Source organism: Phyllobates terribilis, unplaced genomic scaffold (genome assembly GCF_046119375.1).
Source record: "Phyllobates terribilis strain yellow unplaced genomic scaffold, ASM4611937v1 Scaffold_2__4_contigs__length_985480577, whole genome shotgun sequence".
NCBI classification, from domain to species: Eukaryota; Metazoa; Chordata; class Amphibia; order Anura; family Dendrobatidae; genus Phyllobates; species Phyllobates terribilis.
The window spans coordinates 189,679,822-189,751,910 of NW_027362762.1; positions in this window are offsets into that span (position 1 = coordinate 189,679,822).

Below are 72,089 nucleotides of genomic sequence, written 5' to 3' on the forward strand. Positions count from 1 at the left end.
CAAATAAGTGACATGACAAGAAGCCAGATACCCATAGAGCTCCATAAGATGGAAGGAAGCCCCACTAATATGTTTTGCACAGGAGGTTTTCTCAGTGTATATGGCGGATATAGGTGCTTAATGTGATGTGAACACATACTAAATGCCTGTAGACCGTGCTCAGTGACACGGGTCAGCAGCCCATTATGTTTCCTTCTTCAGCAATTATGGCCGTTATTTTTCCTTCTTTCTGCTTTGATGAAATGTGCAGTTTTAAGTTTTTGTGGTGGCTGTCACATTTTCAGCTGTCACATGCTTCTTAAACTCAGAACACATACAGAATTTCCTGAGAACAGCATTGCCCTAAGATATAGAACTCAGTGCTGCTGCAAACATTTCACACCGCTATAATATGTCAACAATCATCCCATGGTGTCTCGCCATTTGTGAGTCATGCAAAATATTGGCTTGAATATTTCTGGCGCTGGCATTTTTATTTTAGCCTGGTGAGATCTTGTGGGTTAATCACATTGTTACCAAGAGGATGTGGGCACAGTTAGAGCAAAACTGTCAATTTGTCATTTACTTGGAAATCCTACTCAATGGGAAATTTTTCTTTTTCTCTATTTTTGATATTGTGCAGTCTTTTTTTTTAGGTTATTGAGTATGTACTTATATGTAGACTATGATCTGGAATGTACAAGGCTAGACATCTGTCAGAGAAATATTGGGTCAGAGAAGTGTTGAAAATATTCTTTCTTTCCTTCTTTCTTTCTTCCCCTGAAGCCCCCCTCACACCTCCCTTCCACCACTTGTCCATACAAGAGCTGTCTCCATGAAAATCTCAGCACAAAGCCCCAATTAGCACACTCATGAGTAAGGCCTCTTATGCAAACAAATGCCAGCCAAGACGTGTTACAACTAGTGTTGAGCATTCCGATACTGAAATATCGGGCATCGGACGATATTCGCGGTATCGGAATTCCGATACTTTAATTCCGATACTTTTAGAATATCGTATACCGGAATCGGAAGTTCCCATAATGCAATGAGCCAGTTTCATTTTATTCAGCCATTGAGGATCCTAAGAAGTGTGGGCACATCCTGTTAGGCATGTTAACTAATGGCATGGCTGTGATTGGCTGCTGAAATGATGTCATGATGCACTATAAAAGCAACCGCCGCCATTTTGAGCTCACTCTGCTGTGAATTCAGTTAGGGATAGGACGCTGTTGTTCTGAGGGACAGTTTTAGCTACCTATTTGCTCTATTCTGCTTTACCCAAGCTACTTTATAAATCGCTGTGCCTTGCAGCGCTAGTGCACGGTTCTCTGTGCTGTTCACCGCTGTCTGCAAGGTCTCTGTGTGTGAGTGCAGCTCACCCTGTAGTGTGTGCTTCAGCCAAGTCTGGTTGTAGTGCGCTCAGCATGCGTCACTGCCTCATACATTGTCCTTTTTTGCTAATTGATCATTTTTCCTGATTTCTCCTATTAGTGTGGTGGTTCCATCCGTATTCAGCTACATTGGTTCCAAACACACTATATAGGAGTAGATAGAGAATTTTTTTTTGTCTTGCAGCGCTAGTGCACAGTGCTCTGCATCTGCACTGTTCACACCTGTCTGCAAGGTCTCGGTGTGTGAGTGCAGCTCACGCTGTAGTGTGTGCTTCAGCCACGTCTAGTTGTAGTGCGCTCAGCGTGCGTCACTGCCTCATACATTGTCCTTTTTTGCTAATTGATCATTTTTCCTGATTTCTCTTATTAGTGTGGTGGTTCCATCCGCATTCAGCTACATTGGTTCCAAACACACTATATAGGAGTAGATATAGGAGCCTTTCTGCAGCATTGTGCCCTGCAGCCCCAGCCAGATTAGTATTAGCCTATTTTTTTGTAGCCTCGTCTATTGCATTGTAGGTTACCTTCCTGCATTGTAATAGCTACAAAAAGTTTGTGATACTATCGGTATTACATCTTTGGGCACATCCAGTGTCTTTTTGTGACAAAAAAAACCTAAATAAAGTTCACCAAACACTCCACTTTACAGTTGTGTAGGCCACATTAGCTCATATTAAAGTCTAGTCCACACTTTATAAAATTAGTGTTTCTTATACCTGTTAGCTGCTGTTCAGGAATAAGCACACTAAGCCCTTAGTACTTTTCTGCCTATCTTTATCAGTCTACCAAGATGAAGAAGGCAGGGAGTAAGGCATGTGGTCGTGGCCGTGGGCGTGGAGTTTCTGCAGAGAGAGGACGTGAGGATTCTGTGCCTGCAGGGAGAGGACATGGGGATTCTGTGCCTGCTGCGGGCACCAGTGACTCAGCATCCCCCAGTTTTACCAGGGAACAGTCCTTTATGCACAGCTTTGTAGGAGCTAGCCGTACCCCACTGCTGCGGGAGGAACAAATTGAAGCCGTTGTCGGATGGATGGCAGCTAACGCATCGACTTCAATTAGTTCCAGATCCTCTCAGGTCCTGAGCACTGAAGAGCACCCATCTGTCCCTTCACCACCTGCCAAATTGCCCAGGCAGTCAGAGAGCCCTGGACAGGAGCCATCTCTACTTCTGGTCTCTGAATCTCTTGGCTTGGAAAGAGGGGGCCAGTCAAGTAGAATTCGAGAATTTGAAGAAGAGGTAGTATGCAGTGATGCGCAACTGTTTTGTTTCTCTGAATCTGAAGAGGCGGGTGGGCCAGTGCCTATGGTCAGCAGCACACCTCAGTACGCATCTGATGATGAGACTCAGGCGCCACTTTCTGGTGCTTACTGTGCTGTCAAGACTACCCAGGAGAAGCTGTTGTTTGAAGAGGGTGGTGTAGCTGATGAGGTCCTTGACCCATCATGGCGTGAGGGACAGGAAGGTGGTGGGAGCAGCTCTGAGGAAGAGATTCCCCGAACAGCCCAAAAAGGAGGGAGAGGGAGGGGGCAGACTTGGTTGCCTGTAGCCTCCACTTCGGCACCCATTAGGAGCATGGCTCTTCCAAAATCCAAAGCGGGCGCTCCCAAGACTTGCAGTGCCTGGTCCTTTTTTGACACAGTTGCAGATGACATTTGCTTTGTCAAATGCAAGCTGTGTAATCAGAAGGTGAAAAGAGGGAAAAGTGTCAGCAACCTCAATACCACAAATATGTGGAAACATGTGCGGACCAAGCACGTGGTGGAGTTACAAAAACACACTGAAGACTTAGGCCAACCTTCAGCGCCACCTACCACCTCTTCAGCTCGTGTTGTAGCCTCTTCCTCCAGCTCACACACAGCTGGTTCGGCTTCCTCACAGGATCGCCATGGAAGAACCTCTGGCACTGTTGTACAGAGACACAGTGTAATTCCACCCACAGTACCACTTTCCCTGTCATCCTCACACTCCCAGGCCAGTCTACAGCCATCGTTAGCACAGGCATGGGAGAAAAGGCGCCCATACTCGGCAAACCACCCCCAGCACAGGCTCTGAATGCTGGCATTGCAAAACTACTGGCCCTTGAAATGCTATCATTCAGGCTGGTGGAGACTGACACCTTCAATAACTTTATGGCATTGGCAGTCCCACAATACAACATGCCCAGCCGCTTTTATTTCAGCAGGCGAGCCGTCCCTGCCCTGCAACAGCATGTGGAGGGAAAAATTAAACATGCGCTACAAAACGCCGTCAGTAGCAAGGTCCACCTGACCACCGATGCGTGGACCAGTAAGCATGGACAGGGATGATACCTGTCCCTCACTGCCCATTGGGTAAATGTTGTGGAGCCGGGTACAGATCTTGAGAGTGGCGCTGTACGTGTTCTGCCAACTCCAAGGATTGCAGGAATCCAGTCTGTACACATTGACTCCTCCTCATACTCCAGTTCCTCTGAATCAACGCTGCAGGAGCCGTCATGGTCTACCTCCACATCGACCCGTGAACGGTTACCTGTTATGATGACCGATATGAGCACAGCCGTGGCCAAACGTCAACAGGCCGTATTAAAATTAATTTCTTTGGGGAATCGAAGCCACACAGCGCAGGAGCTCTGGAATGCCATCAAGCAGCAGAGCGACGTGTGGTTTGTGCCAGCGAATCTCCAGCCAGGCATGGTAGTGTGTGACAATGGCCGAAATCTGGTGGCAGCTCTGGGCCTAGGCAACATCACTCACATCCCATGTCTGGCACATGTGCTCAACTTGGTCGTGCAGAGTTTTTTGAGGGACTATCCGGATCTTGATGCACTGCTTCACAAGGTCCGCATAGAGTGCGCTCACTTGCAGCGTTCCAGCAACGCAAGATCGCGCATTGCATCTCTGCAGCGCCAATTACGTCTTCCGGAACATCGCATCATATGTGACCTACCCACCAGGTGGAATTCAACGTTACATATGTTGGAGAGGTTGTGTGAGCAGCAGGCAGCAGTAATGGAGTACCAGCTGCAGCAGGCGCAAACAAGTCGCAGTGCGCGCCGTTCACACTTCACCACCACTGAGTGGGCCTCTATGAATGACATTTGCCACGTTTTGCGTGCCTTCGATTATTCCACGCGGATGGCGAGTGCAGATGATGCACTAGTCAGCATGACTATCCCCCTTATCTGCCTGCTTGAAAAAACACTGCAAGCACTAAGGGAGGAGGTTATGGAAGAGGTGGAGGAAGAGGAGTCACAAATGCCATCTGCTTCTGTACAGTCTGCGCAACGTGGTTCCTCACAAAGGCCTAGTCAGGGGACCCTTTGTGAGGAGGATGAGGAGGAGTCAATGGAGAAGGAAGACATCTGTCCAGAGGAGAGAGGTACACAATGCTCTAGTAGTCAGTATCTAGAGCGAGGGTGGGGTGATGCAGAGCAGGCAGAGATCACGCCTCAAGCAGGGGACAGCGTTTCTTGGCCTGTTGGCAGTCTGCAGCACATGGTTGATTTCATGCTGCAGTGCCTGAGAAACGACCGCCGCATCGCCCACATTCTCAACACGGCTGATTATTGGGTGTCCACCCTCCTAGATCCTCGCTACCGGGACAACTTACAAAGCCTCTGTTATGCACACGCCCGCACTGACTGGCGTGTGCGGGAGAAGTGGTTCCACTGGACCATGAACCGGAGAGTGCCTGGAGGGGCGTGACTAAGTATCTGGCCGATCCGACCAAGGTGGCACGACGGCATACGACGCCAGTGCACCAGGGAGAAACCGGGCAGAGGGACCAGGTGCTACTCCAGGTCAAACTCCGGACACGGGGGTTGACCCACACAGGGATTACTGGAACAGGCAGGTTAGGCTGGCTCAGACTGGTGGATATAAGCGAACACGGCAGGTATGCAGACGGGTGGATACAGGCGAGTATGCAGGCAGGGAGGTACTGGCAGAAAGGACGGGCTGGAGCACAGAGAGGACAAGACCCAGTACAGACTGGGTCACAGAAACAGAACCGCAGATGCGGTAGCCAAACACAGCAGAGAGGGAACGCCCGAAGCGGTGGGCAAGAGCAGAGCAGGACAGGACTGCCGGAGCAGCGAGCAGATGCAGAACAGGACGGGACTGCCAGAGCAGCGAGCAGAAGCAGAGCAGGACAGGACTGCCGGAGCAGCGAGCAGATGCAGAGCAGAAACCGCAGGAGCGGCAAGCAAGGCAAGAGCAGAGTGGAAACCGCAAGAGCGGTAAACAAGGCAGGAGCAGAGCGGAAACCGCAGAGCGGCTAAGAAGGCCGCAGCAGAGCGGAAACCGCAGAGCGGCAAACAAGGCCGCAGCAGAGCGGAAACCGCAGAGCGGCAAACAAGGCAGGAGCAGAGCGGAAACCGCAGAGCGGTAAACAAGGCAGGAGCAGAGCGGAAATCGCAGAGCGGTAAACAAGGCAGGAGCAGAGCGGAAACCGCAGAGCGGTAAACAAGGCAGGAGCAGAGCGGAAACCGCAGAGCGGTAAACAAGGCAGGAGCAGAGCGGAAACCGCAGGAGCGGCAAGCAAGGCAAGAGCAGAGCAGAAACCGCAAGAGCGGCAAGCTAAGCAGGAGCAGAGCGGAAACCGCAGAGCGGCTAAGAAGGCAGGAGCAGAGCGGAAACCGCAGAGCGGCAAACAAGGCAGGAGCAGAGCGGAAACCGCAGAGCGGCGAACAAGGCAGGAGCAGAGCGGAAACCGCAGAGCAGCAGACAAGGCAGGAGCAGAGCGGAAACCGCAGAGCGGCAGACAAGGCAGGGGGATAGGACTCTGTTCACAAAGAACAGACGGAGAAGGAAAGGCAGAACCAGAAGCACACACAGTACTTACAAAGAAGTAGCGAGCGTACACTAAATTCACAACAGAGGTACAGAGACGACGAGAAGGAATTTAGGAGCAAGTTCAGACTCTGCAGAAAGACGCAGAAAACAGACAAAGAGGGAAAAGGGAGAAAAGGCAAAAGTAGAAACGAGGCACAGACAACTAGGAACCGAGGAACGGGAACAAATACAGCAAGGCTGGGACACAAACAGGACTCTGTTCAGACGGGAACAGATACCGCAAGGCACAGACAACTGGAAACAGAGAAACGGGAACAAATACAGCAAGGCTGGGACACAAACAGGACTCTGTTCAGACGGGAACAGATACCGCAAGGCACAGACAGGCAGATCTAGGAATACAGCCCCTAGAAGGCGAAAGAACAGGCTAGAAGCGTGTTCACAAGAACAGACCACAGTTCAGACACAGAACTGGAGAACAGGCAGGAAAACAGGATAGGACCTGGCACGTCAGAGACAAAAAGTCGACTGACAGGACACAATGCTCAGGCGCCATCTTGAGGAAGAAGGTGGTATAAATACCCAAAGATGGACAGCAATAGGCTGAAGGTGCAACAGGGGCGTGTCCGCAGCAGGTACAAGAAACAGGAAGTTCAGCGGGCGTCGCCCTATGCAGCCAAAACAGACAAACAGACAGCAAGGAGGGAAGCCAGAGAGACATTCTGGACTGGAGATCAAGTGCGCGCTCTTGCACAGTGGGAAATGGACCACCATGCAAGGACGCCGCCAGGTATGTTACAGTACCCCCCCCCTTACGCCCCCTCTTCTTCAGGCCTGCCAGAATCTTCCGCAGGGAATTCGAGGACCAGTCGTTCACTTCAAGGAGATCACTTCCACTGTCCACAGGAAAAATTGATCTCATCTGGTTAGCTAGGATGCTACCTCCTGTCCAGCCATCCTTAGCAACAGACGAAACGGGTGGAGTACCAGGAACAGCACACAAGGAAGTCTCTCTCCACATATTTTCAGGTGGCACCCCAGAGGGTACAGGAGACAACTGGAAGTCCTTCACCGGGTTGGAGGGGGACAGAGACTTGGGGGTAATCTCTGCTTCGAGGTACATCTTGTCAAGCTCACAGGAAGAAATAGACTGGTTATCAGGTACATAATGAGGAAAAGTCACTGTCTCTTTGTTATCTGGTGGTACCCCGGAGAATTCAGGAAACAACTGGAGGTCCTCCGCCGGGTCAGAAGAGTGCAGAGACTCAGAGAAAACATCTGCTTCAGAGTACACTAGGTCGGACTCACTGGAGGAAGCAGGCGAGGTATCGGGTACCGAGTATAGGAAAGTCTCTGTCCATTCACCACCAGGTGGGACCCCGAAGGGTTCTGGAGACAACTGGAGGTCCTCCGCCGGGTCAGAGGGGTGTAGAGACTCAAGGGTAACCTCTGCTTCAGAGTACACAAGGTCGGACTCACTGGACGAAGCAAGCGAGGTATCAGATCCAGGATATAGGAAAGTCTCTGTCCATTCACCACCAGGTGGCACCCCAAAGGGTTCTGGAGACAACTGGAGGTCCTCCGCCTGGTCGGAGGGGTGTAGAGACTCGGGAGTAACCTCTGCTTCGGAGTACACTAGGTTGGACTCACTGGACGAAGCGAGCGAGGTATCAGGTACAGAGTATAGGAGAGTCTCTGTCCTTTCGCTACCAGGTAGCACCCCGTAGGGTTCTGGAGACAACTGGAGGTCCTCCGCCTGGTCGGAGGGGTGTAGAGACTCGGGAGTAACCTCTGCTTCGGAGTACACTAGGTTGGACTCACTGGACGAAGCGAGCGAGGTATCAGGTACAGAGTATAGGAGAGTCTCTGTCCTTTCGCTACCAGGTAGCACCCCGAAGGGTTCTGGAGACAACTGGAGGTCCTCCGCCTGGTCGGAGGGGTGTAGAGACTCGGGGGTAACTACCACTTTGGGGTACCCATTGTCAGGCTCACAGGACGAAGCGGACAAAGTATCGAGTACCGAGTGTAGAGAAGTCTCTCTCCATTTGTCATCGAGTGGTATCCCGGAGGATTCAGGAGGCAACAGGGGGTCCTCCGCCAGGTAGTAGAGGTGCACAGACTCAGAGGTAACCACAGCTTTGGAGCATCCTTGGACATGCACACCGGTTAAAGTGGGTGAAGCATCTGATGCCGGGTGCAGGAAGTTCTCCTGTGTGGAGTCTGGATGGGCAGAAGTCTCTTCGGGCAGGAGAACCGGAGCACTACCCACGCACATTACCCGTTGAGGCTTCTCCGGGATACAGGGAGATGAAGCTTCAGTAGGGACTTCAAGGTTAGGGTCAGGAGGTCTCAGGGAGGACAGACCCTGGCGTGACGGCTTGCCTCTACGTCTAGCACGTCTGGACTGCCTCTTGAGGTTGGGAGAAGTATTCCGGAAAGCGTAGTCACCCTGTGAGGATTCTGGGTGGGCAGTAGTCTCATTGGGCTGGAGGACTATTGCGCTACCCACACACATTACCCATCGGGGCTGCTCCGGGATGTTGGGAGGTGAAGCTTCAGCAGGAGCCTCCGGGTTAGGATCATCGAAGACCATTAGAAAGGCCACCAGGAAGGCCATTAGGTCCAGGAGGATCGGATCCTGTGTTTCATATAGGGGGTTGATCCATTCCAAGGCATCACCCGCCAGGTAAGACATAATGAATGCCACCTTAACCCGATCGGTGGGAAAACATAGAGGGTAGAACTTGAAGTGTAGCATGCATTGCTCCACAAATGCACGACTTTGTCTTGGATCCCCATAGTAACGTGGCGGATCCGCAGGAACGAGAGCAGATAGATCCATCTGGACGGGTGCGTAATTCGCCTGGAACTCAGCTGAGAAAAAAAAAAAAATTATTTATTTATTTTTAATGCATGTATTCGCTGGAAAACTTCTCAGAGAGCGAAGGCCGTGGGGCTCAACGGGAACCATGGCCTGAGCATGCTGTTATGCACACGCCCGGACTGACTGGCGTGTGCGGGAGAAGTGGTTCCACTGGACCATGAACCGGAGAGTGCCTGGAGGGGCGTGACTAAGTATCTGGCCGATCCGACCAAGGTGGCACGACGGCATACGACGCCAGTGCACCACGGAGAAACCGGGCAGAGGGACCAGGTGCTACTCCAGGTCAAACTCCGGACACGGGGGTTGACCCACACAGGGATTACTGGAACAGGCAGGTTAGGCTGGCTCAGACTGGTGGATATAAGCGAACACGGCAGGTATGCAGACGGGTGGATACAGGCGAGTATGCAGGCAGGGAGGTACTGGCAGAAAGGACGGGCTGGAGCACAGAGAGGACAAGACCCAGTACAGACTGGGTCACAGAAACAGAACCGCAGATGCGGTGGCCAAACACAGCAGAGAGGGAACGCCCGAAGCGGTGGGCAAGAGCAGAGCAGGACAGGACTGCCGGAGCAGCGAGCAGATGCAGAACAGGACGGGACTGCCGGAGCAGCGAGCAGAAGCAGAGCAGGACAGGACTGCCGGAGCAGCGAGCAGATGCAGAGCAGAAACCGCAGGAGCGGCAAGCAAGGCAAGAGCAGAGTGGAAACCGCAAGAGCGGTAAACAAGGCAGGAGCAGAGCGGAAACCGCAGAGCGGCTAAGAAGGCCGCAGCAGAGCGGAAACCGCAGAGCGGCAAACAAGGCCGCAGCAGAGCGGAAACCGCAGAGCGGCAAACAAGGCAGGAGCAGAGCGGAAACCGCAGAGCGGTAAACAAGGCAGGAGCAGAGCGGAAACCGCAGGAGCGGCAAGCAAGGCAAGAGCAGAGCAGAAACCGCAAGAGCGGCAAGCTAAGCAGGAGCAGAGCGGAAACCGCAGAGCGGCTAAGAAGGCAGGAGCAGAGCGGAAACCGCAGAGCGGCAAACAAGGCAGGAGCAGAGCGGAAACCGCAGAGCGGTGAACAAGGCAGAAGCAGAGCGGAAACCGCAGAGCAGCAGACAAGGCAGGAGCAGAGCGGCAGACAAGGCAGGGGGATAGGACTCTGTTCACAAAGAACAGACGGAGAAGGAAAGGCAGAACCAGAAGCACACACAGTACTTACAAAGAAGTAGCAAGCATACACTAAATTCACAACAGAGGTACAGAGACGACGAGAAGGAATTTAGGAGCAAGTTCAGACTCTACAGAAAGACGCAGAAAACAGACAAAGAGGGAAAAGGGAGAAAAGGCAAAAGTAGAAACGAGGCACAGACAACTAGGAACCGAGGAACGGGAACAAATACAGCAAGGCTGGGACACAAACAGGACTCTGTTCAGACGGGAACAGATACCGCAAGGCACAGACAGGCAGATCTAGGAATACAGCCCCTAGAAGGCGAAAGAACAGGCTAGAAGCGTGTTCACAAGAACAGACCACAGTTCAGACACAGAACTGGAGAACAGGCAGGAAAACAGGATAGGACCTGGCACGTCAGAGACAAAAAGCCGACTGACAGGACACAATGCTCAGGCGCCATCTTGAGGAAGAAGGTGGTATAAATACCCAAAGATGGACAGCAATAGGCTGAAGGTGCAACAGGGGCGTGTCCGCAGCAGGTACAAGAAACAGGAAGCTCAGCGGGCGTCGCCCTATGCAGCCAAAACAGACAAACAGACAGCAAGGAGGGAAGCCAGAGAGACATTCTGGACTGGAGATCAAGTGCGCGCTCTTGCACAGTGGGAGATGGACCACCATGCAAGGACGCCGCCATGTATGTTACAGCCTCATAACACCATTGAACCGGGAGCGTAAAATGGGGGAGTACCAAGACGCACTGGTGCATTCCATCATGTTCTCCATTCCAACCGAGAGCAGTGCTGCTAGTGCTTTACAAAGCAACTCAGTGCGTCGAGGCAGTGGAGGAAGTTCTGCACAAAGAGGGAGCAGAAGCAGCGCCTCAGCACAAGGCAAGACCAGTATGGCCCAAATGTGGCAAAGTTTTGTGTCCCCTCCGCCACAAATGTCTACACCATCACAGACGGCTCGAATGACAGCAGGAGGCAACGTTTCCGTCAGATGGTGACAGACTACATGTCTTGCCCTCTCAGTGTACTCCCAGACGGCTCTTCCCCCTTCAAGTTTTGGATCTCTAAGCTGGATACATGGCCAGAGCTTAGCCAGTATGCATTGGAGGTGCTGGCTTGCCCTGCTGCTAGTGTATTATCGGAACGCGTCTTTAGTGCCGCAGGTGGTGTACTAACAGACCGTCGAAAGCGCCTATCCTCCAATAACGTTGACCGGCTTACTTTTCTGAAAATGAACAAGGCCTGGATCTCGCATGAATTTGCCAGTCCTCTTCCAGAATAAATAATTGGTTGGCAACAGTATCCAGGTCCCTTGTTGTGTTCATGTTTCTACCACTTGAACTGTAATCCCTGAGCTCCAACACCGCCAGTTGCTGCTCAGAAGTGCCGTCTGCACAGTCAATGCTTGCTCCAGTGTTATTGAGGTTCCGTAACGTCAGCTGATCCCCAGCTGTGTGTCCGGCAAATTCTCCTGCTCTGTCCACATCCACTGTACTACTAATTTAAAACTTGCTCCAATTACACCTCTGGCTCCTCTGTTTTTAGTATTTACCCTGGGCTCCAACACCGCTAGTTGCTGCTCAGAAGTGCCATCTGCACAGTCAACGCTTGCTCCAGTGTTATTGGGGTTCAGTAACGTCAGCTGATCCCCAGCTGTGTGTCCGGAAAATTCTCCTGCTCTGTCCACATTCACACTACTACAGATTTTAAAGTTGCTCCAATTACACCTCTGGCTCCTCTGTTTTCAGTATTATCCCTGAGCTCCAACACCGCCAGTTGGCGCTCAGAAGTGCCGTCTGCACAGTCAACACTTGCTGCCGTTGTTATTGGGGTTCAGTAACGTCAGCTGTTCGCCTGCTGTGTGTACGGCAATTTCTCCTGCTCTGTCCACATTCACACTACTAGTCTACTACTGATTTTAAAGTTGCTTCAATTAGGCCTCTGGCTCCACTCTGTTTTTAGTATTTACCCTGGGTTCCAGCACCGCCAGCTGTTTCCCAGCAGTGTCTTTGGCACGGGTACTCCCTCCTGCCCAGCCTGGTTCCAGCACGCCAGCTGTTTCCGGGTAGGGTCAACGAGACTTTGCCTCCAATTTTTGTCCTGTCGTGTTGCAGTCGGGTTAGCCGACTCTATGGTGCCTGCAGTTTAGGTGACTCCTATGTGGGCTGCGGGATCTGGCAATGAAGGCTGGTTCCATAGTGCCAATAGGACAAGCACCCCCTGTAGGACTGTGGGCTTCAGTAACTGCGGCCGGCTTGCGGCCTTGCAACTTTTTTTTTCATGGGTACCTTCTGTTACCCATCCGAGTTCCAGTAACGTCAGCTGGTTCTCGGCAGTGCCTTTGGCTTAGGTGCCTCCTTCTCGGTATCCAAGTTCCACCAATGTCTGCTGGTCCTTGGTAGTGCTTTCTGGCACAGGTACCTCCTGCTTAGTAACCGGGTTCCAGTACCGTCAGCTGGTCCTCGGTAGTTCCATTGGCTCTTGTACCTTCTGCTACCGATCCGAGTTCAGTACCATCAGCTGGCTCTCGGCAGTGTCTTTGGCACGGGTACTCCCTCCTGCCCAGCCTGGTTCCAGCACGCCTGCTGTTTCCGGGTAGTGTCAACGAGACTTTGCCTCCAATGCGTTGTCCTGTCGTGTTGCGGTCGGGTTAGCCGACTCTATGGTGCCTGCAGTTTAGGTGACTCCTATGTGGGCTGCGGGATCTGGCAATGAAGGCTGGTTCCATAGTGCCAATAGGACAAGCACCCCCTGTAGGACTGTGGGTTTCGGTAACTGCGGCCGGCTCGCGGCCTTGCAACTTTTTTTTTCATGGGTACCTTCTGTTACCCATCCGAGTTCCAGTACCGTCAGCTGGTTCTCGGCAGTGCCTTTGGCTTAGGTGCCTCCTTCTCGGTATCCAAGTTCCACCAACGTCTTCTGGTCCTTGGTCGTGCTTTCTGGCACAGGTACCTCCTGCTTAGTAACCGAGTTCCAGTACCATCAGCTGGTTCTCGGTAGTTCCATTGGCTCTTGTACCTTCTGCTACCTATCCGGGTTCCAGCACTGTCAGCTGGTTCTCGGCACTGCCTTTGGCTTAGGTGCCTCTTTCTCGGTATCCAAGTTCCACCAACGTCTGCTGGTCCTTGGTTGTGCTTTCTGGCGCAGGTACCTCCTGCTTAGTAACCGAGTTCCAGTACCGTCAGCTGGTTCTCGGTAGTTCCATTGGCTCTTGTACCTTCTGCTACCCATCCGGGTTCGAGTACCGTCAGCTGGCTCTCAGCAGTGCCTTTGGCTTAGGTGCCTCCTTCTAGGTATCCAAGTTCCACCAACGTCTGCTGGTCCTTGGTAGTGCTTTTTGGCACAGGTACCTCCTGCTTAGTAACCGAGTTCCAGTACCATCAGCTGGTCCTCGGTAGTTCCATTGGCTCTTGTACCTTCTGCTACCTATCCGGGTTCCAGTACCATCAGCTGGTTCTCGGCAGTTCCTCAGCCTTCTTATACCTTCTGCTACATTTCCAAGTTCAAGCTTTTTGAAATGGTTCTTGGTAATCACTCTGGATCTCTCTCCCTAACGAGGACCCTGAAGACTACCCCGAAGAAGACGAGGACCCCGAAGACGCGGACCCTGAAGACGAGGACCCTGAAAACCACCCCGAAGATGACGAGGACCCCGAAGATGACGACCCTGAAGACGAGGACCCTGAAGACCACCCCGAAGAAGACGACGACCCTGAAGACAACCCCGAAGAAGACGAGGACCCCGAAGACGACCCTGAAGACGAGGACCCTGAAGACCACCCCGAAGAAGACGAGGACCCTGAAGACGACGACCCTGAAGACGACCCTGAAGACCACCCCGAAGAAGAGCAAGAAGATGACCCTGAAGAAGATGACCAAGAGGACAAAGAACAAGAAGACAACCACCAAGATACAGAAGAACAAGAGACAGAAAACCAAGAAGCAGAAGTACAAGAAGCTGCAGAACAGAAAGCTGCAGAACAAAAAGCGGAAGAACATTAAGCATAATACTAAAAATCAGAGCAAAAGATATTATCTAAATTATAAGCAGAAGAAGACTAAGCAGTGTATGGGGGTGAGTCCGTTCCTCCTCGTGGTGCCTCTGGAAAAGACCTGCTGCTACAGGCCAAACTGAACGCGGACAAATCCTGTTGTAAATCTTTTGTGACGGGCAGAACGAAAGGTGTAATGTTCAAACTTTTATAGATAACAACTACAGGAATGCCTGTCACAAATAAGAATATGATGAAGAAGAAGAATATGAAGAAGATGAAGAAGTAGAATATGAAGAAGAATAATAGTTGAATAAGAAGAATATGAAGAATGTAAAAAAAAGAATAATACGAAGAAGGTGAAGAAGAAGAAGATGAAGAAGGCGAAGAAGAAGTTGATGAAAAAGATGCTGATGCTGAGGATGATGAAGGAGAAAGTGTGGGAGATGTAAAAAAGAAGGTGAAGAGCATGCCTTTATTGTCTTCCCCACCTCCCCCAATACATTCTACATTATTTTCAGTTGTTTTCCTTCATGTAGAATTAACCTACAAGGAAAGAAAGGGTTTATTTTCATTCCGATATTTGTGTCCCATTGACTTGCATTGGTTTCTGGTATCGGAATCGGCGATATCCGATATTTTTTGGGTATCGGTCCGATACAATCCGATCCGATATTTTTCGATATCGGAAGGTATCGCTCAACACTAGTTACAACCTAATTAAAAAGCGAGCATCCTTCTCCCTGGCAGATGCAGAGGGTCATTAGTTGCAGGATTGCAATAATTTGCGTGTAACTGTTGAAGCTTCTTCCCAAGCTTCAAAAGAAAATCTATAGACCCGCTGATATGAAATATGGAATAACTAAAGTTCCATACATCTTGTAATGATGGGACTCATATTTTTAGGGGCAGGGTCAGCTAGGGAATGATAGGGATATTTTTCTGTCGCTGAAAAAACCCTCCGTGGAGCTGTAGCGCAAAAACATCAGAATAGCAGACTTCAACTATGCGATGTGTGGTCTCTAAATGAAGGTAAAATCATAGTAGAAAATATGGTATCACTTTTGAGCTTCTGGGATCAACGAGCGATCAGTTATCCCAAAAGCCTGGTTTTTAATACAAACATGAAGGGTGGAGTCCAGCCCCTGTGATGTCAGCACAGGGGGTGTGTGAGCAGATCTTCCCATTTAGCATAAGAGACCAGGAAAGATTGATCGATATTCATTGCAGGTAGCATATGTATCATAAGCAAGGGGTCACGTTCCGCCGAACGGTCATAAGGATAGCTCCCGTCCGGCTATGTTGAATTGTCACAGTGATCTTTATAGAGTAAGTTTCTTATTTAATCCTTATTATTTTGTGTAACTATATATTCTGTATTGTAATGTCTCCTTTGTAAAATCCTGTATATTTTTCTTAAACACTGCCTCCCTTTTGGATTAAATATAAAATTTAATAGTCCTGTTTCTTCTGTTCTGTAATCACGCCCTCCCCCGAAGCCATATGCTACCAGAACGCAGGCGCCTGCCCAGGCCTGTATTATATTTCAAATCTGGACGGTGGTGGCAGAGAATATTAATAATTGGGCTATCGTGAAGCTGTCAGTGACCGTATGGAGGGCTAAACACATATTCCATGCATTGGAATCCCGAAGTGTGATGCCGTATGCTCACTGGTCGCTTGCGATACTTAAAAAGCGAGTAGTCGATCGTGTGCTCGCCATGATCCATGACACAGTAACAGCACGGTGAGATATTGTGTGATCTCCCCGGTATCGTCTCTGTGGAACCCTGACAACATCTTATTTAGGAGTTCCGTGGCTGTCACTAAATAGGGGCATGTAGCTATAGCTGTGGCTAATACTTTATTTGTACCTTGTAACTGGAACTTTTAAATGAGGCCGTCACAGTCTCTCTCCCGGCTTTCAATCAGTATGGACTATATCATAGGTACATAGTTGGTAAGGTTGAAAAGCAGGACCATCAAGTCCAACCTATTGTGGTGATTAAGCACTGAGGGACAATTGCCCCATATTAACCCCTTAAGGACCTTGAGTTTTTGCGTTTTCGTTTTTTGCTCCCCTTCTTCCCAGAGCCATAGCCTTTTTATTTTTTGGTCAATATGGCCATGTGAGGGCTTATTTTTTGCAGGACGAGTTGTACTTTTAAATGCCATCACTGGCTTTACCATATCATGTACTGGAAAATGGGAAAAAAAATCCAAGTGTGGTGAAATTGCAAAAAAAATGCAATTCCACAGTTTTGGTTTTTTTTTACCACGTTCACTGAATGCTAAAACTGACCTGCCATTATTATTCTCCAGGGCATTACGAGTTCGTAGACACCAAACATGTATAGGTTAATTTTTATTTAAGTGTTGAAAAGAAAAAAAAAAAGCGCCATTTTCCGAGACCCGTAGCGTCTCCATTTTTCGGGATCTGGGGCCGGGTGAGGGCTTATTTTTTGCATGCTGAGCTGACATTATTATTTATATCATTGTGGGATAAATCCGATGTTTTGATCGCCCGTTATTGCAATGTTGCGACGACCAAAAAAACTTAATTCTGGCATTTAGAATTTTTTTCTCGTTACGCCGTTTACCGATCGGATTAAGTTTTTTATATTGATAGACCGGGCGATTCTGAACGCAGCGATACCAAATATGTGTATGTGGGAATTTTTTTTTATTTTATTTTGAATGGGGCAAAAGGGGGTGATTTAAACTTTTTTTATATTTTATATTTTTAAAACCATTTTTTTTACACTTTCCTTATGCTTCAATAGTCTCCATAGGAGACTAGAAGCTGCAGTTTCCTGATTGTTTCTACTGCATACAGGCGACGAGCAGATCGCCTGTATGCAGGAGAAATGCTCCTGTGCTATGAGCGCCGACCACTAGGTGGCGCTCATAGCTAGCTAGACATGACAACCACAGGGGTCTGCAGCAGACCCTGGGTTTTCATGCCGACCCATCGGTGACCCGCGATCACGTGACGGAGGTCACCGATGTGCGGGGCTAAGGCCGCGCTTCCGGCGCGGCGCTGTTAAATGCCGCTGTCAGAGATTGATTGGTTAACAGCCGCGGGTGGATCGCGATTCCACCCGCGGCTGTTGCGGGCACATGTCAGCTGTAAGAATCAGCTGACATCTGCCCGGCTCAGTGCGGGCTCAGCGCCGGAGTCCGCGCTGAACCGGGGGTAATAGCCTAAAGCGTACGAATAAGTCATAGGCTATTAAGGGGTTAAGGGAATGTAATATGCTCAAGCTGCATAGACATGCCATATCAGCCTTCTTCATGACTCGACAGCGCCGCCCTCCACTACGTTAGGTATTTGGACACCAGAGAGTGGAAGGTGGCACCAGGTGCAGAATAATCAAAAAGGCTGATATACCTAAATCATTCCAAGGCTCATTTTCAAATTCGCTCAGAGTGCGGTTGTATTTGTGGGCTAGTGTTATTCAGCCACAATTTGTACATTTATTTCATTTTTCCAGATTCATCAAGAACGGCGTTTTCATGCTGGTCTTGGAGTACAAGGCACTTGATTCATTAACTTGTGCACGCAACTTAACAAATCAGGTGAAGCGCAAAGTGGTGTATGCCTCTGTGTGTGCCTCACCACAAATCTTACTCCAGTCCCTGATTTGTGGTGGGCAAACATGCCAAAAGTCGTAAAATTCTTCCGCAGTATTGCAGTACACAAAATTTTTTGTGAATTTTTTAAGCTTTTTACGCCAGTATTCTGCCATAAAAGCTTTGAATCAGGGTCTATGTTTGCATGTAACTCTGTATTTCCATGACAAGTGGTCCTAAAGGGGTTTTCCAGTGAAAACAAGTTATCACCTATCCACTAGTCTGGAGTGTTGGTGTTGACTATATGATCTATCTTCAATAAACAATGAGCAAGTCATTGACATCTTAAAGAACTGAGAGGATCTTCTTATAAAAACCCAGCATATCCCCCACCATTGATGGAACATTGTGCAGCAGTTGCCAAGTCTTAGCAGGAATATAGCTTGCAAGATAAGGACTTGCCCATAAGTTTTGGATTTTATTTACACTCTACCCACCATTATAAAACCTTTCACTAAGTTGATAAGATTATTTTTTAAGTGTTCGTAGAGAGAGGTAAATATTGTCCAATGGAGCATGATGCTAAACTGATTGTCTTTATGGAGAGTTGTGGAGTCTTACTAGTTGAGTTCTGGAGGTAGCGATGTAGCAGGAAGTTACGTGCGTTACATGGCAGTTACTCTTAGGGAGGATGGCAGAATAAGCAGACCTGCATAATACTAATCAAACTGTATATTTTGACTTAAGCAGCAAACATCATACTTGGCGACGACAATGGCTCTTCTTCCACTAAACCCACCTACACCCTTCCTCGCAGTGCCAGGTGGGCCAGTGATTCCTTTCACTGCATTGATTAGGACATTTGAAGACCTACTTGTGATAAATGGCGTAAATATTCCTGAGGCCAGGAAATGTGCCCTACTCATTCACCACCTTGGTGCAGAAGGCCAGCAAATTACCATTAGCAGATGACCGATACATTACTGTACATTTTTATTCCTAAGGTCAATGTAGAGGCTGAATAATATTAAAGGGGTTGTCCACTATTAGGACAATACCATCTCAATCACCATAGTTTCCCCATGTAAAATAATGACAGCTTTACTCCCCTCCGGTGCGGACGCCGTTCTAGCGATGTCGGCGCGGACTCTCCCAGGGCTCACGTGACATTATGTCATGAGAGCCCTGCAGTCAATCAGCGGCTGAAGCAGCTGGCCCCCTAGTGATCAGCAAGTAATCTCCTATTCCGCGAATAGGGGATATCTTGTTTTTTTGGGGGAAATAAAACAATTAGGAAATACAATTAGAGATTGGAACTATTAGTTACATTATGATGGACTGTTCTACAAAATAATATTTTATGGACTCGCCTCTGCCCCTAGCTCGTTCCAACACATGATGACTTTTATTCTAAAAAATCAGCCAGGAGTACAGTGTATTCTGGATGATGTGATCATTTTTGGAAATACCCCAGAAACACATAATGCACACCTCAGGGTTGTACTAGATCAAAATGAACTTTTCTAAATGCCACTTCCTACAAACTTAGCAGTCATTTCTGGGTCATGGTATTTCACAAGAAGAACTGGGACTGGACCCAGAGCATATTGCGTCTATCACCAAACCACCTGTCCCAACTGACCTGTAGGTGCTATGATCTGTCTTAGGACTTATGCAAAGTTGATTTCAAATGATACCTTGACTGTGGAACCTCTCAGCGCACGGCTAGGAATTGCCACAGGTTTCTCCTGGACACCTGCAGCACAATGTAGCTTTAGCACTGCAGATGTTAAGATTTTTACATTTTAATCCTGCTTCACCTACCATTGTTACTACTGACGCTTTGGATTATGGTCTTGGTCCTGTACTTATGTAGCGACACAGACATTGATTGTACTACAACCCCTGGCAAAAATTATGGAATCACCGGGCTCGAAGGATGTTCATTCAGTTGTTTAATGTTGTTGAAAAAAAGCAGATCACAGACATGGCACAAAACTAAAGTCATTTCAAATGGGAACTTTAGTGCTTTAAGAAACACTAAAAGAAATTAAGATTAAAAATGTGGTACTCAGTAAGGGTAATTTTTTTTTTCAGACCAAGCAGAGGGAAAAAATTATGGAATCACTCAATTCTGAGGAAAAAATTATGGAATCATGAAAAACAAACACACAAAAGAACACTCCAATACATCACTAGTATTTTGTTGCATTACCTCTGGCTTTAATAACAGCTTGCAGTCTCTGAGGCATGGACTTAATGAGTGACAAACAGTACTCTTCATCAATCTGATTCCAACTTTCTCTGATTGCTGTTGCCAGATCAGCTTTGCAGGTTGGAGCCTTGTCATGGACCATTTTCTTCAACTTCCACCAAAGATTTTCAATTGGATTGAGATCCGGACTATTTGCATGCCATGACATTGACCTTATGTGTCTTCTTTCAAGGAATGTTTTCACAGTTTTTGCTCTATGGCAGGATGCATTATCATCTTGAAAAATGATGTCATCATCCCCAAACATCCTTTCAATTGATGGGATAAGAAAACTGTCCAAAATTTCAATGTAAACTTGGGCATTTATTGAAGATGTAATGACAGCCATCTCCCCAGTGCCTTTACCTGACATATAGCCCCATATCATCAATGAATGTGGAAATTTGCATTTTCTCTTCATGCAGTCATCTTTATAAATCTCATTGGAACGGCACCAAACAAAAGTTCCAGCATTATCACCTTGCCCAATGCAGATTCGCGATTCATCACTGAATATGACTTTCATCCAGTCATCCACAGTCTACGATTGCTTTTCCTTAGCCCATTGTAACCTTGTTTTTTTCTGTTTAGGTGTTAATGATGGCTTATGATTAGCTTTTCTGTATGTAAATCCCATTTCTTTTAGGCGGTTTCTTACAGTTCGGTCACAGACATTGACTCCAGTTTCCTCCCATTCGTTCCTCATTTGTTTTGTTGTGCATTTCCTGTTTTGGAGACATATTGCTTTAAGTTTCCGGTGTTGACGCTTTGATGTCTTCCTTGGTCTACCAGTATGTTTGCCCTTAACAACCTTCCCATGTTGTTTGTATTTGGTCCAGATTTTAGACACAGCTGACTGTGAACAACCAACATCTTTTGCAACATTGCGTGATGATTTACCTTCTTTTAAGAGTTTGATAATCCTCTCCTTTGTTTCAATTGACATCTCTCGTGTTGGAGCCATGATTCATGTCAGTCCACTTGGTGCAACAGCTCTCCAAGGTGTGATCACTCCTTTTTAGATGCAGACTAACGAGCAGATCTAATTTGATGCAGGTGTTAGTTTTGGAAATGAAAATTTACAAGGTGATTCCATAATTTTTTCCTCAGAATTGAGTGATTCCATAATTTTTTCCCTCTGCTTGGTCTGAAAAAAATTACCCTTACTGAGTACCACATTGTTAATCTTGATTTCTTTTAGTGTTTCTTAAAGCCCTAAAGTTGCCATTTGAAATGACTTTAGTTTTGTGCCATGTCTGTGATGTGCTTTTTTTCAACAATATTAAACAACTGAATGAACATCCTCCGAGCCCGGTGATTCCATAATTTTTGCCATGGGTTGTATTTCATTTGCATCAAGAACACTGACAAACGCTAAAAAGTATATTCAAAGAGAACCGGTCAGCATGATTTTACAAGTAAAATTAAAGACATGGCTATAATGGCTCTGTTATACAGATTACATTGATACCTTTGGTGAAGAAATCCTCTTTGTTCTTTAATCACTACCTGAAGTTTTCTGGTAATTAGATTTTGGTACAAAGGGGCTGTACTGTACATGGGGTCTTCTCTTCCTTCCTCGGCCCTTCCACCTACCACCTCTCTGTGGCTTCCTCAGGGGTGAAGGTTAAGAGAGTGATAAACCATGCCTCTTATATACAGATGCTAATGGTAAACTTAATGAAATAAATTATTAAAAACAATTACCAGGTGTAGAAAGCCGTTCAGTGCCATGTCTGCGTCTGGTAGTATGAATAGCAAATGCTCAGACAAACATATATATAAAGTTATTACAAAATTCAAGCCCAAAGAGTAATAAAATTAGGTTAAAATGTTAACTGCGCATGCATGCACGCTGAGGTGTCAATAAAATTAAGTGAGACCTATGGGGGTGCAAGTGGAAGTATTAATTCCAGGAGGAGGTGTCAGAGGGGCGATGGTAATGAGGGGCATTCAGCAGACGGCCCTCGTCCCCATTCCTGGTATGCATGGCCCCCTCATCCCCATTCCTGTTATGCATGGCCCCCTCATCCCCATTCCTGGTATGCATGGCCCCTCATCCCCATTCCTGGTATGCATGGCCCCCTCATCCCCATTCCTGGTATGCATGGTCCCCTCATCCCCATCCTGGTGTGCATGGCCCCCTCATCCCCATCCTGGTGTGCATGGCCCTCTCATCCCCATTACTGGTATGCATGGCCCTCTCATCCCCAATCTTGGTATGCATGGCCCCCTCATCCTGGTATGCATGGCCCCCTCATCCCCATTCCTGGTATGCATGGCCCCCTCATCCCCAATCCTGGTATGCATGGCCCCCTCATCCCTAATCCTGGTATGCACTGCCTCCTCAGACCCAATCCTGGTATGCATGGCCCCCTCATCCCCAATTCTGGTATGCATGGCCCCCTCATCCCCAATTCTGGTATGCATGGCCCCCTCAGACCCTCATCACTGCACACATGAAAAAAAAACACTTCTACTCACCTTCCTTTCTCCCCTCTGCTCCAGCAATGCTTCCTGTCTGTCAGAAGCTGATCTCAGCATCTGAGCAGTGCATGACATCACTGCCATGCGACCTCAGATGCCGAGGTGAGCTGCGGGGATATTCACTCCTCTCCACGTCGGGACTATGGGCCTGGAGAGGAGTGAATAGTCATTCTCATTAATAGCGTGCACTGTCAGCACAGCCGCAGCTCCTGCTGGTTCAGCAATCCTCTGTGCCCTCTACTAAAGAGAATGAATATTCTCTCTTCTCCACGCCCATGGGAGTGGATAAGAGTGAATATTCATTCTCTCTAATAGCGGGCACACAGGATCACGGAGCCGCAGCAGGAAGTCGGCGTGGGTGTGAAGAAGAGGGAATATTCATTTTCTTTAGCAGCAGGGACACGTGGTAGCTGCAGCTGCCGGCTACTACATGTGCCCGCTGCTCCACCACCACAACACCCCCCACCACCCTCCACAGCCGGGAGAACATCAGAGCTGTGACGGGACGTGGGACTGAGCCCTCAAAGCGGGACAGTCCTGCCTAAAACAGGACGGTTGGGAGCTATGAGTAAAGCACTGTTAAAAAAAAAACCACAGTAAGTTCCTGTTCACTGTGTGTGTGTGTGTAGCTGGAGCACATTTTTACTTTCACTTTGCAAGCTGACAGACAAGATGCTAAGATCCTAAGCTATAAGAAATACCAGTTGTAAGCTGTGTTATCTTTGTTCGTGAATAAACATATATTCACTGTTGAAAGGCTGGACAGCACAGAGATTAATCCACTGCCAACAGATTATGGGCCCAGAGACCCAGAAACCCAAAAGACCCAGAGAACAGCCCAGAGGAGAGAGAAAAACAGTGTAGAAAGAAGAAGAAGCAAAGATGGCTGCCAGCAGCAACTCTGTGTAGTTCACAGTGCCAAATCTGACTAACCAGAACTATCAATCCTGGACATTCAAGGTAAAGATGCTGCTGCTAAGAGAAGGTACGTTGAAATACACACAGGAGTCTAGACCTGACCCACTACCAGAAGACTGAGTAGAGAAGGATCAAAAAGCTTAAAGCACTCTCCCTCAGTATAGATGATGATCAGATTGTGCATGTATGTAAATGTGATACTGCAAAAGAAATGTGGGAACAGGTGCAGAAAGTGCATGAAAGGATAAATCTCAGCAATAAGTTCTATTTAATAAGAAAGCTGCATCAGTCTAAATAAGGGCCAAGATGTGCAAGATTACATTTGAAATACTCTAGAAATTGTGGAGCGCCTGTGGGCATTGAGTATGATCTAAAGGATTTCCATGTTGCTACACTACTATTAAGCGATCTACCAGAAAGTTTTGACACACTTGTAACTGCGCTAGATGCATGCCCAGATTATGAGCTTACATTGGAGTATGTCAGAGGAAAGCTTGAAGATGAGTATAAGCGAAAGACAGAAAGTGTAAGCAGCAGTGGTGTAGCCAAAAGCAGAATCCGCTTTAAGAACCAAAGGTCTACCCAAAATTAAATATCATTTGAAGAAAACATGTGACTGCTTTGTCTGCAAGAAATCAGGGCACCTAAAGGCTGACTGCAGAGTCAGGAAAGCTAGAATGAATCAGCTGAAAAAGCAAAATAATCATCAAAGGGTTAAAAGTGCCATTACAGAAGAATATGACACTACAAATACTGAAGCTGCATTTACTATTATTGCAAGTACAGCAAAGCATGCATGATATAGAGACTCTGGGGCAACTAGTCATATGAGTAATGACAGAATCTTCTTCTCTGACCTTGACCAACGTAAGTCAGAAAAAGTGATCTTGGCTAATGGTCAGTATATGAATTCAGAGGGAATAGGAGATGGTTACATTAATTGTGAAGTCACCCCAACACAAAGCGGAGAGATCACAGTAAAGGAGTGCTCTATGTCCCTAGTCTTGAAAACAATCTGTTATCTGTGAAGAAACTCACAAGACAAGGAAATGTAGTTACATTTAAAGATGACAGCTATATCCTCTCAAAAGAAGGTCACACACTAGCAGAAGGAAAAATCAAGACGAGTTGTACCAGCTCAAATGCAAGGAAAGTGTATACACTGCGAAACATGAACAGCACAAGAATTGCATCCATGTATGGCACAGGCATCTTGCACAAAATGGTTTAGACCCAGAGGCAATACGAAAGTTCAAAAACAACTTGCTGATGGTATTACAGTCGATCTGTGTAATAAGACAATGAAATATACTAGCTGTCTTAAAGAGAAAATGTCAAGAAATTCCTTTCCTAAGAATAGTACTACAAAATCAGAACAGCTTCTGGATTTTATACACACAGATGTTTGTGGTCCAATGAGTACTCAAAATCCTGGAAAGAAGAGATATTTTCTCACATTTATCGATGATTATTCAAAATATACCGTTGCCTATCTGTTTGGCAGCAAATATTAAGTTCCAGAGAAACTTTAAATATATCTTGCTGAAGTATATAACAAATTTGGGAAAATGTCAAAAATTCTGCGTGCAGATAATGGAACTGAATATACAAGTAATAACACAAAGCGTTTTAAGGAAAAATGGAATCGTGCTTCAGACCACTTTACCATACAACCCTGAACAAAATGGTTTAGCGGAAAGAAGGAACAGGACACTTTGTGAAAGTGGATGAAGTATGCTATTTGTCGCAAATTTGCCAACAACATATTGGGGCGAGGCAATCATGACAGCTTGCTACCTACAAAACAGACAACCAGGTAAAGCTACTGAGCAAACTCCATTTGAGCAATGGAACAGCAAGAAGCCTGAACTGCAACACATAAGAATATTCAGAAGTAAAGTATTTGTACATATTCCCAAAATACCGAAAGAAAAACGTAGCAAGTGGGAATCTTTTGCAAAAGAGGGTATCCTGGTGGGTTACAGTGAAACGCAGAAAGGATATAGAATCCTGCACCCAGAAATGAACAAGGTCACAATAAGCAGAGATGTAATAATTGATGAGAACTTCATGTCACTCAAGTTTCATGACATTGAAGTGACCGCGGGCAAGGCCGCGCGTTGATATCCATGATCTGGCCCAGCAAGATCCCCACACACAGACTCTACCTTGATAACCGTATCTTTACTTGTATACATTTTTAACATAGCAGAACACAATAAATGACAACCGTAAATGTTCACAGCAATAACGTGTACTTATAAGCTGACCCTCACTGTCCCTACTCACACGTTACCAGTCCTTTACTCCAGAAGGATGTGTCCCCCGTCGCAGGCCTGTCTGTCTTTGCAGGAAGGCGTCCCAGCCGAAGAAAACAGGAACAGCAGACTTCGCTGAAAGGAAGGAATACTTCGGCCTCTCGCCAGAGGTCCCGCTTACAGTCTCTCTGATCCGGGTAGTAGCTCTTGTGGATTCCCTTATGTGGTTCACACTCCAGTAGCGGGGAGTGTAACAGCTGAATCCTTCAGCAGTGCGGAAGCTGGGGAAAACTCTGAGGATAAGGTGTCAGATAACGGAAACCACGTTGAGAGTATCCTCTACAGCACACACGAGGACCTGCACACCATCCTGGTTCCTTTCACAGACCACCTCAGACTCTCCGCGCGCTTTTTTTTTTTCCACTTTGCTCACGTGACTCTCCAGGGAGGGACACAGGAGACTCAGTCTTTTTCTCTGTCATCACATCCTGCGCAGGTGCAACCTCTGGCCACAAGGTGGCAACACCATCCTGCGTTATCATTTCTGTCACAGGCTCTATCTCATTTATCACAGAACAGCCAGAGCCTGCCAGCTCACTACAACATCATACCAGTAGTCCAGCTGAAGCAAAAGCAATCTCAGTCACAATTTCAAAATAACAACGAAAAGGATGTAGAAGTGTGGTTGGGTTCTTCAACCACTGAAGAAGCAACAAAAAAATCAGGTGAACCTGAAGTCAGGAGCGTCTATCCTACTTTGTCAAAACACTACCTGAATCTGAGCCACAGTCATGGGATGAGATGCAACAACTACCTGTCCATGAAAAACTGAAGTGGATTAATATTGCTAATGAGGAAATTAAATCCCTTCATCAACTTCAAACTTGGAATCTCATCAAACTACCACAATGCAAGAAAGCAATCAAATGTAAATGGGTTTTTAAGACCAACTTTGACTCTGAAGGCAAGGGTCACAGATTTAAAGCAAGATTAGTCGCAAAAGTCCCTCTGGGCAACCTGGAGTTCCCGGACCTACTTGACCCTCACGGTGACTAAGATGAGGCTGTGGCAATTGCACCATAAAAGTCAGAAGCCTCCGGTTTTTCCAGCCGAGACCTGGAGTAACGTGGCTGGTCCAGGGGCCGGTCCCCTTCTTGCGGCCTGATCCCTCTGACACCTGGCAGATTCGGGGCGAATGGGTGCCGTCCTGCACTCGCCGTACCCCCTGGGATCCCTTCTATAGACCGTCCTTCCTCCTCTGCTCCCCTCCTGGGCCTCTATCAATAGGCCCCACTTGTGGAGCAAAGCTCCTAACGAGACTGTGCTCCCTGACTGACTTTCCTTACTCACTGATCTTACTGACTGACCTGCCACCCTAAGAGGGCTTCCCTTTTTATATACATCCTACTATGGTGCTCTCCTACTCTACTTCCTCCACCCACACCCACTACTGGTTCCCCCTACCTTTGGTTCTCCCCACTCCAGCCAGGGACAGGGCTCAGCAGGAAAACACAATGCATCTTGCCCTTCCAGCCGACCTGGAGCAGTGTAGTGTTGAATGCGGGTGTTGGGGTTCCGGGCAGCACTCCCTCCTTACCTGAGAGAAGGAGATACCACACCTCTGGGTGAGGTGCAGTACCTCTGTGGCGACTGAACCCTCAGGGGCGCCACACTCCCCCCTGGTAAAACACAGAACATCCACGGGCTGGAACTGAGTAAAACACAGTATATTAGACATACAAAAACTTTAAGAATGCATTCGCATATAAGATTATAAATGAAAACATTTCTTCCCTTTATGGGAGGCACTTCCTTTAAACGTTATAGGTTATCATAACATTATAAAACACTTTTCACTGGCATATACATTTTTCAAACATCTTGCAGTAAGATCATAAACAGGGTGTCCATCTTACTGGTAAAAGGTGCAAAATCAAGCAGCATGAGGGACCCGTCCGAAAAACCCCAACGTAGGCCCTGGGCGTGGCTGCAGGGCTTAGGTGATCCTGGTGCTGGACCACGTCTTCCGCCACGCCAAACGGGTTTTTGTTCTGAGGTCACTTGGTTGCATTTATAAAACCAATAGAGAGCACTTTAAGAAGTGCAAAACTATGTACAAGGTCAGTCTTTGGCTGCTCACAGTCCTCAGCCTGAAGTCTGTATACCCTGACGGGTAATTATACACACAAAACACAGTTTAAATTTCTGTACCCTTACGGGTGACTATTTACACAGTTTCCAGTCCCACTTACTGTACTCAGTAATGGGGTCCCCGCCTGGGGTACTTCTGATTTTTGCTTGACCCAGCCGGGTCATCAGCCATGAACTGCGGGGGCGTGTCCTCTCCTTCCTCAATCACGCGGTACACCTGGAGGGCATACCACCCGCGTTCCCCGTGGTGTTGAGTGTAGGTGACATGGTCACCGGGGTACAAGTTCCGGTCGGGATGGCCCTGCTCCAGATAGGGCTCAACATCCCGCCGGTTCACAAAGATATCCCTGCTGAAATTGGGTTCGCGGATAAAGCCCCATCCCGCTTTTAAATCAAACTTTACGACCAGTCCCTCTTCACGGGGACTAGGATGGGCCGATTCCGCTTGATGGACCTGAGCTTTTGCGGCCTTTTTGCAGGCCTCCATCCACTCGCAGTGCGCCCGCCGGGTGTGCCGCTCTTCTCCAGCTGTAGGAGCTCCCGCCTACAGAACTCCTTTCTCTGCAGGGCTTGGGCTTGGGTCTCCTGCGGGAACCCCATCAGGTACCCCCCGGTTGTCCCAGCTAAACTCTTCTCCGCCGGGGCAGGCAACAGGGGGCGCTGGTGTCGGCAGTAGCGGGTGCTGCTGCTGGTCCTCAAACCTTGCGGACCAATCAAAGGAGGGCGCGCAGTGCACCCATTCGGGTGCTGGAGGTGGCGGTTCCGGAAGGGAGCCGAGCAACGGGCCCGTGAAGATAGCGTCCGAGGGTGGAGGTTCCGGGCTTAGCAGCTGCTCCAGGGGGTACATGGCGGGGTACTGGGAGTGCTGGTGTAGGAGGCCCAGGAGCAGGTCAGCGCTTGCAGCGCCTGGAACAGGGGAACTCTTCCTACCTGCTCCTGTGCTGCACACGGCCTCCTGGTGCTCATCTGGCTCTGCCGGGGCTGGAGCGCCGCTGATGGTACCCAGGGCTGGCTGCCGCCGAACTGCTAACTTTTCCAGCAGCTCCTTCTTCCACCTGGAGACCGCTGCTTGCTGGGCCCATTCCACCTGCTGGCTCAGCTCCTGTATCTCGCTCTGGAGGAACTCAGCATCCCCGGGGAAAGCTCGTTTGTCGCTCCCTCCAGGGTGAGGGAAGGCACTTTCTGCTGCAGGCCAGAGGCGGAGGCTTGGTCCTTGCTTCCGTCCATGCTGGCTGCCGGGTTCGGTCTGTCTAGACTCGTTTAGACCACACCCTGCCTCCATTCCTTCTCTCCTCCTCCCCTCCTCTTTCGGGGGCGGTCCCATGGCAGCCTGTTGTCGGTCACTAACTGAGACGTCCTCCCTGCCTTGATGGACACATCTGTATGGACAGTCACAGTTGCAAGGGGCAGGTTGTGCTTTTGGCGCCATTCTGGGACCCGGCCCACGATGGGAGGTTTCATATTGTTGTTTCTGATCACGCACATAATGGCGCCCGTTCTTCTAGGGCGGGCGCCACATTCAGTAAAATAACACAGTTAATTTTAGGCGCACAGTACCCGGTGGCAACGGGCACAAAATCCTGTTCGTGACTCTAGAAGTTGTCGCGCCCCCAGGGCAATAGGGTACTCGGAGTCCGGGCCGATAGATGCTGGGGGAAAGGGATATGTCACAGTGGCCGGCCCGGTCCTTGGCCCAGGGCGGTCAACTAAAAGGGGGGAATAAAGTTTATATGGGGTTTATAGTTCGATCGTGACACCACCTGTGGTTTCTGGTAATTTGTACCAGCGCTGCTGCAGACCTCTGGGGCAGTTGGTAAGGCAGTTGGGATGGAACCTCTCCCCACAGGTGGAGCGGGCCTCAGGGCAGGGTAGAGTTTGATGGTGGGTGGTGATGCTGGGACTTGTAGTGCAGAGGGAGAGATGGCGCAGCTGAAATAATTGACGGAGGCAGTGCAGTGCAGTCATCCGAGTTTTTACTCACAGTTCTTATGTAAGTTCCACAGGTACACTGTACGGGTGTCAGCCTCCCACGTCGCGCTGCGTTCACCAGACCAAGGGTTCAGCTCTTCCTCAGATTGATCAGGAGCGCTTGACGGAACCCCGCTTTCCTTATGTTCCTTACTAGACCGACTTCTCACACTGGGTCTTCTCCCTCCTGCCCTGCGCTTCCCCACACACAGTCCCGATCGGGTACTCTGAAGTCCCTCTGGGCAACCTTCAGTTCCTGGACCTACTTGACCCTCACGGAGACAAAGATGAGGCTGTGGCAACTGCACCATAAAAGTCAGAAGCCTCCGGTTTTTCCAGCCGAGACCTGGAGTAACATGGCTGGTCCAGGGGCCGGTCCCCTTCTTGCGGCCTGATCCCTCTGACACCTGGCAGATTTGAGGCGTACGGGTGCCGTCCTGCACTCGCCGTACCCCCTGGGATCCCTTCTATAGAACAGAGCCTTCCTCCTCTGCTCCCCTCCTGGGCCTCTATCACTAGGCCCCACTTGTGGAGCAGAGCTCCTAACGAGACTCTGCTCCCTGACTGACTGTCCTTACTCACTGATCTTACTGACTGACCTGCCACCCTAAGATGGCTTCCCTTTTTATATACCTCCTACTATGGTGCTCCCCTACTCTACTTCCTCCACCCACACCCACTACTGGTTCCCCCTACCTTTGGTTCCCCCCACTCCAGCCAGGGACAGGGCTCAGCAGGAAAACACAATGCACCTTGACCTTCCAGCCGACCTGGAGCAGTGTAGTGTTGAATGCGGGTGTTGGGGTTCCGGGCAGCACTCCCTCCTTACCTGAGAGAAGGAGATACCACACCTCTGGCTGAGGTGCAGGACCTCAGAGGTGACTGAACCCTCAGGGGCGCCACAGTAAGATGTGTTATCTTTGTTCATGAATAAACATATATTCACTATTGAATGGCTGGACAGTACTGAGATCAATCCGCTGCCAACACTACCTCTTTAATCTTTTATTTCATTAGGTTTACCATTAGCATCTGTATATAAGTGGCATGGTTTAGCACTCTCTTCACCTTCAGCCCTGAGGAAGCCACAGAGAGGTGGTGATATGTGTGGGGTTTACTCCTAGTCCTATTTCCTGCTTGACTTCACAAGTTTTCCTATAGGCTATTCCATTTTGTAATTTTTCTCTCTCTTACACTTACTGTACTTTGTGGGACACCTTTAGGGTTACTTATCTCTACTGTGCTCAGTGGCGTACTGCCACTGGTGGCAGACCACTCGACCGTTATGGGGCCTATGAGTCGGGAGACAACTGACTGACCACATCTCTGTCTGTGCCCTCTGTGCTTCGTATTGTGCCTCTGCCACTGCCCTGGAGTGGCACCTGGTGGCTACCTTAACAGCCCAAGCCTGAGCTCTGTGTAACTGCACACACACCACTGATTGGCAGCTTTCATGTGTTCACTGTGCATAAGCAGAAAGTTGCCAATCAGTGATGTGGGCGGGGTTATACGGAGCTCATAAGTATGGAGGACTGCATGGCAGTAGGATTACTAGCCCTCTAGTGATAATCTCCTGCTGATAAAACAGTGATTTTATCAAAACTACAGCAAGCAGCCCAGTAAGTGACATATTGCTGGAGTCAGAGTCTCTGTCTCTACATTATGCTGCTCTTAGATTAGGTAGCAAAAACCTGGTGACATTTTCCCTTCATGTTTTGCGACTCTTGTCAGATGCATGATAAAACAGCAGATAAGAATATATGGGGTAATCAGGCTATTGATATGTTGGGACCATTAGAGAATTCCTCTGCTGATTGCTGGTGGGCTATAACATTACTTCACTAGTACAGTAATGCTTTTACGGCACATGCTACTACTGTTACTGTCATTATATTTCTAATCCAAAGTTTTCAGCAGAGAAGGTAAACTGGAAGTATTGATCTCACATAATAGATCTCAATTTACTTCTTTGGAAATTGCATCGTTTTTGAGAAAGAGAAATAAAACAGACAGAATTTTTCTGTCTACTATCACCAGGTAAATGGAGATATTGTACGTCTCAACATAAGTTTGAAAGAGAATATTCAGACATCTAATCTGGAAGGCAAGTCAAGGAAACCATTTGTTACTGACGTTCTGCAGACATATTGATTGACTCTCCATGACACTGCTCAGAGATCACCTGATGAGTTGTTGTACAGGAGAGTAATGCATACAAGCTGAATGTCAGGGGCTTACAGAATCTGACCTCTCATATTCCACAGCGCTTTACAGACATTATAATCACTGTCCCCATTGGGGCTCACAATCTAAATTCACTATCAGTATGTCTTTGGATTGTGGGAGGAAATCCATACAACCTTGAGGAGAACATACAAACTCCTTGCAGATGTTGTCTTTGGTAGGATTTGAACCCAGGACCCCAGAACTGCAAACCACTGAACCACTGTGCTGACCAGCCTCTAAGCTTTAGCTCTCCAACAAGCAGTGAATGAAAAGCAGCACTAATGTAAAGCGTACACACAGTAGTGTAGCTACCGGGGGCAGTAGACAATCTCCCTGCACTACTGACATTCTGTCCATGCATCAGCACTATGATAGCGTGTTGCTTTGCTGCTGGACTCATCAGGATCCTGGGTTAGGTGAGTATATATTTTTTTTTATTAAAACTTGCGGTGTGATGTGGAGACATCATAAACAACGGGGACCCTTATACATAGTGGGAGACCTTGAAACAGTGTGGGGGGGCCTCATACATTTTAGGGGCTAATTCCGGGGCCATTATACAGCTTGGGGACTAATGTGGGGGCCATTATACAGCTTGGGGGCTAATGCAGGGGTTATTATACAGCTTGGGCACTAAGGCAGGGACCATTATACCATTATACAGTTTGGGAGCTAATGTAGGCACCATTATACAGCTTGTGTACTAATGTGGGGGCCATTATACAGCTTGGGGGCTAATGCAGGGGTTATTATACAGCTTGGGCACTAAGGCAGGGACCATTATACAGTTTGGGAGCTAATGTAGGCGCCATTATACAGTTTGGGGGCTAATGTGGGGCCATTATACAGTCTGAGGGCTACTGTGGCTGTCATTATACTGTGTTTTTGGGGAGCAGTGGAGACATCATACTGTGTATAGCAGAGCTGTGAGCCCATTATCCTGAGTATACGGGAGCTGTGTGCGCACCATACTATGCATAGCGGAGCTGTGGGCCCATCATACTGTGTATAGTGGAGCTGTGGGCCCATCATACTCTATATAGCAGAGCTGTGGGCCCACCATACTATGTATAGTGGAGCTGTAGACCCACCATATTGTGTATAGGGGAGCTGTGGGCCGATTCTACTGTGTATAGAGAGCTGTGGGCTGATTATACTGTGAAGAGGGCAATTGTGGGAACATCATACTGTGTATAGAGGAGCTGTAAGTCCATCATAATGTATATAGAGGAGCTATACATTGGGGGACTCAGGGAACATTATTAGATGTTAAGTGGGCACTTAAGAAGCATTATTGTTATAGGGGCATTATTGCACAGGTGTAATTGTTACTTTCTAGGGTCAAAATGTGGATATTGTTTTTTGGGACACTTGCGCAATATTTTTGGGAACAATTTTACCATCTAAAAGGCACAAAAGAGGCAGCATTACTATGTAAGGGGCACAGTGGTTGGTATTATTATGTGAGGCAGTTATTGTACCACACAGCAGGTGCAGTAATAGTGACACATATGGCAGCAGCGGCTCAGCGTTGGGGTATCAGCAAAATAAGGAGTTTGTGCAGGTTGGGGATAGATGGGGACAGTGCTGGAAATGTGAAAGGTCAAATGTGTCTTTGTTGTAATCTCTGCAGACGAGTCCTGGCTGGAAAAGTTGTCATGTCTTTCTGTATGAGATGGAAAAGACGGGAAAAATGAATGACTCCACAAGAAAGAACATCATTTGTAAGTCACCCTCTATAACTGTGCTGTTATCTCATATATGTTCTGCCGGGCTGGTACCTATCATTATATGGTCACCACAGGGTGGTAATATAGATCTTGGTCTTTGTGTAGATTTTTTTCCAGTATCAGAACGGTCATCTGCTGAGGTTCCTCTATACCTACAATTAGGCTATTACGCCGTAGTTGTAATCAGGAATACCAGTTAGGGACCCACTCAGATGTTTCGCCCCCCTGAGCTTCACCCCTGGCGACGCCTCTGAGTACACGGATACAGTCCTGCTCATCGTTATTGGCACCCATGACGTTTAAGGACATAATGTGGAATATCTCCTGAAAAAAATGGATCAAGTGAAACAATTTTTTTGTATAGAGCACTCGTGTTAAATACAAAAGAGCAAATGATAAACAATAATTTAACACAATGATGAAGACAAAAGGAGCTGTCTGAGGACATCAGAAATGTTATTATTAGCAAACACAAGACTTCCAAAGGGTATAAAGCCATCTCCAAAGACCTTGGTATCCCAGATTCAACAGTGCGCAATGTTATTAAGAAGTTTACCAAGCATGGAACCGTCTAGAACCTCCCTGGACGTGGAGGAAAGAGGAAAATTGACAAGAGATATCTTCAAAGGTTGGTGCGAATGGTGGAAAAAAACACCATGTCAAACATCCACCTCAAGGTCAACCTGGAACAGTCTGGGGTCATGATTTCAACAAGTACCATACGCCACACACTAAACCAAGCAGAGCTTTATGGGCGAAGGCCAAGGAAGAAACCATTGCTGAAGAAAAGACATAAAAAGGAATGACTGATCTTTGCCAAAGAGTACCTTGACAAACCACAATCCTTATGGGAAAATGTTCTGTGCACAGATGAAACAAAAATAGAGCTTTTTGGCAATGCAAAGCAACAGTTTCTTTACAGAGGGCGCAATGAAGCTCATAAGGAAAGGAACACCTTACCAACAGTTAAGCATGGTAGAGGATCCATAATGTTTTGGGGTTGCTTTGCTGCATCCGGTACTGCAGGCCTTGACTGTATCAAAGGAATAATGAAATCAGAAAATTATCAAGTGTAAGAAAACTTGGTTTGAGTCGAAGATCATGGGTCCTCCAGCAAGACAAGGACCCAAAGCACACATCCAAAAGTACACAGGAATGGTTGAAAAAGAAAAAATGGACTGTTTTAAAATGGCCAGCAATGAGTCCTCACCTCAATCCCATTGAAAATCTTTGGGGTGAGCTGAAATTTGCCATTGGGAAAAAGAACCCTGCAAACATTCAAGAGCTTGAACAAACTGCAAAGGAAGAGTGGGAGAAAATTCCAGCTGAGAAGTGCAAGAAGCTTATAGATGGCTACAAGAAACGTTTGGAGTCTGTCAGCAATGCCAAAGGGTGTGCAACTAAGTATTAATTATGGGTGCCTTTATTGCTGCACATGCTGTTTATTCTGTTTCTTCTTTTAAATTGCAACATGGAAGTTGAAAAACAAAGTTTTATTGTTGTATTATTTTGGACCACTAATTAAAAAATCCTGAGGATATAACTTTGGTACATTTCCATTTATTTCTGAAGATATTGTACAGTCTATGAATAAAATGAAGGAGTGCCAATAATGGTGAGCAGCACTGTAAGAGTCACAGAGCAAAGGATATAAACTTTTAATGTGGCACATATGTTAGAGAAATCCAGGAGCATAATGGAGCAGACAAGTATACCCCACTGTTAACAATCACGGAGAAGTAGGATCAATACCCTTCAAATTGTCAGATGGACGAACCTTGAACATCTTTTACCTGTCTCATGCTTAGCATAGCATTGTTAAAGGAGCTTTTGAAGAAATATCTGTTTTGGATGATTGTGACAAACCTCTGAGCAATACCACATCTGATAATACGCCAGTGGGTCACCCTGCTAGAGTTAGGCAATGACCCGTATGGAAAAGAAATTATGTAATGAAATTTACTTTTCCGTTCTGTAGATAATGTTTTTTGTTATTATTCATATATCGTTTATACATTATTCACTTACAAAAAGGGAATATGTTGTGTCTTACCAGTCCAAGACTGTAGATGGCGATATTCCAAGAAGTCATGTACTATAGCCCCTTCCCAACAAAGGTTGCATTACTATGTCCTACGTCGGGTCCCCATGAATGTGGTTTCCCTTTTCCTCCTTAATGCTGCAATTTCAATGTTGAGGTGTGTATATACTGCATTAAAGTAGTATTGCAGCATAGAGAACAAGTCCCTAAATGGACTTAAAAATAAAGTCTACATATTAAAAAAAATTGAAAAATATAAAAATTAAAATCATCCCACTTTTCTTAGTTTAACAATTAATCTAAAAAATAAATGAGATTATTTGGTATCACAGCATCCATAAAAGTCTGATCAAGATTTAACACCATAAAATCAAAACACAACAGCGGAATTGTGTTTTTTCACTATTTGACCTCACTTGGAACATACCTGCATAATATTAATGAAGCTGTATCCAAAGTGAGTCCAAACTCTTGGAAATATGGAAGTAGGACTGGTACCAATGAAATATATTGCTACCATAATCAGGATCCTTGTGCTACAGATCACAAATATAGTTTGGCATGTGAAAACTTAAAAAGATCAGCCAATTGTCCCCATTATTCTCATGTATTGTTTTGCTACTATTGTTTGCTATTTTTAAATTAATTCACAATCTGATCATTTGGTTTTTACCTACTTGGGCAGCACAGTGGCTCAGTGGTTAATACTGTAGTCTTGCAGTTCTGAAATTCTAGGTTCAAATCCCACCAAGGACAAAAAATGTATGTTCTCTCTGTGTTAGGCCTCATTGACACATTGTGTATTTAAACACGTACGTGAAAGAAATTATGCCGGTGTCATCAGTGTGTCCATTTTTACCATCAGTGTTTTTCACGGATGGATCAAGAAATAAATGAATGACAAAGCTTCTCCTATACTTTGCAATGTTAAATACAGATGGCACACGGATGTCATCCGTGTACTGTATGTGTTTTTCATGGACCCATAGATTTGTATTGGCCATTTTCATCCATGCTGCCAAAAAAATCACGGACATGTGAATAGCACCATAGATTATAATGGGTCCATGAAAAGAAACGGATACAACACGTGCGTGCAACATGGACGTCTGAATGAGGCCTTAGCGTTGGTTTTCTCCCGCACTCCAAAGACATACTGATATGGAATTTAGATTGTGAGTCCCAATGGGGAAAGTAATGATAATGTCTGTAAAGCGCTGTGGAATATGATAGCGATATATGAGCGAATATAATAAATAAGCTGTTTCCGCTCTGCCTACAGATTAGAGGGTCTCCTGCATAAAACTGCAGCACAGCATTAATGACCATGTAACATTATTATGGATTACACATCTACATGCGTTAAACGTGTGAAGTTACTAACGTATAGAATAAGAAACACAGTAATATTGGATGCCCAACATAACTAAAGTGGGAATAATACCCGTTTGCCACTTTTTAACAAGCAGAAGAGTTATGTTTCCTGCAATAATTGTCCTACCCACCGTGGCCGGACTTTTCTCCTACATGTAGACACTTGGAGCAGTAAGGCAGAACTCCAGATGTTGTGTGAAGAAGAGCTCACTTCCTGGAAGTTTATTCATGTTTTGCGCAATAAGTAACCTTAGAGACCTAATGACAAACAAGGAGTAGATCAGGACATGAGGCAGACTCTGATGCATACTACTGTGAAAAAACACTCTAACGTATAAAGCACATTGCATAATGTAGTACACTCATATTGTGGTCTGCTTACAAGTATACAAAAAAATTATAATGTTCTGCAATGTACTATGTTCTGCAAAAGGTAGCATTGGCATCTTGTAGGTCATAGACAACAAAGATATCACAAATGGTTCTTGAAATGTCCTAACTTCTGACGCTTGAACTACTGGAAAATATTAGTGATCAATTAATCCAACATTACGAGGAGCGCTGCCAACTCCTGCCTATACATTGATACTCAGCAGCCGTCCATCACTTCTGAGAAAAGCCAAGGGAGCTCTCACCTGGTGAATACACTAAAATGATCTTTGTTTGCTCTACTTTTGGATCACTTCAATTTTTTCCCGTTTTGACAGATAGAATTTTTGCTACTATTTTCACACTAAAATGGGTTGTCTGTGAAGCCAAATTTTGTAAGATTTTTTTTTATTTCATCTCTGGAGTGGTGCCTTTAATCTAGATTCCCTGACCCTAGTACTATACTGACCAGCCACCGTCTTCTGCTGTTCCCAACACCACTCTGGTCCCAATCCACTATCTTGTGACTGAAATCTCTGACTAACCGGAAGCTGTTACTATACACTAAATGGTGGCTTAAGCCCTGCTGTCCCTCCCCTATGACTGAAAGCCAAATGCTGCCGGGAGGAATAAAGTTCATTTTCTCCCGGCAGCGGGGCTCTCAGTGTGGGCGCCGGGCAGGTTCAGAATATTAATAACCTGCAGATTAACCTTTTATCTGCAAGATAATAGCATTTTTTACACGACAGGTTCCCTTTAAAGAACACTATCTGCATCTACTCTCCATCCAATTTACAAGTGGATGGCATATACCAACCTGCGAGCACAGCCACCACCTTTATCAACCACTTCACCACGCCAATATTGTTCAGGATACACCAGAAAGTTGATGAATGAGTGCAAATTCCTGCTGGTGAAGCTCCGCTATTGTCCATAAATTCATCTTTTTATTACAAATTCATTTAAAATCAGGAGACTTCACAAGGAGGATAAAACCTTACACGTTTCTGGCGTACACTACGCCCTTTGTCATAGGAATAAGGCTTTTTGAAGCCTTCAGGCACATCCTGAAAAATCACCATTCCAGAAAAGCCTACAACCTGCAGTGACCTTGCTGCCACCTCATTACTTCCAGAGCTGTTCCAACACCCTAACCATACTGTCTTCTTCCCCTTCCCGTATTGTAAGCTCACGAGGACAGGGTCCTCTCTCCCTCTGTACCAGTTTATCATTGTTAGCTTGTGGATTGTATTTGCCTGTATTTTAGATATGTATTATATGTATAAACCCTCTTCACATATACACGACCCTGAAATTAATCGTGCTTTACAATTAATAATAATCTTTTTAAAAAACTTTAGTACTTTTTATTGAGAAATCTGATGACAGATGATCCATATTAATTGTATCCCTACATTATTTGTTGCGAAATTTCAAAACTACATTTAAAAGAAAAAAGATGTCCAGTGGTATCTAACACAGTTTCCCAGCAAAGCGTCACACTGCCTTTTCCCATTTCCCTTCTTCCTTTCTTAGGACACCCCACAAAGACCTTCTGTTTTGGAGATGTCACCTAGTTATCTAGACATTACAATTTGTCTCAGATACTTACGCTTGCCCATTTTTACTTCTTCCAACTCATCAACTTCAAGAGCTTGATTCCTGATACGTTCCACCCCTTGACAAGTGTCATTGCCGCGAGATAATCAGTGTTCTACATTTCATTGGTTTTAATGTTATAATCATTGTGGTTCCACAGAACAGCAAAATAATAGTATAATAAATTATATCATAGGATATCCATGCTATTAACCAATCCTAACTGTCCCATATTGAACTGCAATGACCTGCTCTAAATTATTGTGAAATACACTCATTTCTGAAATATTCCATATTTTGTTTTTACTTCTTTTCTTTTACAAAGTTTCTAATTTCATTATTTTTTATTAGGCAAAAAGGATAGTAATGGTAGAAGTTTGGAAAGATATGGTAGCCTTTTTCCCGTTCTGTGTAACAGCACCAGTAACATAACATGTTAGAAAAAATAATAATATAAAATACTATCATAATAAATTAATATATTATCAAGAAGGTAATGCCATTAAGGCAAGTGTTAGAGGTGTGAATTATAATATAGAGGTACCAGTGCCACCTCAGCTTCATTGTAAGCCAACGATTGACTCTTTATAAATCTTTGAAACCTTAGTAGATCTGTCCGTCTCACCAGGAGAGGACATATTATTGGTGCCATTTGGGCAGTCATACAGAGGGCCAAGAAGTATTGGGGGGCCCACTTCTACCTTTAAACCAGGTGGAATTGTGCAGTATGATGAACTATTGGACGGCAAAGGGCCCATATACTGTTCTTGTACAGGGGCTCTCTTCTGTTTGTGCCCACCCTTGAGTCTCATTATTCTCTCGCTACACCTGCTGGGTCTCCTCAAAGGGAAACTGAACCATGCCAAGAAGAGCTGCAATATAGAGAAAGAAAAAAATCTACTGAGACCTTTCTTTCACAGAGCCATGTAATACTAACATATGGCAAACATGCCACCTAAATTCTCTGGGGACTGGCATTGTATTTAGTCTCCAGTAGAGGCAAAATAGCTGGCTCCAATAGAAAGTGGGGCCTTCTTGGTATGATTTCCTAAAGGACTCTTTGTGTGAATCTGGCTGTGCTTGAAAATCCTTTCTTTAATGAACTGTGCTTGTTTTGTACAAGTGCAAGACCTGAAACTTGTTTCCAGCTTTAGAAAACCAGGCTTGTTACAATATACCTTTCTAAATGACACTGTGCTCCAGGAACTGATGCTGGATACCCCACTTCTCACCCGGATAACACTTATCAGTCACATATGCCATATTCAGAATAAAAAAATGACTTTTTAGTATCCATTTAAAATAAACTTTCTTTTTACATGATTTTACAGTTTTCATAAAAGTGAAAATGTTTTCCAGCTGTTTTCCAAATAAATGAGCCAGAACAAGGCTGGACGTTGGTTCATGTTGGTAATGTCATTTTAATCATTTCAAAATTCCAAGAACTTCACTGAATTTGCTAAATCACAAGATTTCAAATGTTCATTAATTGCCTAAATGTTTTAGACAGGATATAAGATGTAACAGCTCCTGCTTGTTTTTATTCCATGTTATAAAATTGCACTGCACCTCATAAACATTAAATTTAGGGATTCTATTCATTCCCATTGACAAAGTTACGGTATATAAAATCAAGCACCTAGCCATGCTCTGCCTTATAAACATTTGTGAAACATTAGCTCTTTCAAAAGAGCTTATTAAATTTAAGCATGATACTGTACAAGAATACAATGGCCGAACGGCTGCATGCAAGCCTTACATCACCAAGCACAATGCAAAACATTAGATGGAGTGGTGTAAGGCCTCCACCACTGGACTCTGGAACAGTGGAAACGTGTTCTGTGGAGTGATGATTCACGATTCTCTATCTGACAATCTGATACATGAGTCTGGGTTTGGCAAATGCCAAGTAGAACTTTACTAATCTTACTACATTGTGCCAACTATAAACTTTGGTACAGGCCACATGTTGGTCATGCTGTAGGTAGCCTGCATGGCCTAAACGTGCCACAATCACAATGGACTGCAACGTCTCTGGACATGTCTCCCATCAAGTACATCTGGGATGTCATTGGTAGGCAATTGCAAAGGGAGCTGCCAGCAGCAGATCTTGATGATTTGCATGTTCAAATGCATAACATTCCTCATACAACCATTAATAACCTCATTGATAGCATGACATGACGAGTAAACGTGTATTTCTGTGCTTAACCCTCATTCTCAATACTGAGTGAATAGAGATGTTTTGAAAATTTTGTTTCCATTTTTTCAACATTTGCAGATCACTAACTTGTCTATCGATCTTGTGATCTCCATAATTCCATGAATTTTCCTTCTTGGGGTTACAATTTCAATATTAAGGATTCTATAAATAGCCCCAATTCGTCGTGAACCAATCTCAATGCCAGTGGAGTAAGAAGCTCATAATTCATTATGAGGCATAGCAGCTGCTATGAAGTCCAACAGATAATCTCACTTATCTCCATGAAGAGATAAAACGCAGTAAGCAATAACTATACATGATACAAGTAAAGACAATTGTTCTGGAGAATAATTGTCTTTAATAACTTGGTTCTATTTTTTTGCTGAATTTTCAATGAAGGTTTTTCCTTGATTGAAGTATTTATTTGGCATGATCGCTGTCCTTCACAGTCCCATGTACATGAGGCCTTAGCCATTTCTTGGTTGTATCAGATTTGGAGAGCTAACTGACAACCAATATAGCTTCTCCAAAGGCTTTTTTTCATTTTTCCAGAATTTCTAATTTGCTTAGTTAGGGATTGATACATGATTCTGGTCCATATTTCAGAATAACTGGCTGGAAAAGCAGAATGACAACACATGTGGTGTTACCGTGACCATACTGCTCATTTGTCTTTTCTTTAGGGGAAATGGATTTGTTAATGTTTTAAAGAAAACTTGAGTCCAGATGATGCAGAAGTATATCAAGTGTGTACAGCTCAATGACCCAAAATAGCCCTTCTGCTTTACCATGATGAGGGGCAAACAACCCAAAACATGTTTCTGCAAATGGAGTGTCCATTTTGGCTTCTTCTCCTTAGTCTTGTGGCAAGGCTTGTTAAAGGGTTGCTATCAGTGTCAGACTGAAGAACATTGGGCCCACGAGTGGATTTGATTCTGAGAGCCCACCTTTCTCCCCCACTCAAGCGCCCCATAGCACCTGCAAGGTTTGCACTATGAACTCTCCTGAAGGAGAAGCCAGGGCCCACCGGAAGATTCTCTGGTTTTCTGGTGGGCCAGTCCAACCCTGGTCGCTATTGACTTTTAGGATTGCACTAGAATTCAGATCCTCTTCCGCTCTGAAGAGACAATTTGCATATTTAATTTCCCAGAGGAGCATTGTATGGCTTATTAGTCTCTTTATAACTCCCCAGTGCTCTCCACAAACAGAAACTTTACCCCTTAGACTAGCCACCCTGACACACAGAAGAACACACATAGGACGGTTTTAATTTACATTCCTCTAAGGTTTATCGTTCTCTATCTAAAGCTGTAATTTTGGTTTATAGTGGGTCTTCAGTTTCATATCTTAAAAAGAGATGGATTAAGATCAAATGAGGCCCCTGGCAGCAAATGTAATTGCACCACCCACATATTCTCAACCACAATATTAATATTACAGGCTCATGGTCCTAAGGAAGATTTCCAGATGCAAATATTTCACAATTCAACATAACAGCTGTACAGATAAAATCACAACAAAACAGTATAGCAGATAATGTTATGGAAGAAAACAAAATGTAACTAAAGTTCACTGAACTAAGCAGTGTTAAAATGTTTAAGATATATATTGGCCCTTGAAAACATCTGGCCCACTGACTACCCTGTTCATATTAAAGGGAATCTGTCAATAGGATCAACAACCCTAAGCCATCTACAGTGGCTTGTGAAAGTATTCATTCCCCTTGGCTTTTTACCTATTTTGTTACATTACAACCTGTGTTTAAATATTTTTGTAATCTGATTTGTGTGTGACGCATCAGCACTAAACAGTCTAAGTTAGTGAACTAAAGTGAGAAAAATATAGTCATAAATTAAATTTATGGGATCAAATAACTAAAAACTGACATGTGCATATGTATTCACCCCATTTGCTATGAAGCCCATAAACTTTTTTGCTGCAAGCAATTACTTCCATAAGTCACATGCTTAGTGAAAGGAAGTCCACCTGTGTGAAATCACATGGTCTGTCAGTATATACACTTTACCTTTTCTGAAAGGCCAGAGAGGCTGCAATACCATTAAGCAAGAGGCTCCACTAACCAAACAACACCATGAAGACCAAGGAGATCTCCAAACAAGTCAGGGACAAAGTTGTTGAGAAGTACAAGTCAGGGTTGGGTTATAAAAAAATATCCCAATCTCTGATGATTTCCCAAAGCAACATCAAATCCATTATCATCAAATGAAAAGAAAATGGTACTACAACAAACCTGCCAAGAGAGTGCCGCTCACCAAAACTCTCAGCTGGGGCATGGAGAGCATTAATCAGAGAGGCAGCACAGAGACCAAAGGTAACCCTGAAGGAACTGCAGTGTTTCCAAGCAGAGACAGGAGTATTTGCTCATACGACCACAATAAGCTGTACACTCCATAGAGGTGGCCTTTGTGGAAGAGTGGGCAGTAAATAGCTTTTACTTACACACCAAAATTGTAAGGCTCATTTTGAGTTTGCCAAAAGACATGTGGGAGACTTCCCAAATGTATGGAGGAAAGTGCTGTGGTCAGATGAGACCAAAATTGAACTTTTTGGCCACCAAGGTAAACGCTATGTCTGGTGCCAAACTAACAGAGTTCATCAACCCAAGAACACCATCCCCACAGTGAAACATGGTGGTGGCAGCATCATGCTGTGGGGATGTTTTTCGTCAGCAGGGACAGGGAAAATGGTCTAAGTTGAAGGGAAGATGAATGGTGCGAAATACAGGGATATCCAACCTGTTTCAGTCTGTCAGTGATTTGAGGCTGGGATGGAGATTCACCTTCCAACAAGACAATGACCCAAAGCATGCTGCTAAAGCAACACTTGAGTGGTTTAAGGGGAAACGTGGAAATGTTTTGCCATGGCCTAGTCAAAGCCCAGACCTTAATCCAATTGAGAATCTGTGGTCAGACTTGAAGATTGCTCTTCACCAAAGGAAGGAGCTGGAGCAGTTTTGCCTTGAGGAATTGGCAAAAATCCCGGTGGCAAGATGTGGAAAGCTCATAGCGACTTATTTAAAGCAACTTGCAGCTGTAATTGCCGCAAAAGGAGGCTCTACAAAGTACTTATTTTATAGGGGTGAATAGTTATGCACATTGAAGTTTTCAGTTATTTTGTCCTATTTGTTGTTTGCTTCACAATAAAAATAAACAAATGTTCACAGTTGTAGGCATGTTCTTTACATGAACTGATGCAAACCCCCAAAAAACAGTGAAATTCCAGGTTGTGAGGTAGCAAAACTCGAAAAATGCCAAGGGAGGTGAATACTTTTGCAAGGCACTGTGTAGGGCATGCAGGTCATAGAAAGTTCAATAAAATGATACCTTGATATCTGCTATCTGAAGTCTTATATCCAAGATATCCATGATTTTGTTAATATGTAAATGAGCTGGTAAGATCTCTGGGCGGGGTATAGATGTCCCTGAGACTCTGCCTCGGTGCCTCCAGAGGTAGTTTTAAAGGAAAGGGGATGTTACCAGTGTGAGACATGTAATGATTGGCTACAGCCGAAACGTTGCCACACCATACGGGCTAATAACAGTCAACTTTTTTCACCCTGAATTTTTTGGAGTGCTGCCTTCTTTTCTTGTCTTTAGTTAACTTACAAATCCGATATTTGTTTGGGAGTCTTGCACCCACAGTTCAAATAGTGCTGTTCCAGTTTTTTCTAATAGATAGATAGATAGATAGATGGGATCTCCATGGAATATGAGTTTCACATGCATCACCTGCACAAAATACTGTTTATATGCTTAGAGTGCCAAGGTGCTACAGCTCTCAGGCATAGAGAGAACCCTCTTTAAATATGAACGGGAAGTTGAAGCTACATGTCAATTCTTATTTTACCCTACTAACTATTTTAATTATTACTTGCTGAGGGCAATGCCCTTTTAATTTGGATTAACTTTAAAAGACACAATTGTTTAACATATCTGACTCTATCTGAAGCCAAGAATGTATTTATCATGACTTTTAATGAACTGGCAAGCTAAGCAAGTGATTACATAAAGTTTAATACATTTTCTAAGTCATTGTCCTGAATTTAAAGTAAATATACCCCTTAAATTCAATGGTCACTGTACTTTCAAAAAACTTGATAAGACGCTAAATAGACAATCTGTAGATTGTCTCTTTTTGTATCTAAAAACTGTTCTCTTACCCTGAAAAATCACACCGAAGTGCTGACCATTAGGCATCTCCATTCTGTCTAATTAGCTGTCCATCGCCTATTGTGAAGTATAATTATTGTTCACCCCGGTCTTGATGAGGGGGTGTGCTGGAGTCAGACTCCTTAGTGTGCGCCTCGCCACAAATCCTACTCTAGCCTCAAACTCATGACGAGTGACGGTCACCACACCCCCGTCCTGCCACAGTTCCGCACATGCACATTTTGTCGGAGCTGGGAGAGACTGGCATAAGAAATCCCAAAGTTGCCAAATTTACTTGCAACTCCGAGTTGCATCAACATTTTGCAACTTTTCAAAGCTGTTACTCCAGAATTCTGGCATGAACGCTTTACTGCATCGAGTCTGGCATGAACGCTTTACTGATTCGTGTCTCGGGCCAAAAACAAATATATCTTTGCAAAACATGGTGCACAAAAACACATGATCATGCCATCAGCACCATAGACAAAACACAAAATGTATTTACTTTTTAATTCATTACATCCATGTACTATAAGATAAAAAGACACAACATGATGGTACAGAAAAATATATTAATGATTATATAGAGTGTGAAACAAATGAAAGAAATTCTGGCACCAGAAGCATACGTCGTTGAACCCTATATGTATACCGTGTCCATATCTATATATTCTGAAAAGCTTTAACTACAATGGAGTGATGATGAAATTGTCTTTAACAGTATATTGCGTCTCAACACAAATTATTTAATATTAATACATAGGGGGCCTTGAGAAACGGGGTTAACCTGCGGGAGAGCCGTCTTCCTGGCATTATCTTCATGTAACTTGGAATCAACGCAATCAAAAGGAATAAGTGCTGCAAGTTTATTCTTCATGTTATGGATTAATGATCTATAATTTTTTGCTAAGTACTGCTACCATTTGCGTTTATGACCTTAAGGGTTTGGGCCCACAACTGTATTTTCGGTCTAAGTGCCAAACTGTAAATGATCCTGTAAATTATTAAAAGCTACTGCTGTAAAAAAAACGGATTGTATACGGATGACAAGTGAGAAAAAATATCATCTCACTTTTCTGAATAAAACTTATTTTTTATACACTCATGTGAGCCTACCCTAAGGATAAGATCACACAAGTGTATAAAAAAATCACCTGATTTTAATCGAAGAAAAACGGCCAATTTTTATGAGTATTGTCATCTGTATGGCATCCGTATAGCATCTGCTTTTATAAATCAGCAGTTAATAAGATATTCATGATGAAATACAGCTACTTATGTTAAAGAATTATAATGTGTCTGAAAAAAAAAATTGGATGCAAAATGTATGAGACCGGATTTCTTTTGCACACACATAGATCTGCATACGTGAGTCTCATTCAAAATACAAACGAGAAACAAACCTAGCGCATGTTGCAATATATTCATGTGTGTCACCCCAGGCCTGGATGCCACAAATATTAAAAGCTGTGTCTGAGACCAGGAGGGAGGTTCCCTGGTCAGGGACAATTAGCATACAGCACCTCCTGTCCCAGGCCAGTAGGGGGAGCTGGCTGCCCCTATAAAAGCTGGTACTGGGGGCAGGGTTAGAGAGAACTGGACGACCTAGCTCAGGACTGAGACTAGTCCCAGAGAAGTAGGGACAGTTGAGCTGTAGCCAAGGAGTCCGTGAGGCAGAGGAGAAGCTGCGAGCCAGGGACAGAGGCGACGAGAGCCGGTCCTGGCTGAGAGAATCACCACCGGACATTGGGGTCCGAGGCTGTCAGGGTGGCAAGCCCTGCAGCAGATAACCAACCAGCAAGGGATTTCAGGTCCCTTGACTTAAGAAGCCTGGAGGCTCCGCCACACAGAGGGACCGGTACAGCACGGAAAAGCAAAAGGTACCTAAGGCCCGAGTCGCAAACCATACAGGCGAAGTACACGGCCAGCTCAGGGACGTGGGATATTACACCACGAAAAGGGGGATAGTCTGCAAGGGCAGAGAGAGAACGGTAGGCCTTCACACTCACCCTGACCAGTGGGGCTCTCCCGAATGCCCTCAGACACCCAGGCCCATTCCTGCCCGGTACTCCTGTTGGGTCAGTAGTAATACCTACAATAAAGACCCTGGACTGTTTGAAGCGGACTCTGAACTCTTATTACTGCGACCTACACCATCACCCCCAGCATCCACCTACATTGCCCTGAGGCTACACTCTTCCCGTGGGGAGTTATCCTATCTCTGTGCTGCACACAAACACCAGCCTCAGCGGTCTGCCTTGCTGCGGCGGTCATCCCTGACCGCAATCCACGGGTGGCGTAGTCGGACATTCATAACTCTACAAATAGACTGTCACAGCATTTGGTCTGACCACCCTGAGCCACGGGATCGGGTTGCCACTACTACCCCCATCATCGCACTGAAGCCCGGTTCCGGGTGCCCCACGGCCCAGGGGGCGAGTCAGCTTTGGCGTAGTCGGCAGGATTGTGACCAACCCGCCACAAACGGGTATTGCGTGCCTGAAAAAGACTTTGTACTTACCTGAGTGAAGTTTCCCGCCATTTTCAGCCGTTTTCCCGCCAACGGGCGCCATCTTCGGGACGCCGCGCGGGAAGAAGAGGGGCGTGGACGTCCAAACCGTGCGAGACCTGAAGCCCCGCCCTACGCACCGATGCTGCGCAAGGTCCTGGAAGGAGAGAGAGCGACACTGACATCACCAGGACGCGACGCAAGGTCCTCGCCCGGAGCAGCACCAGCGGAGCCGCGGCCTACGGAAGAGGAGGATCAACGGAAGGTAGGCCACAGTTAACTAGGGGGGAGGAAGATGACGGACGCGGAGGGACCTTCTACCACCAGCGTGGCTGCAGCAGCGGTGATGCCGTTCTCCATGCCCTACATCCCCGGAGCAGCCTGGCTGCCCCAATATTCAGGGGAATCCCATACATTAACTGACTTTAAGGAAAGACTGCACAGTTTATTTAAAATTTATCCCCTGACAGAAGAACAGAAAGTGAGCATTCTGACGGGGCAGCTAACCCGTGCAGCCCAGCGGGAAGTGAAATCATGGTCAGATGAGGAGAAAAGGACTGTAAAGGACATTCTGACCCGGCTGCGGAGTACCTTTGATACCCGTACCTCAGCAGAAATAAAAATGCGGTTCTATGGCTGTAAGCAGCGAGCTCAAGATAGTATCAGAGACTATGCCTTGAACCTGCAAGAAGCTCTGGGAGCAATTAAACAAGCTGACCCTGGCAGCGTGCAGGACACCAATAAACTGTTGACTGACCAGTTCATAGAAGGCCTGCTGTCCAGTGCCACAGAACCCAGCTGCGCCTCATGGCCCTACAGAACCCCGATTTGACTTTTGCGCAGTTCAAAGATAGGGCCATCCGGGTGCTCCGAGAACCCGCACCAGGTGGCGCTGTAGTTTCCCGGCGCCCTGCCATCACTTACCACCAGGAGGCGGCGCCCTACCCCGCAGACCTTGTGGGGGCTGATGCGCAGGCCCTAAATTCATCCCAGCCTGCCAACCTGCACCATCAGGTCCAAGAATTAACCAAGAGTGTGGCTGCATTGACCAGGACCGTACAGTCGTTGCAGATGGAGCCATCAAGACCAATCAAGCTGGCTTCCAGTCCGGAGGATGTCCCGTGGCGTCGACAGAGGAGGATCCCGTCGTTCAGAGGGAGGCCCGCCGACCGTTACACCGAGGATGGACAGCCAATTTGCCGCCGTTGCAGCAAGCCAGGACACATAGCCAGGTACTGTACTTTAAATGGGTCTGACCTGGGGCAGAGGGCCAACCCCCAGGCATAAGGTCATCAGGCCCGTCTAATTGACGCGATAAGTACGTGGGGGGACGCCCGGTCTTACCCGTAGTGCTGGACGGTATCCCCATGAGTGCACTGCTGGACACCGGGTCTCAAGTGACTACCATCCCCTACGTACTTTTCAAGCGGTACTGGAGTGACGCTGACATAACCCGCTATCCAGACGATGACTTAAGCATCATCGCCAGGAATGGCCAACCCGTGCTGCAGGTGGGGTTCAGAGAGATGACCATCAAGATTGGTAAGGTTGAACTGCCGGCACAGGGAGTGATCATTGTGGACATTGACCGTCGTGAAAGTCACCCTAAAATAATCTTGGGTACTAATGTGATTGAAAACTGTCTTCCAGAAGTAATTGTGATTTTGCAGCAGGTGGCGATGAATGCGAGCTCCAGCCAACAGAGGGTCCTCCAGAAAGAGATAAGAGCCCTGATGAGACGGCAACAGGTAGAACTGTCTGGTGGTGAGATCGGTAGCGTGAGTATGAGCGACCCGTTCCCCATTGCCATGCCTCCCAAAAGCGAAATGATGATCTGGTGTCGGACTGCAATCGGGTTAAGAGGGAGAGACGACCAAGCCATGGTAGAACCCGTGTACTCAGACAGCAGGCCCATCATTTTGACAGCCCGGGGGGTGGTTGATGTCCGCCATGGAAGGGTGCCCGTCCGGATCTTAAACATCGGGGAAAGGGAAGTACACTTGCCCCGGTACGCTACACTAGCCAAATTGTTTGCCGTCGAGCACAATGCTATCAGGGTCGTGGAACCCTTGCCTCCATCTTCCCCGGTGGAGGGTAATGGCTCCCAGAAACACAAGGAGGACTGGTGCCAGAAACTCCATGTGGGTGCTGACTCCACTCCCCTGCACCAAAAACAAGGAGTCTACCGGGTGGTTCAGGAGTAAGAGAGAATTTTTAGTAAGCACCCGCTAGACTTCGGCCGAGTAAAGGGAGTAGAACACCACATCCCCACGGGGAGCCACCCACCAATAAAAGAGAGATACAGACCTGTACTCCCTGCACATTATCAGAACACAAAGGGCATGCTGAGAGAAATAAAAGAAGCCGGGGTCATTAGAGACAGCTGTAGCCCCTGGGCAGCCCCCTTGGTTCTGGTAAAAAGAAAGACGGTACCATGAGAATGTGTGTGGACTATAGACAAATCAATCATATCACCCATAAAGACGCGTACCCGTTACCTAGGATAGAGGAGTCTTTAGCCGCACTAAAATCAGCTAACTTCTTCTCTACTTTGGATCTTACTAGCGGGTACTGGCAGGTTCCTGTGGCAGAGGCTGACAAGGAGAAGACCGCCTTCACCACCCCGATGGGATTGAGTGAATTCAACTGTATGCTATTCGGGCTCTGCAACGCACCCGGGACCTTCCAGAGGCTGATGGAATACTGTCTAGGGCACCGAAACTTCGAGACGGTCCTACTTTACCTGGACGACGTGATCGTCTATTCGAAGACCTACGGGGACCATCTAAAACACCTGGCAGAGGTGTTCGAAGCCCTGGCAGGCTATGGCATGAAAGTGAAACCCTCTAAGTGCCATCTGCTAAAGCCGAAGGTACAGTACCTGGGGCACGTGGTGAGTGCAGAAGGAGTAGCCCCCGACCCCGTCAAGGTCACAGTAATCGAGAGCTGGCCAAGCCCCTCAAACATACATAGTACATAGTACATAGTACATAGTTTGTAAAGCCGAATAAAGACTTGCGTCCATCAAGTTCGACCTGTAAGTTCTGTAGTTGCTAAAGTTGATCCAGAGGAGGGCAAAAACCCCAAATGATTTAGCCAATCTTCACCTGAGGAAAAATTCCCTCCCGACTCTGAAACCAGCAGTCAGAATAAATCCCTGTATCAACCTACTATTTTATTCTATTTTTAAGTATATGCAGAAATCTGCCTGGTATCTAGAAAAGCATCCAGTCCCCGCTTGAACTGGTGTAGTGAATCCGACATTACCGTCTCCTCACTCAGTGAATTCCATATTCTCACTGCTCTTACCGTAAAGAACCCCTTCCTATGCTGGTGCTGAAACCTTTTCTCTTCCAGTCTTAGTGAGTGCCCTCTTGTTACCGTAATATCCCTCCTTTTGAACAAATCCCGGGCAAGGTCTCTATACTGTCCCCTAACATATTTGTACACATTTATTATGTCCCCCCTCAACCTTCTCTTTTCCAGGCTGAATAGTCCTAGTTTTGCCAACCTCTCTGGGTATTGCAGTCCCTCCATTCCCTTTATCAATTTTGTTGCCCTCCTTTGTACCTTTTCAAGCTCATTTATATCCTTTCTATATATTGGGGCCCATAACTGAGCACAGTATTCCAAGTGTGGTCTGACCAGTGCTTTGTACAGTGGAAGAACAATGTTCTCATCCTTTGCAGCTATACCTCTTCTGATACATCCCATTACCCTGTTTGCCCTTACAGCAGCGGCCTGACTTTGGGCACTCCAATTTAGTTTGCTATCAATCAAGATGCCCAAGTCCTTCTCCATCTCTGAATTCCCCAATGATTTCCCATTCAGTGAGTACTGGTGACTTCCATTTTTCCTTCCCATATGTATGACCTTACATTTCTCCTCGTTAAACCTCATTTGCCATTTAATGCTCCACCTACCCAGCTTATCCAAATCCCTCTGAAGGTCTTCACTATCCTCTTTTGTATTAATTGTTTTACATAACTTTGTGTCATCTGCAAATATTGATATTTTACTATTTATCCCGTTGACTATGTCGTTAATAAAGATATTAAATAACATTGGGCCTAGTACAGACCCCTGTGGTACCCCACTAGTGACGCTTACCCAATCTGAGTATATTCCATTTATAACCACCCTCTGCCTTCTATCCTTTAGCCAGTTAGCTACCCACTTGCAGACATTTTCCCCCAGCCCCATCATTCTCATTTTGTATACCAACCTATTATGTGGCACGCTATCGAACGCTTTTGAGAAGTCGAGATACACGACATCCACTGGTTCCCCCTGATCTACTCGAGAGCTAACCTCCTCGTAGAAGTCAATCAGGTTTGTTTGGCATGAGCGATTCCTCATGAATCCATGTTGGTTCGGGGTTAATAGATTATTAGCGTCAAGATGCTCCATGATTGCCTCATTAATAAAGCCTTCAAAAATTTTGCCCACAACGGACGTCAGACTCACCGGCCGATAGTTTCCGGCGTCACTTTTTGCTCCCTTTTTGAATATTGGCACTACATTCGCCTGTCGCCAATCAAGTGGTAGAGACCCAGTCTCAACAGAGTCCTTAAATATAAGATATAACGGTCTGTCTATCACATTACTTAGTTCCCTTGGTACCCGTGGGTGTATGCCATCAGGTCCTGGTGATTTGTTTATTTTAATGTTACTGAGGCGTTTCTGTACCCCAGCTTGGGTTAGATTTGTCATACTTAGTGGAGGATTAAGCTTGTCACTTCTCATTTCGCCTGTTAGTTCTTTTTCCTTTGTGAAAGTTGACGAAAAAAATTTATTTAATAGATTAGCTTTATCCTCATCTTTCTCTATGATTTTGCCTTCATCACTTTTTATCGGTCCAATATTATTCGATTTAATCCTTTTACTATTTATATACGTAAAGAACAGTTTGGGATTTGATCTACTTTCCCTAGCAATACGTCTCTCTGTTTCCTCCTTTGCTATTTTTATTTGTTTTTTGCAGGTTCTCGTTTTTTCCTTGTAACACATTAGTGCCTCCTTGCTGTTTTCCTGTTTTAATCTCTTGAATGCCTCTTTTTTGCTATTTAACGCCCCTTTTACGTTCTTATTCAACCATATTGGTTTCCTCTTATTTCTGGCCCTTTTATTCCCATACGGTATATACCTCTCGCACTGAGTATTCAGAATTCTTTTGAAGGTTTCCCATTTACTATTCGTATTTCCTTGATTAAGAACTTTGTCCCAGTCTATAAGTTGAAGGTTTTCTTTCAGCTGATCAAACTTCGCCCTCCTAAAGTTTAATGTTTTAGTTGTTCCCTTATTGATAACCCTACTGAAGGGCATTTTGAAATTGATAATATTATGATCGCTATTACCTAGGTGCCCCCCTATCTGTACCTCAGTTATTCTATCAGGCCTATTAGTCAATATTAAGTCCAACACTGCCTTCCCTCTCGTTGGTTCCTGCACTAGTTGGGAGAGATAATTATCCTTGATATTTGTCAAGAACCTTTTTCCTTTCTGCGATCTACAGGTTTCTGTTTCCCAGTCAATATCCGGGTAGTTGAAATCCCCCATTACAATCACCTCATTATGTTTTGCTACTTTGTCTATTTGTCCTAATAGCAGTTTCTCATTCTCCTCTGTTATATTGGGTGGCTTATAGCAGACCCCCAGTAATATTTTATTATTATTTTTTGCCCCCTCTATCTCTACCCACATGGACTCGACCCCCTCTTCTCCCTCTCCTATATCTTCCCTTAGTCTGGGCTTTAGACGTGACTTTACATATAAGCAGACTCCTCCGCCCTTCCCCTGTTTCCGGTCCCTTCTAAATAAACTATAATCTGTTAAATTTACCGCCCAGTCGTAGCTATCGTCTAGCCAAGTCTCTGTTATACCTACGATGTCATACCTCTCCTCCGATATAAGCGCCCGCAGCTCATCCGCCTTATTGGTCAGGCTTCTTGCGTTGGTCAGCATGCAAGATAAAACTTTGGGGTTATTTAGCATCCTATTCTTCTCTAACGATCTAACTGTACTATCCCCACCCCCCTCTCCACCCTCATTATATTCACTTCTCCCCTTCCCCCTTGCTTGCCTCACATCCCACCTATTTCCTTGGTTTCCCCCCCCCGTCTCTAGTTTAAAAACTCCTCCAACCTATTAGCCATCTTCTTCCCCAGCACCGCTGCACCCTCCCCATTGAGGTGCAGCCCGTCCCTACGGTAGAGCCTGTAGCCGACAGCGAAGTCGGCCCAGTTCTCCATGAACCCAAACCCTTCTGCCTTGCACCAACTCTTTAGCCACTTATTCACCTCCCTAACCTCCCGTTGGCGCTCCTGTGTGGCTCGCGGGATTGGTAGTATTTCTGAGAAAACTACCTTGGAGGTCCTTGCCCTAAGCTTCCTACCTAGATCCCTGAAATCATTTTTAAGGACCCTCCATCTACCACTCACTTTGTCATTGGTGCCAATGTGGACCATGACCGCTGGGTCTTCGCCAGCCCCACCCAGTAACCTGTCAACCCGATCCGCGATGTGCCGGACTCGAGCGCCAGGGAGGCAGCACACCGTTCGGCGATCCCGGTCTTTGTGACAGATTGCCCTGTCTGTCCCCCTAATAATAGAGTCACCCACTACCAGGACCTGTCTAGCCTGCCCTACACTTCCCCCCTCCCCCTCATTACTGGAGCATACACTCCCCCGGCGGTCAGAGGATCTGTCGTGCTCCAATAATGCCGGTTCTGAACCAGCCTTCCTATACTTCTTCCCTCTATCCCTTCTAACCGTTACCCAGCTCCCTGCCTGTTCAGCCTGCGCTTCCCCACTAAGCTCCACCCCCAGTGTTGACCCATTGAGTGTCTGCTCGGTGAGCAGCAAACTCCGTTCCATGTTGTCGATGCTCCTCAGTACCGCTATCTGAGCACTTAGATCCAGGATTTGGGCTTCCAAGTGCACGATATGCTCACATCTCTCGCAGCAGTATGGATCCCTGAGCGGTAGCTCAGGGAATGCATACATTGCGCAAGATGTACACTGCACGGCTCCGGCCAACATGGACGTCATTCTAAATATGGGGATACAGTCAGTATATATGTACAAGTACAAAACACAATTATTTATATATAGGTGTATGGACGGGGATCAATTAGGGATGTGCAAGTGTATCGATTAGATATCGGCGCGGGATCAGTTAAGTATGGACGGGGGATCAATTAAGTATCAATTAAGTATGGACGGGGGATCAGCTGAGTGGGTCAGGTGGATTAATTAAGTGTGGACGGTGTGTCAATTAACTATGGACTGGGATCAATAAGTATGGACTGGGGAAATAATTAATTGTGGACTAGGGATTCAATCAATTAATTATGGACAGGGGGTTTAATTAAATAGGATGGGGGGTAAAGCAAAAAAATAGGTATGGACGGTGGGTCAATTAACTAAGGACTGGGGATCAATAAGTATCAATAATATCAATAAATATGGACTGGGGAAATAATTAATTGTGGTCTGGGGAATCAATCAATTAATTATGGACAGGGGTTAATTAAATATGGTGGGGGATAAGGCAAATAGATAGGGACTGGGGATGAGTAAAAGTGGACAAGGGGAATCTATTAAATAGGACAAGGGGGATCAATCAATTATGGGCTGGGGGGGTCAATCATTTAAATGTGGTCAGGGGGATCACTTTAATATGGACGGGGGGTGGTCGGGGATCAATTAAATGAGGACGGGGGGGTCAATTTAATGTGGTCAGAGGGATCAGTTAAATATGGACGGGGGTGTTCAGGGGAATCAATTTAAATATGGACGGGGGGTAATCAATTAAATATGGACTAGGGAATACAATACAATTACAATACAGATACAAATACAATACAGTACAGTACACACTTGGGTTCAGTAGGGCCGCTTATCGCGGCCTCCTGCCCCTCACTCACCTCCTCTAGGGACGCTGCACGCTATCACAGCGCGCTTGTCCCTCCGGTCGCCTCTTACCGGTCCTCCTGATCACCTCCTGGTAACCACCACCTGGCACCCTCCGCTGGCCGGCACTGCACGCTGCCACAGCGCTCTCTTGCGCTCGTCCCTCCGGTCGCCTCCTACTGGTCCTCCCGGTCCGCTCGGTCACCTCCGCCTGGCTCTCCTCTCCTCTCCTCTCCTCCCTTCCCTTGCCATCAAAGAAGTGAGGCAGTTCCTCGGGTTGGTAGGCTACTACCGAAGGTTCAACCCCGGGTTCACAAAGATGGCAGCTCCAACGCAGGACCTCCTGATAGGTCAGTCTAAGACCAGAAGCCAAAAGCCACCCTTCAAGTGGGACAAGCCGGAAGAGGAGTCCTTCCGCCAGTTGAAGATGGCCCTCACGGGGGATGAGATCCCGGCCTACCCCGATTATGGCCAGCCTTTCATCCTCCACACAGACGCCAGCAATGTGGGGCTGGGAGCCGTACTGTCACAGAACCAACAGGGCCGAGAAAGGGTGATCGCGTACGCCAGCCGGAAGCTGAGGCCCACTGAAAGAAACCCGGAGAATTACAGCTCTTTCAAGCTAGAATTCTTGGCAGTGGTGTGGGCCATCACAGAATGGTTTAAGCATTACCTGGCCTCCGCTAAGTTCACTGTGTACACGGACAACAACCCGCTGACACACCTGGACAATGCAAGACTAGGTGCCCTAGAACAGCGGTGGATGGCCCGGCTATCCAATTATGACTTCACAATCAAATACCGGGCAGGCAGGACCAACGCCAATGCAGACGCCCTATCAAGAATGCCTCACCTACCCGAAGGAGAAGAAGACTCGGAAGAACTGGAGGAAGTAGAGCTCCCTGCGTTCCACCGGTATGGGGCCACTCAGTATTCTCACCGGGTAAGAGACAAAGACCTAACCACCATCATGTTCAACACCTTACCCCACCACGGCTGGGCTGAAACGCAAGATAGTGACCCTGCAGTTCGCCTGGTGAAAGACCTGTTAACCCAGGCAGACGCTAGCCCTGGCCCGGACGCTCCAGAGGAAGCCAAGCAGTTATGGAAGGAGAAAAGCAGGCTATTCCTCTACGAAGGTAAGCTGTGCAGAAGGCTTGTCAACCACCAGACGCACGAGCTGACCTGGCAGGTAGTGGTCCCAAGAAGAGATGCACCAATGGTCCTGGAGGCCTACCATGACAGAGCGGGACACTTCGGGTGGAAGAAACTGGAGTTCCTACTGAGAGAGCGGTTGTACTGGATCGGTATGAGAGGGGCCATAGAGAAGTGGAGCAGGGACTGTGGCCCATGCCACCTCAGAAGGAAGGACCATACCAGCCAGAAGACACCCTTGAGGCCCATCGTCACCAGGCAGCCTCTTGAGCTGGTAGCTCTGGACCATGTGAAGTTGGCTCCAAGCCGGTCCGGCTACATCTATGCCCTCACGATTGTGGACCATTACTCCCGGTTCCTGGTGGTGGTTCCTGTTAAAGACCTGACAGCCCAAACAGGGGCCAGAGCCTTCCAGCAACACTTCTGCCGTCCACACGGGTATCCGGAACAGGTCTTGACAGATCAAGGTCCAGCGTTTGAGGCGGAAGTCTTCCAGGAGTTCTGCAACCTCTACGGCTGTAGGAAGATTCGGACAACGCCTTACCACCCGCAAACCAACGGGCTGTGTGAGAAAATGAACAATATCATCATTGATCTCCTCAAGACGTTGCCCCTGGAAGAACGCAGCCTGTGGCCGGAGAAGCTGCCAGACCTGATTGACTTGTACAACCATATCCCGGTGAATGCTACAAATTGCACCCCGGCTTACCTGATGCGCGCAAGACCAGGTAAGCTGCCGATAGACCTGGAGATGGGAGTCCTGACACCCGAGGACACCTCCCCAGACGCGGACTGGGATACGGAACGGCTGCTACAGTACAAGAAGGTACAGGAGAGTGTGGAGAGGAGTCTGGCTCAAGCGAGAGAAAAGCAGGAAAGGCTCTTCAACCAACACGCCCCTGCTGGTCCCCTGGAACCTGGAGAGCAGGTCCTGAAGCGGAAGAGAAGGCTTCACAAGCTGGACGACCAGTGGGAGAGAGACCCGTACACAGTACTGCAGTCCAACCACAACAACCTGAAGGTATGTGTGATTACCAAGGATGGAGGAGAAACCACTAGCACTGTCTCCAGAGACCACCTAAAACGGTGCCCCGAGCAGCTACAGAGTCCAAGTGAAGATCTAGATGACCTTGAACCCGCAGAGGACAAGGAAGAAATGATCAGCACAGTTCTCAGAGAGTTCCCCCGGACCTGGACTCGGATAAATGACGCGATAGTGGTACCCGTCCTACACTTCCTTCAACCTACCCAGCAGGAGCCTACAGGAGAGCAGGAAGAACAAGAAGAACAAGCAGCCCCAGAGGCAGAAGAACCCTTGCCAGCAGCCCAGGAGAGTCAACCCTCTGCTGACAGTGAGCCTGCCATGCCTGCGGTAAGCCAAAGAACCCGCAGACAGCTGCCTGCCTTGCCTGTAAACCCAGCTAGTAGCTGTACCCTTACTAGTGGGGAAAGCCAGGTTAGACCACCACCAGACAGTGGGTTACGCAGGTCAACCCGGAGCACTAGGGGTCAAATACCAACTCGCTGGAAGATCTAAATGCACAGTGTATATATTTAATGTTTTATGTTTGTACCCTGGTTATTAATACTGTTTTCCCAGTTTTTCTAGATATATGGACTAACAGGTTATGAACTTTGAGTAACCGGGACTTCCTTGTAAATATGTTCGGAGCCTAACCAAAGGAATGAATAAAGGCTGTCAAGGACTCGGGGCAAGGACAGACCCCCACCTGGTTAAGGCTCCCATTGTGTTGGTGAAATGGACACCCGGTCACGGATCATACTGTGACCCTTTCCTTGTGTTGGTGAAATGGACACCCGGTCACAGACCACACTGTGACCTAAAGAACTCAATATGTGATGTTGTTCGTTATTTCCTTTCCTGTTGTGTTTATGGTCATGCATTTATACCCTGTATTTGTGTTTCCTATTTAGTCCCGGAGTACTAAATTTTACTAGGGGGGAATGTGTCACCCCAGGCCTGGATGCCACAAATATTAAAGGCTGTGTCTGAGAGCAGGAGGGAGGTTCCCTGGTCAGGGACAATTAGCATACAGCACCTCCTGTCCCAGGCCAGTAGGGGGAGCTGGCTGCCCCTATAAAAGCTGGTACTGGGGGCAGAGTTAGAGAGAACTGGACGACCTAGCTCAGGACTGAGACTAGTCCCAGAGAAGTAGGGACAGTTGAGCTGTAGCCAAGGAGTCCGTGAGGCAGAGGAGAAGCTGCGAGCCAGGGACAGAGGCGACGAGAGCCGGTCCTGGCTGAGAGAATCACCACCGGACATTGGGGTCCGAGGCTGTCAGGGTTGCAAGCCCTGCAGCAGATAACCAACCCGCAAGGGATTTCAGGTCCCTTGGCCTAAGAAGCCTGGAGGCTCCGCCACACAGAGGGACCGGTACAGCACGGAAAAGCAAAAGGTACCTAAGGCCCGAGTCGCAAGCCATACAGGCGAAGTACATGGCCAGCTCAGGGACGTGGGCTATTACACCACGAAAAGGGGGATAGTCAGCAAGGGCAGAGAGAGAACGGTAGGCCTTCACACTCACCCTGACCAGTGGGGCTCGCCCGAATGCCCTCTGGCACCCAGGCCCATTCCTGCCCGGTACTCCTGTTGGGTCAGTAGTAATACCTACAATAAAGACCCTGGACTGTTTGAAGCGGACTCTGAACTCTTATTACTGCAGCCTACACCATCACCCCCAGCATCCACCTACATTGCCCTGAGGCTACACTCTTCCCGTGGGGAGTTATCCTATCCCTGTGCTGCACACCAACACCAGCCTCAGCGGTCTGCCTTGCAGTGGCGGTCTTCCCCTTACCGCAATCCACGGGTGGCGTAGTCGGACATTCATAACTCTACAAATAGACCGTCACAGCATTTGGTCTGACCACCCTGAGCCACGGGATCGGGTTGCCACTACTACCCACATCATCGCACTGAAGCCCGGTTCCGGGTGCCCCACGGCCCAGGGGGCGAGTCACATGCAGACATTCTGTCCGTGTAAAAAAAAGTCATCTGAACTGCATCGCTGACTAACAATGGTCTGAGTGTGGTCTGATTTTCCACAAAATACAGTGATGTGAACTTAGCCTAAGACCGGTGTGACGATACAGCCTATAATCTTAATAAACCAGACGTTTAGATTTGTTAATCCAAGAGAAATACACTATCGCGTTCATGTTGTAAATGTGTGTTTTCCTGTGGCTGATCAACAAGATCATACTATTTGTATAACTCTGATTGCTGTCTACTCTTGGGTCTGTGAACAATATTGTTTGCTAATATGCTAATTACATATTATACTGAAAGCCAGCTGAATGTTGATTTAAAGAGCGCAGTGTATACCAACTACTGTATGTAAATTGATTAGCTCAAACAATGAGACATGAGGCTGCCCTCCCTAATCCCTTACCTGTGAATGTGTACTTGAAGGACGACTGTAACTATTTTAAAGGGAAATGTGCTTCTGTAGCAGACAGACTTAAAAACAGAGAATCAAGGAGAAGCAACAGGACACTCAGACTCTCTGAGAACATCAGCTTGGAAGTATGGCTTTACCCAAAGAGATACAGATTTGGATTCTACATGATTCTAGCCTAACGCTATATAGCCCTGACTGGAAAGATACGGATCTGCTCCATTGATTATCAGAGAGCCCATGGATACATTTGGGGAGACCAGGTTGGGACAATGAAGTAACCTGGCCCCATGGATATGTGGTTTGGGGTTGCCAGGAGGGACCCACAAGTCGCCTGGAACTCATGGAGACATTCAGAGAAGCCAGATTGGGACCCGACGGGCATCTGGCCCCATGGAAACTCTTGGAGAGGCGAGGGTGAGACCTTCGGGTCTCCTAGCCTTGTACCTCAATGGACAGCGAGCTTCCTAAGCTTGCCGCTACCTTATCTCTGTGGGGGCCCACCAGAAGCGGGGGGGCCACTGGTTGAGGTAGTTGGCCCTGGAAGTCCCAAAGTCGCATCTGTTGTATCCCAGGCGGGCGGAGCGGAAGGGTGAGACTGTGTAATGCTGTACCATCTTGGGCATTTTCTGGGACTGTTCTGTGTGTTTATTGTCCTATTTTGTGGTTCAATAAAGTATTGGAACGCTGTTTAACCCCCACCCTGTGTTGTCTGAGTAGCGTTATGCCCACGGAAGACCCCGAGTCTTCACAACCGGGGTCACAAGAGCGTAGATTCTCTCATATGAGAGAATCGGATTGATTATGTAAATGACATCAGGATCAAACTCTGATCGAGTGTTATCCAATGTATACGCTCATGTGAGTGAGACTTAAAAGTGGGTGTAGACCTTGGAAACATACTAAGGAGGCACTGTATGGACTCAGTAGTGCTAGTGAGGCCTCTCTGTTTTTCGAATATTAACCTATTAGTAATAGGGCTCATGTACATGACCGTATTTTTGGTGCGAGTGTGATCCAACAAAACATCGGATCACACTCGGACCAATGTTATTCAATGGGGTTGTGCAAATGTCCGATTTTATTCTGTGGACAGATTCTGTCCGAGGAAAAAAAAGCAGCATGCATGAGTTGCATCCGATATTTGGATCGCCCTCTGCCATGCAAGTCAATGAGTCTGTGGAAGAAATTGGACCACACTTGGATGACATCTGAGTGCCGTTTGATTTTCACATACTGATAGAGTCGAGAAGATTGAGACATTTTTTTTTTACATCTACTACTCCAAGAAAATTGGATCGCACTCTGATCAGAGTGTGATTAGCATAATTGGACCGATTTTCTCGGTTGAGAGAAAATATGGTCTTGTGACCATAGCCATACTCAAATCTATGAGATAAAAGCCTCTAAGACCAACTCCTGAAAATAACCTTGTTGACCCAATGTAATAAGCTGAGTCATAGCGTTCGGTTGGACAGAACAGAGACATGGTAACCTTAAGAGGAATGCTACAGTGTTTCCCATGCTAAATATCAGCTTTTCTCACGCTTCATTATGAAAACCACAGAATGATGACCTGCTACTACCCTGCTCCTTGTAGCGAGTCAGTGATACGAGTGGCAGGAGAAAAGGAACGGACATGTGTTTACTAAACAATTTAGTGTCGAAAACTCATAAAATGTGAAAGTTTCGTTTTAGATTTAGAAAAAATAACGATCTAAATATGCAGTACTCCGCTATACATGTTTAATACCAGTGAATGGCTGACAGGGAACCACCTATAATAGACAATGCTAGCATGTAACAAATGTACTATAGGAACAAACATATGTGGACCCAGGGATGGGTTTCTAATTTATAATAAAATGTTCCCCACCCAGCCAACAAACTTATGCTTGCAGCCTACAATGCTCGCCGTGGCAAATTTTCCTAAACCAGAACATAAAAAAACAGAAAAATTATGAAGAAACTTTTAATATGGACCTATAACTAATGCCACTCTTCAGTGCCCTGTTGTTGCCATTATAGGCATTCCCATGCACCACTCCTACTGCTCCGTGCCATCTAGGGGCGACTCTCCTCCAGACTACAAATAAATCCAAGCAGAAATGTCCAAGGAATCAAATTAAGTCACATATCAGTTAAAGCAGCAATGTTCTGACCTCAAATGGCCTTTATAAAGCCAGAGTAAAAAAGAACACAATATGCAAACAACATGCAGAGCTACTATAGTTGTCCCAGAAGGACTTCTCCTTACTTATCCCCTTGGTCCTGCCTCCATCCAAATAAAGACTCTAAATAGTCAGAATAATAGCAATTAAAGAGGAACTGTCACTATGTCAAACGTGACCATGTTTTGGTCTTATTTAATTCCCCCCTGCTCCTGGTCTTCTTTTTTAAGATCCACCATACAGTTCAAGAGATTTGGGCCTTTTTATTTAGTGCTAAATTTTTGTTTTTTACAAAAGGGGCTTTGCTCATATGGTAATTATGTAGGGCAACCTATAGGCATTCCAGAGAATCCAATGACCAACAAGTTTGCACACACTGCAGCAGGTATTTTGGCCCACTCCTCCATACAGATCTTCTCCAGATCTTTCAGGTTTCGGGAGGGGGGGGGGGGCTGTCGCTGGGCAACAATGAGTTTCAGCTCCCTCCAAAGATTTCCTATTGGGTTCAGGTCTGGAGACTGGCTAGGCCACTCCAGGACCTTGAAATGCTTCTTACGGAGAAACTCCTTAGTTGCCCTGGCTGTGTGTTTCAGGTCATTTTCATGCTGGAAGACCCAGCCACAACCCATCTTCAATGCTCTTACTGAGAGAAGGAGGTTATTGGCCAAAATCTCGTGATACATGGCCTCATCAATCCTCCCTTCAATATGGTACAGTCATCCTGTCCCATTTTCAGAAAAGCAGCCTCAAAGTATGATGTTTCCGCCACCATGCTTCATGGTTGGGACGGTGTTCTTGGAGTTGTACTCATCCTTCTTCATCCTCCAAACACGGCGAGTGGAGTTGGTACCAAAAAGTTATATTTTGGTCTCATCTGACTGCATGACCTTCTCCCATGCCTGCTCTGGATCATCCAGAAGGTCATTGGTGAAATCCAAACGGGTCTGGACATGTGCTGGCATGAGCAGGAGGACCTTGCGTGCGTGCAGGATTTTAATCCATGACGGCGTAGTGTGTTACTAACGGTAATGTTTGAGACTGTGGTCCCAGCTCTCTTCAGGTCATTGACCAGGTTCTCTAGTGTAGTTTGGGGCTGATTCCTGAACTTTCTCAGAATCATCCTTACCCCACGAGGTGAGATCTTGCATAGAGCCCCAGACCGAGGAAGATTGACAATCATCTTGTGTTTCTTTCATTTTCTAATAATTGTGCCAAAAGTTGTTGCCTTCTCACCAAGCTGCTTGCCTATTGTCCTGTAGCCCATCCCAGCCTTTTGCAGGTCTACAATTTTGTCCCTGGTGTCCTTAGACAGCTCTTTGGTCTTGGCCATGGTGGAGAGGTTGAAGTGTGACTGATTGAGTGTATGGACAGGTGTCTTTTATACAGGTAACGAGTTCAAACAGGTGCAATTAATACAGGTAATGAGTTTCAGAGTAGGAGGTCTTCTTAAAGAAAAATTAACAGGCCTGTGAGAGCCAGAATTACACTGTGTGCAGAATTATTAGGCAAATGAGTATTTTGATCACATGATACTTTTTATACATGTTGTCCTACTCCAAGCTGCATAGGCTTGAGAGCCAACTACAAAGTAAGTAAATCTGGTGATGTGCATCTCTGTAATGAGGAGGGGTGTTGACTAATGACATCAACACCCTATATAAGGTGTGCTTAATTATTAGGCAACTTCCTTTCCTTTGGCAAAATGGGTCAGAAGAAAGATTTGACGGGCTCTGAAAAGTCCAAAATTGTGAGATGTCTTGCAGAGGGATGCAGCAGTCTTGAAATTTCCAAACTTTTGAAGCGTGATCACCGAACAATCAAGCGTTTCATGGCAAATAGCCAACAGGGTCGCAAGAAGCGTGTTGGCCAAAAAAGACGCAAAATAACTGCCCATGAATTGAGGAAAATCAAGCGTGAAGCTGCCAAGATGCCATTCGCCACCAGTTTTGCCATATTTCAGAGCTGCAACGTTACTGGAGTCTCAAAAAGCACAATGTGTGCCATACTCAGGGACAAGGCCAAGGTAAGGAAGGCTGAAAACCGACCACCTTTGAACAAGAAACATAAGATAAAACGTCAAGAATGTGCCAAGAAATATCTTAAGACAGATTATTCAAAGGTTTTATGGACAGATAAAATGAGAGTGACTCTTGATGGGCCAGATGGATGGGCCAGAGGCTGGATCAGTAAAGGGCAGAGAGCTCCATTCCGACTCAGACGCCAGCAAGGTGGAGGTGGGGTACTGGTATGGGCTGGTATCATCAAAGATGAACTTGTGGGACCTTTTCGGGTTGAGGATGGAGTGAAGCTCAACTCCCAGACCTACTGCCAGTTTCTGGAAGACAACTTCTTCAAGCAGTGGTACAGGAAGAAGTCGATATCGTTCAAGAAAAACATGATTTTCATGCAGGACAATGCTCCATCACATGCATCCAACTACTCCACAGTGTGGCTGGCCAGTAAAGGTCTAAAAGAAGAAAAAATAATGACATGGCCCCCTTGTTCACCTGACCTGAACCCCATAGAGAACCTGTGGTCCATCATAAAATGTGAGATCTACAGGGAGGGAAAACAGTACACCTCTCGGAACAGTGTCTGGGAGGCTGTGGTGGCTGCTGCACACAATGCTGATCGAAAACAGATCAAGCAACTGACAATTTATGGATGGAAGGCTGTTGAGTGTCATCATAAAGAAAGGTGGCTATATTGATCACTAATTTTTTTTGTTTTTTGTTTTTGCATGTCAGAAATGTTTATTTCTAAATTTTGTGCACTGATGTTGGTTTACCTGGTGAAAATAAACAAGTGAGATGGGATTATATTTGGTTTTTATTAAGTTGCCTAATAATTCTGCACAGTAATAGTTACCTGCACAAACAGATATCCTCCTAAGATAGCCAAATCTAAAAAAAAACCACTCCAACTTCCAAAAATATTAAGCTTGGATATTTATGAGTCTTTTGGGTTGATTGAGAACATAGTTGTTGATCAATAATAAAAATAATCCTCTAAAATACAACTTGCCTAATAATTCTGCACACAGTGTATTACTGGTTAGTAGGTGATCAAATACTTATTTCATGCAATAAAATGCAATTTAATTATTTAAAAATCATACAATGTGATTTTCTGGTATTTATATTTAGATTCTGTCTCTCACAGTTGAAGTGTACCTACCATGAAAATGACAGACCTCTCCATTCTTTGTAGGTGGGAAAACTTGCAAAATCGTCAGTGTATCAAATACTTATTTTCCCCAAAATTGTATAATTGAAAACTGCAGCTCAGCAGGCAAAAAAAAACAAGCACTCATGTAGCTTTATCAATGTAAAATTAAAATTTAAAAAGTTAGAAGCCTCAGAAAATAGCTACAAAAAAAATTAATTTTACAAAGTTCTGAACTTTTTTTAGCCATTAAAATAAATAAAAAACTTTTTAAATTTAGCATCGCTGTAATCGTACTGACCTGGATAATCATATTGCCAGGGCCGCTTTATAGCACAATGAACACCTTAAAAAAACTAAAAAAAATAGCAAAATTGCGTTTTTTAACCATTTAATCCCATTTGGAATATTTACCAGTTTCTCACTACATTCTCTGCATGATAGAATGAATGGTGTCATTCAAAAATACAACTCGACCTATAAAAAGCAAGCCCTCATATGGCTTATGTCAGTGGAAAAAGAAAGAAAGTTATGAATTTTGGAAGCAGGGGAGGAAAAAACGAAAGCACAAAAACAGAAAAAACATTGGGTCTTGAAAGTGCTTAAATGTATTTATTGGTGCATGTAGCTCTTTCAAAGTCAAGTCCAGCAATGCCTTCACATGGCCAATCCTTTCCTCCGTTACTAAGAAATCAGCATTCGAGGTATCAAATCTATTTATAGATTTAATGCCTCTGTCACTCCAGCTCTATTATCTGCACAGTACCGCCTCCCCTTGCTTGACTGACTGTTCTTTTGCCTTAAACCACACAGCATACAGGCTGTCCGTCAAGCAGGAGAAGACATAAATTGAATGTGATTTTAATAGCAGTCCACAGCAAACGTTTCAGTCAACACTACCTTCATCAGTATACTGCAACATATATAGAAAGGCAAGACAAAAAAACATATAATAAAATAAGTGTGATTACATATACATTATAGAAACATTTTATAAACAATGGTCATAGTGGCAAGTTCACAAATCTAAGCATAACATAATGCAGATAAAGATTATGGGAGTATGGAAAGAGCACCTACTCAGTTGCTGGGAATGGTGTAAAAGGGAGGAGTGAGGACGCAATGTCTCAGCAGCGCAGTCTCTGTGGTTAGGGAAAAAGCAAACTGAGTAGGTGCTCTTTCTATACCCCCATAATCTTTATCTGCATTATGTTATGCTTAGATTTGTGAACTTGACACTATGACTATTGTTTATCAAATTTTTCTATTATGTATATGTAATCACACTTATTTTATAATATGTTTTTTGTCTTACCTTTCTATATATGTTGCAGTACTCTGATGAAGGTCGTGCTGACCGAAACGTTTGCTGTGGACTGCTATTAAAATCACATTTAATTTATGCCTTTGAGTGCCGAGGTTTGCTCTATATTGTGACGTCACTGGAACACTCCGGCCTTCACCAGACGAGCCTCTCCCGGATTGGCCGCCAGCCGCACTACTACCCGCCCACCTTCCATATTAAGACAATGTCTTCCTTAAGCCCCTAGCACACCCGATTCAAGCGGGGGGTCTAGTTTCCAAAACGGGGTCACTTGTGGGGGGTTTCCACTATTTAGGCGCATCAGGGGCTTTCCAAACGCGACATTGCGTCCGCTCTCGATTCCAGCCAATTTTGTGTTCAAATGGTCACACAGTGCTCCTTTCCTTCTGAACCCTGCCGTGTGCCCAAACAGTGTATTTTCCCCACATATGGGGTATCGGCATACTCAGGAGAAATTGCACAACTGTTTTAGGAGTCCATTTTTTCCTCTTACCCTTATGAAAATAAAAAAAATGGGGCTAAAAGATCATTTTTGTGGAAAAAGTTTGATTTTTTTTATTTTTACGGCTCCATGTTATAAGCTTCTGTAAAGCACCTGGGGGTTCAGGGTGCTCACCACACATCTAGATAAGTTCCCTAAGGTCATTAACGTGCAAATCACTTTAGGGGTAAAGGGGTTAAAGCAACCTTAGTGTCTATATAAAGAGGTAATGAGATCATAGAATCAAGAGGATCACATAATCCCCACATATATGACCCACAGTATATCCTATTATACATAATTTACATACATTTATACATAAATTACATCTTTCAGCCAGCCACTGACGTTTCTGGATTGTGAGTCATGGGGAAAGCAAAAGAATTGTCCACGGATCTACGGGAAAAGGTAGTTGAACTGTATAACACAGGAAAGGGATACAAAAAAATATCCAAGGAATTGATAATGCCAGTCAGCAGCATTCAAACTGTGAATAACAAATGGAAAATCAGGGGCTCTGTAAAAACCAAACCACTTTCAGGTAGACCAACAAAAATTTTGGCCACAACTGCCAAGAAAATTGTTTGGGATGCAAAGAAAAACCCACAAATAACATCAGCTGAAATTCAGGACTCTCTGAAAACTAGCGGTGTGGCTGTTTCAAGATGCACAATAAGTAGGCACTTGAAGAAAAATGGGCTGCATGGTCGAGTCGCCAGAAGAAAGCCATCACTGCGCAAATGCCACAAAGTATCTCACCAAACAGCACAGAGACAAGCCTCAAAACTTCTGGAACAAGGTAATTTGGAGTGATGAGACCAAAATTGAACTTTTTGGCCACAACCATAAACGTTACATTTGGAGAGAGGTCAACAAGGCCTATGATGAAAAGAACACAATTCCTACAGTAAAGCACGGAGGTGAATCGCTGATGTTTTGGGGATGTGTAAGCCACTAATGCACAGGAAACTTGGTAAAAGTTGAAGGAAAGATGAATGCAGCACGTTATCAGCAAATACTGGAGGCAAATTTGCACTCATCAGCCCGGAAGCTGCACATGGGACGTACTTGGATGTTCTAACATGACAACGATCCAAAACACAAGGTCAAGTCGACCTGTCATTGGCTACAGCAGAACAAAGTGAAGGTTCTGGAGCAGCCATCTCAGTCTCCTGACCTCAATATCATTGAGCCACTCTGAGGAGATCTCAAGTGCGCAGTTCATGCTAGACAGCCCATGAATTTACAGGAACTCGAGGCTTTTTGCCAAGAAGAATGGGCAGCTTTATCATCTGGGAAAATAAAGAACCTCATCCACAACTACCACAAAAGACTTCAAGCTGTCATTGATAGTAGAGGGGGCAATACACGGTATTAAGAACTGGGGCATGTGAACTTTTGATCAGGGTCATTTGGATGTTTTTGGTTGTCATTAAGATTTAAAAAGAGAAAACACAATAGTTTGACAATAAATGGCTTCACCCAACCAATAACCATGAGTGGAGAAAAAGGAAAAATTCTGCCGGGGTATGTAAACTTTTGAGCACAACTGTACTGTTTGAAGGGCTGTGTGTGGGTCATTATACTGTTTGGAGGACCGTGTGGGGGCCATTATACTATTTGGAGCGCTATGTGTGAGGCCATTATACTGTTTGATGGGTTCTGTGAGGGTCATTATATGGTTTGATGGGCTTTGTGGGGTTATTATACTATTTGGAGGGCTATGTGTGGACTTTTTTGCTGTGTGTGGGTCGTTATGCTGTTTGTGGGCCATTGAGCTGTGAGGAGGCTACCATATTGTGTGTGGACCATCATAGTGTGTGAAGGGCTGTGTGGGGGCCATCATATTTGGTGGAGGGCTGTTTGGGGCCATCATACTGTGTGCAGGAATTTTGGAGGTATCATACTTTGTGGAAGGTACTGTAGAGTTATTCACTGTGGGGTATCATACTGTGATTGGGGGGGCACTTTTGGTGACTTCATACTTTTTGGGGCTCTCAGTAGGGGCAAAATTACTTTGTAAAGACTGCAATGTTGTGAAATAAGCTCTTCTGCGACCCTGCCAAACCTCACTCATACTCACATATGAGCCAATCCAATGCTTCATTTTTAATAGGGACCTCCTGATTGAGCTAGCTGGGAGGATACAGAGCACTAATGGTTCCAACGAAACACTCTTATATCACATCCTGCATCACCTTGCATTAGTACAGTTTGTGCTAATATACATCACAAGTGAATGTTTAGTTAATGCCACCTTTAATGTGTAGATAAATGTTACTATGTGGATAATACCACTACAGAGTATTCATAACCACACACATGCTGGCACTCAAATATATATACAGTCATGCCAAAAAGTGTTGACACCTTTGTTCCAGAAAAGGAAGTATTTCTCACAGAAAATTATTGCAATGGCACATGTTTTGTTATATACATGTTTATTTTCTTTGTGTGCATGGGAACAACACAAAAGAAATGAAAAAAAGGAAAATTGGACATTATTTCACACTAAATCCTAAAAAAGGACCGGACAAAATTGTTGGCACCTTTCCAAAAATGTGGGTAAACAACTTTGTTTTAAGCATGTGATGCTTGTTCAAACAATTTCAAGGGTGCCAACAATTTTGGCCATGACTGTATATCTAAATACATGCTTGTGTACTGTACATAAAAGTAAGATTTTGAGTGAAACATTCACAGACAAATAGATACATAGTAGCAGTAATGCATGTTCCCATGTGGTAAATACGTTGCAAATTTTCTGTCACAGAACTGTGTACATAAAAATCCACATCTTATTACAGCAGTAGCATTATGGAACAGATTTTACTAAAACACAGGGGCCCCAGAGGCTGAGGGGGCCCCATGCAGGCAGGGGCGTACTGCTCATAGCTACGCTACGGTAAAGGGGCCTGATGCTGCTTGACCCTTCCACTCCCACCTGTAATCATTCCTGATGCCCGGGGCAGAGTGCGGGCATTGAGAAAGGGGGCGTGTCATGCAGGAGAGAAACCGCTGGCCAATGAATGCTTCCCCATCAGAGTGATGAGAGCGCTCATTGGCTGCTGGGTCTGTCCTCCTGCATGGCGCGCATTCAATTCAGGGAGCCCGGCGGCTACACAGTACAGGGACAATAGTGGAGGAAGAGCAGAAGGACTTACGGTGAGTCTTCTGCCTCCTGAACTGATCCCTTCCCAGCTGCATCTCCTCGGTGCAGAGGGTGGGGGAGGAGAGTCCACAGCACGGGCCAGCAGAGGAGCAGGAAGCTGAAATCAGTCCTGACTGCTGTGTCCCCTCTTCCACAGTGGGCTCTGCAGCCCTCTCCAGAAGATCCTCATATAAAAGATTAGTATATGAGTGTATGTGTGTAATGCAACACACAGAGACACAAGGCGAGGACAGTCAGAGATGAATTTAAACAGTTTATAGATAGATATAACAGGTATTCTGAACAAGGGAATGACAACAGGGGTAATGAACGGTAATTTGAAATATTAACAAAATACGAAGTCTCTCAAGGTAGTGTGGTGCACCCAATCATGGGAGTCACCACGTCAGTTCTTTAACCTCTGTATATGGCCCAAGCGGGGATCACCGGTTATTCCCACTAGGCCGAAAGTCTTTTCCGGACAAAATCAATTAAATCACATTTAGCTTCTTCCGCCCCAACTGTTCCCCTCCCAACCTGAGTACCTAAACCCAACTGGCCCCGGTACCGTGAGTGAACAGCGGAAGTGACGGCCCTGCTCACGAATGCAGCTCCTCTGCTTTCACTGGCGTGACTTTCCTGGCTCAGTCGTCTCCCAACTCCTCTTCCTGGCCGTTGGAGGCAGTCTCTCAAGCCGTGGATAGGGGGGTCCAGACCTCGTCTGTCGGTGGGCGATGTCGGGTTCCGCGAACTCACTCAGCATCGCAAGCAGGTTCCGACTCTCCTCAGTAGGCACAGCACTTGGGTCACATTTGTGAGGGATCCGGAGCTCATCCACCGGTGTCCGGCTGTGACACCTCGCAGGCCTCTGGCTTAGGCCTGCTACGCGGGGCTTCTCAGCACGTAGGGAGCACGTCTGTTCCTCTCTGCTGCTTGGCGCCAAAACCACCTCAGGCTTGGCACGCTGGCCTCCTATACCCAGGAACTCATTCCTGGAAGTCACCTGACTGGGTCCAGCATCTAAATCTGCTCTCCCTTCAACTTCCCTTGCATATCTTGGTTCCACTTGACTGTGCCTGACCAGCAGATGGCAAGCTCTCTCCATCTTTGAAGCATCATGTAAGAATTCTCTTAAAGGCTCTCTTGCCTCTACTACATGTGTATGTGTATATATATATATATGTATGTATGTATATGTGTGTATGTATGTATATGTACATGTGTACAGGGGCGGACACTGACAGCTTGGGGCCCCTGTGCAAGAAATGTGTGGGTGTATATATATGTGGGTATGTA